Raw genomic sequence first — 72,089 nt, forward strand, 5'->3', positions numbered from 1 at the left:
CAACTGCTTTTGTGATCATATTCTAGATCTTTTTCTCATTCAGGATTAGTTCACCTGTCAGATCTTCTATAGTCTATTTTCCAAGCATACACCTGATCAGGCTGCAAGTATTCCTTGAATCACTCCAAGGTGCCAGGCACCATGTTAGGAGTAAAGATATGGTGACGAATGAGACCAAGTAAATGCCCGCACACTGCCTGCCTTCTAGTGAGTGGGACAAGTGATAAACACAAGGGTATTGAGAGAATAATGCAATGAAGTTACTGTTTGTTTATGTGTGTAGGTGGGGAGAGCAACTGAAGAAATCTCCATGAGCAGGTGACATTTGAGCTGAAGTCTGAATTACAAGAAAGAATCAGCAAGTAAAACTCTTGAGTTAAGACTGTTCCAGGCAGAGGAGATAATTGGAACAAGACCTAGATTGGGAATGTACTTGGTGCTTTCAAGGGACAGAGAGAAATCCAGTGTGACCTGAGCCTAGTGGTGGTGGTAGGGGTGGGTGTTTCTTATTAATTTCTCTCACTTTCAGATTCTTTCCTATTTTTTAAGTTTCATATTCACTTTATTGACTGCTCAGTCTCTGATGCATTTTCCAGCCTTCCCTGATACTGCCTTTCTGAGGCTTTTCTACAGTAGACATCATAGAAGGTCTCCTGGCCCACATGCAGGAGAGAATCCTGGACCCAAAATAGACTGCTTTGCTGCTTTCTCATCTACAACTTCTATGCCTCATTCCTTTACCCTGCAGCTACTCTTTTCCAACCACTTCTTAAGACTGGATTCATCATCTTCTTTGTTTCTGCATCTAATGCCTGGACACTACACAATTTTGCATTTTGGAACCACTAAAATTCATACTCTCAGAACACAATTGGGATTTTAAATATTTAATTATTTTATTTTACTTAGATAAACTCCTTTTTTTATATCCATCTTCCTATCTGCCCTCCATGGTTCTCATTTTAAGCAGAGGAACTAATTTTCCATTTCACTGAGAAAAGCACAAGCCACTAGTCATGAAATCCTTTACCTTCCAAACAGCAGATATATGTATTTACTTACATGTATGTCTATCATCTGGAGAAAAACTTTCCAATTTTCTCCATGAAAGGGGTTGTTATTCACTTAAAACAAATTCTTTCACTTCAGTTCTTGATCACATTCCCTTCCACCTTTGAAGTGATTCAATACAATTAACCATTTTATATATATATATATATATATATATATATATATATATATATATATATAAAATAATTCCTTTCCATTTCTTCTGAGTAATAAGACCTTTATTTTTCTTTCTTTTCTCATTTTCTTTTTCCTTCTTAGATAGAAGATAATAGACCACAATCAGACCTTAAACTTTTTGAATCCCCACTCCCTTCTGAATCTACTATAGCTTGGTTTCCATCATTTTATAAAAACTATGGAAATCAACAGATACTAATAGTCCTTAAGTTACTACAGCTTCTCAGGGGCAAGAAACGCTGCTGCCCACTTTCTCCTTCTTCCATTTCTTTCCTTCTTTGTTATTCTTTCCAACTTTGCTTCCCTCTTCATCAACCAAATTTTTTTATTATCTCTTACTGTGTTTACCTTTGTCTGTCCCTCTATTTCTGATGCTCGCCAGGCCTTATTCCCTTACCTTCTTTTACATTACTCTTTACCAATTCAATATACAATCTTGACCTTTCTTACATTGTTAAATTAACCTGTGATCCTGTGGACAATGTTGTTGACTCTTAAATTCAATATGTCACAGATCTACTGTCATATTTTACACTGTGCCAACTATGCCTCTTCATGGTATTCTCACTGTATCTGCTATTTAGTAGCTATGTGAACTCAAGTAAATTATTTAACCTTTCTGTGCCTTAGTTTATTCATTGACAGATTAGGGGTTATAATAGCATCAGCTTATTTCAAATTTGTTTTAAGGATTGCAAGAAAAGATCAAGTACACATAAATCAACTGAGAATAGTACCTTACATAGAATAGCCAGTCAACAACTATTATTTAATGTTTATTATTATGTCTTTGAAGAGACCATGGATGAGGCACACATTCCCCATCTCCTTTTTCTTGCAACAATCTCTGTATCAGTCACTATTGCCACAATGATGCTGTATAACAAATGGTTCCCCAAACATTGTGCCTTAAAATGACAATCATTTACTATTGCTTTTGAACCTGCAGGTTAGTGATCTGAGCTGGACTTGAATGGGCAGTTTTTACAATTTATTTCATCCTCCAGCAGGTTATCCTGAGCAAGAGAAAAGCTCAAGATTGAAGATTACCAGCAAAAAATTCACCTTTCAAGCTGCTGATTGCATCACATTATTAACATTGCATCAGCTAGAGCATATCACATAACTGAGCCCAAAGTCAGAGTGGTGGGGATCACAGAGTAAAGTTACATGGTAAAGGGCATAGGTGCAGGGAGACAAATAATTAGGGTCATTAATGCAGTCAGTCTGTCATAGTCTTCCCTCTTTGCCTTCTGCATGCAAAATGAGTCTCGTCTGATCATAGCATAGTCCAGGGTCTTTTGCTTTACATCAGGTCAACATGAAGATCCTCAGATTTGGCTCCTTTTGATATAGAGAATTATGAACTAATCCTTTTCCTACTCATCCACAGTTGTGAGACAGAGACAAGATATCCATGACAGTCAGGGCCATTGACAGAAGGAAAGAATAGGAAACATGGAGCAGTCACTTATCCAAGCTAACTGAAGACAATGAAGCACAAGTTGCCAAGTCCTGCAATTCCAAGGATAGAATTGTTCCTTTATTAGCCTAGGTCTGAAGTTTTAGCCTGGATCTCTGGGAGCTACTTTCTTTCCATGGTCTTCTTTAACCACTTCTTAAGAGAGCATTGGAAAATATGTATTTGAGAAATTTTCTCAGCATATTTCCTGCTTATATAAAGTTGGGGTCCCAGAGGCCTTAATACTAATTTACCTGTCCATCCCTTTGAGTTTAGTTTAGGCTCCTTACCCTCAACAGATCCATTACAAATGTTGTGGGCTTTCTATGAATCTGATTTGAGTGACTTCATTGGAATAAAGCCAAACACACAATAGTTTTGGAACTTGCATGCTTTTTATAAACCTCTGCTTCCACCAAATTTGCTAACAGCTCATTGGCCTTAAAAAATTATTTACTGAACCCAGAGCCAGGATCACAAAGAATTACAAATTTAAAGGACAAAGGTATGGAAACAGAGTGGCCTTTTTAATTATGGTCATAAATACAGTAAATATACCACATCTTCCTCCCTTCCTAGCACCATTCATCAATTCTTCCTATTGAATTATCAATACCTCAAGAGCTAATACTTCACCCTCCCAGTCTCCTATTTCTCTTGATATTGTAGTACTCATCACAGTATCGGTTCTGGATTTACCTTTATATCTATAATGTCCCACTAAACTGTAAAGCATCCACATACAAAAATCCTGTTTTATTCTTCTTTGTATTCCCTAAAGCACCTAGCTAAATATATAGGTCATAACTGAGTCTTTAATGTGCATCTTCAATGAATTAAATGTCCACAATGCTTTAGCAAAACTCCTCCCAGTTTCAACTAAGATTTTCTAAAGTATTCCATACTACTCAAATCTCCCTTTTTTCCCAGCTCATTTATTTATATCATGCAATTTAGAGTTTCATTCTATGGAATACTAAGGTGTTTTTAAACTAATTATATGTATGAATACATATAATTAGGTACATATCTCATCAGTTAGACAATCATCTTCTTGATCTTAGGTGCTATGTCTTACATTTCTCACCCATGGTTTCCAGCATAGGGTGGGATAGACTTTAAGGAAATGAAAGTTATATGGGAAATTTAAAATTGTTATTACAAGGAATTGCTTCCTAATATCTGTTTTTTTAGAGCTTCAAGAAATCTGCTTAACAAAAATAGTGTCATGATAATTGGAATCTAAAGACTGAATAGAACAGGAGCTGTTGCTGCTCTTCTCCTAAGTATAGACATTTTAGACCGTCTTTATTTTAAGCTTCCACATTGAACATAAAGTGAGCTGCTTCTATTTCATTACTATGGTAACAGTGAAGTTGCTTATATAATAATTATTTACTTATGGTCTTAAACCATACATTTGATCAAGTTCATTAAAATGCAGGAAATTTGATTGCAAAATATAGATTTTTCAACATAGACTGTCAAACTAATGACTAACCTGATTGAAAGGAATTTAATATTCACTTATATTTATGCTCAGGAAAGTAGAGATTGTTTGGATATTTCTGAACTTTCTGCAAGCATATAGGGCCATTTTTAAACATTTCATCCTCAAATAAACTGGAAGCCCAGTGGATTCAAGGACTGTGTGTCACATTAAGAAAATGCCAAAATGAATTATAACTTAAGCAGACAATCAATAAAACACAGGTCAGGAAAATAATTTTAGGATTAGAGTATATAAAAACTTAAACTATCAACATGTTCTCTCATGATAGTGAGAGAAACAGAAGTACACAAAACAGAACACATAATAGGCATGGGTTTTTAAAATATATTTATTTTAAGTAAAAAACGTATTATCAGCCCAGGGGAAAAACATTAAAGGAAACAAAAGTGTATAAGAGTCCTTCCCCCTCATCACCTCCCACACTCCCATTCTGCTCAAGAAATCACTGTTAAAATTATAGTTTTATCTCTTCAAATATATTCTATTGAAAGATGTTGAGATAAATATATGTATATCAATATATCATCAATGTGTATGTTATGTATGAATAGCTTTTATGTGTGTGTGTTTGTGCATGTGTGCATATATACGTGTGAGAAAGATATATTAAGAAATTTTGAGAGAGCAACAGAACATGGACCCATTTGTTTACAATAGAATACAAAATAATATTTTGAAAGAAAATTTTGTAAATGCATATTTGTAGAATATATTTCTGGGGTAGACTGTCTTCATTCTGAGGAAACACTTAATGAGCCTTGATGAGACTTTTTGATTGAGAAAATTCTGTAGATATAGACTGTAAAGGACAGTGAAAGGAGTGAACTAGATTGTCCTGCATAAGAGTGTCATTGGATCCTCAGGATCTGAGTCTTCTCCCAATTTTGCAGAGACCTGCTGGTTGCAGCAAGCATGGAAACAACCTAAATATCCATCCATGAACGGATAAAGAAAAAAAAAAAAAATATATATATATATATATATATATACACATATGTATATATAATGCAATGGAATATTATTCAGCTTTTATAAAGAAGAAAACTCTGCCAAGGGCAACAACATTGATGAATCTGGGGGTCATTATCTTAAAAAAAATAAGCTAGTCACAGAAGGACAAATACTGCATGTTTCCACTTATATAAGGTCTCTAAAATAGTCAAACTCATAGAAACAGAGAGTAGAATGGCTGTTGCCAAGGGCTAAGATGTGTGGGAAATGAGCAGTTACTATTTAACAGGTACAAAATTTTCAATTATGCAAGATGAATAAGTTCTAGAGATCTGCTAGACAAATTTTTCTTATAATTAACAAAACGGTATTGCACACTTGAAAATCTGTTAAGAGGGTAAATCTCATGTTAAGTGTTTTCTTACCACAATAATAAACAAAAATAGCTCAAATGTCACTGGAAGTTTGGGATTAAAGACTGGGAGGTAGAGATGGGTGGAAAAGAGTGTTGAGGATTAAAGGAAGGGGCCAAAATTGATGATAAACTTCTGCTTATGCCCAAGAAACCTTTCCTGTGTGGGAGGATTTTGGACAATGGTATGGAATACTCAGCCTTAAACAATCACTTCCACCAAGTTTGGTTGTATTCTTTTTCTATAATCCCAAATTTTTAGTAAGGAAAATGAAGAAACAGGGCAGTGCCCACCGTGTGTTCAAAGGGTGCACATATATGAGCCAATGTAGGTGATAAACAGAATTTGGTTTAAGCAGGACATCAGAACAAGAGGCAACTCAATGTAAGAGAGTGAATTACTATTCCCCAAACTTTCATTCAGATTGCTTTCCTCCATTCATTCCTCACTGACTTTGGGTTTAGCCAAAGGGCATGTATTTCTGGAACAGAAAAGAAAACTACAAAGGACCAGACTACCAGAGCAGAAGTTGATAGAGCTCTGGTGCTACTGATCAAGGAATAAGAAAGAAGGTACAAAAGACAAAAATCGGGAATGAAAAAGGGGAAATCACAAGAAATACATTAAGAGGATACAAAGAAAAATGATGCAAAAATAAACTCAACAACTTGGATGAAAAACATTTCTTGCAAAACATAGTTTGCCAAACCTAACACGAGAAGAAAGAACATCTGAATAAATGTATATGTATTAAAAGAAATTGACGTTCACTTATGGCCAGTGAGTATCAGGGACTAAATTACTTTCCCACATAAAACAACTGGAAAATTTGACAAAATCATTTTAAATGACTCATTTTCAAGTCTTAGCAAACAACTAAGATCTTCACTATGTCTTCACTAATTCTGCTGTAGGATTCTGAGAGAAGAAAGCCAAACAAGGTGAACATAGCAAAAAATCCTGGCTTTCTGTATGAAGGTACATTCAGAACCCAGGTACAGATTGAGGAAACACCCCAGAGATTCCAAAAGAAGACTGAGATTTAGTAATAAGTCTTGTAACCCTCTAAGGGGATCTTCAGACTAGTTGCTACAAGAAGTAAATATGCTTCTCTCTTCTATGGGTGCTAATTGTTGAGATTATCAGGGAAAACCTGAAAAAAAAATGTCCTCAATTGCTCTCAGAAACTTGACTCTCAAAACCACCTCAGGTAAAAATCAACTACTCGAATTTGCACTTCATCCACAACATTTTGCCACTCACCTCCAAGCGATCCTAGAGCTTAGAGAAAATACAAGCAAATAATCCTTATGTTTCCCTCCCTGCCATCAGCTCTCCAGTTACTCTAGATAATTATAAAAAACTATTCAGTTTTCTTTTTCATATTAAACATTTCATTTATTTTTATTATTTTAATGAAAGTCATGCACTCACATAACTTGCAGGATGAATGAAGATGAAATAAGTAGCATACGGGGACAAGCAGAAATTAAACAGCACATTGTGAAGTGCTTTGAGCTATTAGTTTTGAGCTATAAGTAAAAATTATTATTATTGCTGGACCATATTCTGCCAAATGTTTTCACTGTAATATGTGTATTAATGGCCAGATATAGTGCATTGCCACTAAATGCACAGCAACTAAATGCTTTGGAATATTCATTATAAATACCAAAGCTCATTATGGCACTATCACTGAACTTTATTTTGAAAATGCACATTCTAAAAATCTTTTCCTTGATTTATAACCTAGAATTACATCTTTAACAAATACACAATTGAGTTTTATTCCAATGATAATGGAAATAAATGTTGTAGACATATTTTTCCCAAGATTCTAAATATTTTCTTTACCAATCACATTAACTTTCTGCCACTCTGTATGTGTGTGGTGTGTGTGTGTGTGTGTGTGTGTGTGTGTGCCTGTGTTTGTGTGTGTGACACAGATAGATGACAAGGGCTACACACCTAGAGAGACTTAATCTGGTTCTAAGGTGACAGGAATTTCTCAAAGAGTGTATTAAGGGCAGAGCATCAGACAGGGAAAAACCAGGCACCACATGAAGTGCAGGCAATCGAAGCAGAAGACAAACTTTTTGACTTCTAGGAGCTTCACAGCACAGTGGGGAAGATGAATCCATAGGCTAATAAGCATAGTCAACTGAAAAGCATTGTATAATACAGGTATGAACTATGGAAGTACAGAAAAACTAGTGACCACTTATGAAAGGCTTGATCCAGTTGATGACATGGAGCTAGATCTTGAAGGAAATACTAAGAGGAGGAAAGCCAGAAAGGGAACAGAATGTACGCACATTGTCTGGTAGGCTCAGGAAATTGCAGGGGTTTTAGATGATGTAAGAAAATGATGTTTTCATGAAACTAGAAATTAGAGAGCCTTGAACGTCTATTTTACGTTTTGTGGGCCTTATGTTGGGGAGCTGCTAAAGAGCTTTTAAAAAAGGATCAAAATAATCCAACTTAAGCTTTTAGAAAGAAAATAGGAAAAGAGAGGTGGAGGGAAAAAATTCCCAGCCTTCCAAAACTTATTTTCTTTTTTTCAGGGTGTGGGGGGGCAGCAATCTATTTTAAAAAAAATTCATTGTAGTTAGTTGATTTACAATGTCATATTAGTTTCAGGTGTACAGCAAAGTGAATTAGGTATACATATACATATATCCATATAGGCCATTACAGAGTATTGAGTAGAGTTCCCTGTGCTATACAGCAGGTTCTTATTAGTTATCAATTTTATATATAGCACATGAAAACATGCTCAACATCACTAATTATCAGAGAAATGCAAATCAAACTACAATAAGGTATCACTTCACACCGGTCAGAATGTCCATCATCAAAAAATCTACAAACAATAAATGCTGGAGAGCGTGTGGAGAAAAGGGAACCCTCCTACACTGTTGGTGGGAATGTAATTGGTACAGACACTATGGAGAACAGTATGGAGGTTCCTTAAAAAACTAAAAGTAGTACTACCATATGACCCAGCAATCCCACTCCTGGACATATCCCCAGAGAAAACCATAATTCAAAAAGATACATGCACCCCAATGTTCATTGCAGCACTATTTACAATAACCAGGAGATGGAAGCAACCTAAATGTCCATCAACAGAGGAACGGATAAAGAAGATGTGGTACATACATACAATGGAATATTACTCAGCCATAAAAAGAATGAAATCATGCCGTTTGCAGCAACATGGATGGATCTAGATATTGTCATACTGAGTGAAGTAAGTCAGACACAGAAAGACAAATATCATATGATATTGCTTATATGTGGAATCTAAAACAAAGTATACAAATGAACTTATTTACAAAACAGAAGTAGAGCCATAGATGTAGAAAACAAACTTATGGTTATCAGGGGATAAGGAGGGGCAGGGATAAATTGGGATATTGGGACTGACATATAACACTACCACAAATAAAATAGAGACATATTTTCTTAATGAACAGAGCAGCATGGAAATAGTGACCACAGAGAATTCACTGACAACAGAGCTTATCAACCAAGCAAAAGGAATCAGTGATTGCAACTGTACAAAGACAAATTTCATCAACTCACCAAGCAATGGATCGGTGACCTGTATGGGCAATTACTCTTCTAGAGCAGAAGGAACCTGCAACGTGGGTGAGTAAGATAATGGCTTTCCTGCCTAGTCAGTGTCACGAACAGGTCATTTAACTTCCTTTAGATTGCCCAGACTTATCATTCCCCTTCTACTTCAACATTTCTGAAATATGTGCTAGCCATGAGCCGTGAATTCAGGGAACACCATTCTTTTGATCTTTATATGTTTTATTCTCCAAGTGTCGAAAAATAAAACACAAATAACTGCACTATTAAACAAATTGCATGTTATAAATCACATGAATTGATCACTGGAAACTGTCACAAAGCCAGTTCTGTGACTTTGTCTTAACTTGGGACACAGATCTTCCAAGGTATTAAAAGTTTAAATATGCTGCAGTGTGAAACTTTCTTCAATACTGGAAAGTGTTAGATCAATACATTATTAGAAAGAAACATAATGTCTGCATTATAGAGAACATGTTACTCATTGGTAAGATTGAAATCAGGGAGGTTAACTACAAGACTATGGAATAAAACTGACACCATGATCACAGTTTTAAATTCTGCTTATATAGTGATTAATATTTACAAAAGGAGAAATATCATAAAATGTATAGAGTTATGCTTAATCTCCTTTTGACATATCTTAGTGGGTGCTAGTTTTAACAAAATATTTTTTAAAAGTTATCAAGTGTTCCTATGTCTGGTTGTGCCATGGATTTATGTCATGTTCTGACACCAGGAACCAGAATTTAGATATTATTCAAGGTGACAGAAATGCATTCATATTAACATATCATGAATATGTGATTTAAAATATAAAATGCCTACCCAGGTAAAGTTTTGTTTTCAAATGATAGTTTTAAAATACAACAGCTGGGTTTGGGAGTTACTGGGGTGGGATTTGAAGCAACAAAAGGCATAAAGGTCTTTCAAGCTACTGTGGGGAAATAGTAATTAGCATTCAACTGGAAACATGAATTTTACTTTGCTTTGTGAATACAAGGATGGGTATGAAGTCTCCTTCCCTCAACATGGCTTCAAAAGATGTTTAAAGAAAATTTTTGTCAGAGAGAAGCAAAAACCTTCCCAGATTTTACCAGAAGGAATTGGGAACATAAAAAGATAGACTAATGGGAGAATAATAATATAATCTATGTTATCTGGCAAACATTTCTTTTATGTTGAAGTCTGAACTTCAAACAAATAGATACCAACATAATTAGCCCTCTAGCTCTGATAATAAGAAATGAGAAATAGGACACAGCATGAAATTGAGGCATGCAAGTGGAGAACAAGCCCAATGAAAGAAAGAAATCTTGGTCAGCAACACACTAGCGTAACTGTAATCCCCAATCCACCCGACTAAGGATTTTCCCACATTTTAATGAAGAGGAACTTTCAATTAATACTATACTTACAGAATAGTTATAGAACAATATACTCATAATTATTTATGTCATGTCCAGACATTGCAAATTTGTTGTGTCTTCTTATCCATGTCATGCTGTTGTTTATTTGTCGGTTATGTTTTCCCCAACTAGTATGTATAATCTCCTTAAGAACTGTGTCAATGTATCATCTCCGAATCCCTAAAACCTGAAAGAGTATTTAGCAATAACAAGCCTCAATGAATATTTATGAGTGATTAAATCAGTATACGCTTTAAACTTGGTATAAAATACAAATTTGGCATTCTATTTTCATCTTGAACATCAAAAACAGGTTCTTTCTATGTGTAAAGCACTGTAATAAGTGCCTGTAAAGTGTTATATAAATCCTCATAACCACTCATTTTAGTAATAAATAGAGACTGAAAGGTTAAGTGGCCTGCCTTAAGAACAAGAAATCCATTTTACGGATTGGTTGAGGGTCAAATCTACGTGTACATTACATGCATTTAATTCTCTTTTAAAAAAAAAAATTAAATGGATTTTTGTGCTAAGCACACCATTTCTTGTTTAGTGAAACAGAGTTTCTTGACCTGGGATTAACAAATCAAATGGATAGTTTTATCTTTGCATCTTGGTTTGATAGACCAAGTAAAGAAGTCTCTTATGAAATGCTGCCTGGTTAGGGACAGTACTCATATGCCCCCAGTCCTATGGACAGTGATCTGTTTAGAATTGTTGCATTACTGCTATATTCATTGGTAACCAGGACTCTAGTTTTCCCTGAGACTCTAAACTGAGGCTTTAGAATCTGTCCATATCGCTAACAAAATTGACAATTCCAGCCTCAGAGTTGGCCACAGTCTGTTCTGTAGCAAATTTCCTCCTGTTTATTATTTTGGGTTATTTGTGTGCATCTCTGTCTCCACCTAATAAGTAGTATATAGTTTATCAGTACTGGGAATAAATCTTCTATCATCCCTCTATCCCTACCTCCCTAACATATGATACCATAGCTTTCATAAAATTGGTGCTTAGTAAAGGACTGTTGTTTTTATTTTTTAACATCTTTATTGGAGTATAATTGTTTTACAATGTTGTGTTAGTTTCTGCTGTATAACAAAATGAGTCAGTTATATGTATACATATATACCCATAGCCCCTCCCTCTTGCGTCTCCCTCCCACCCTTCCTATCCCACCCCTCTAGGTGGACACAAAGCACTGAGCTGTTGTATTTAGAGCTATGCCTTGTGGAACCTCTCCCTCTCCCTTGTCTTGAAGCTGATCTACCATCAGTTTATCAATAACTGTTAGTAGGAACCTTACCAACTCACATGGGAATAAATTGGTGAGTTCTGGGGGGTTGCCAGGGGTTGCAGAGCAAATAATTACAGGGTTTAACTGCAAACATTGCTGCCTAGCATAACTTCTCTGCTTAGCCTTCTCAGCCATTACTTTCCTCTCATGTAGCTATTAGATTTTTTTGTGAGTTGACAGAAATTATCACGTGCCAAGAGAAGATGAAGTCAGAATAATCAGATGGGCTTATTCGACCATAAATACACGCAATGATATCACCATAATCATGGAATTATCTAATATTATTGCCTTATTTTCAACCATTTGTATTTTTATTTTTAATCTGTTCTGAATTACCATGTTTAGTGACATTGCTATTTAATCTTTTCTATTATAAAAGGTCCCAGAAGTTATAGATTAGCAAAGTTGGATATTTCTCTTTGTTAGAATATTTTTCTCCAACTAAACCAAAATTTTCAAAAATAATGACCATTAAAAGATTTTTACATGGGCATCTGCCCAAGATAAAATTATAGACTTTTAAAGACAGGATTTTCTTTTAACAAATACCGATATATTTTATCAGGGCTTCAAAACCACAGTGACTCATCTACTGCTGGAAATTCAGTCCCTGCTAACTTCAAGGGACTGTGACATGAACCTGTGAACGGAGAGAGGACTGTAGCAACCCCTTGCCTTGAAGGGCTCCAGATTCTCTCAGGAAAGACCCTTCCTTTTACAGAACTCTGATCTTTAAGTTAGGATATGACCAAGTATTGTACCACAGTTGTCTGTGATATGCATGCCAAGTTGCTAAGAATAAGAGGTAGAATACTGAAGTCTAAGGAACATTTATTTTTCTTTTATCAATTAATGTATTTAATAGGAAGCCAAAATAGGTTTTTTGTTTCTTTGGCTGAGACCCCAAAGGACAAAAATAAAACGTTTGTGCTAGATACCCCACACCCCTAGGTGAGACACTGGCCTACATGTGGAGGGTTTACCAAGAAGATGCAAAAAATCTGGTTTTTTGACCTTTGGCACAGCACTCTAGAGAATGTCAGAGGACTGAAGGTGAAGAGATTAAGAGAAATATGCTTTGCAGTCAACTGTCGGAGTGCTGGGCCCTGCCCTCATCCTTGGGGAGAAGAGAGGGCTTCCTGCTTGTTTCATGCCTTATGAGTTGGGCTTCAAAGACCGCAATAAGAACTCATTATGTGTCACCCAAAGCTTGTTAGACACAGTGGACTACCCAACTCTAGCCTGAGAATTGTGGGTATCGCCTTGCATTAGCCAAGCACATAGAAGATGCCTGCACTGGGCCAGCTTTAAACAACTACCAAGGTCATGGCAAGGATGAGTGTGTCCTGGGGACCAGAGCCCATGTTAAAGAGAGCAGGCTTGGCACCATCTTCATAGATCTTTTGTTCAAGAGAGGGGAATCCTAAGATAGAGAGTCTGTATGGATGTACTGCCAGATGCTTAGGCACTGAGCAGTGAAGCTTTATGTAGCCAGCTGGTAGTGTCATGGAAATTGCAACTGGAGATTTCCAGCAGGATAATCTACTTACACCAATTGGAGTCTTGTTCAGTCAATAAAAAGGATGTGGTGGATAGAAATCTACCTGTGTAACAATGTCAACTCATGTTTGTTCTTCTTTCTTGCAAGGAGGAAAGAGTGGAGTTGCCTACAACCTGAAACCTTTCTTATCTTCACCACAGCCATTAGCAAGTACACTAACATTTGTGAGTATAATAAATTATTTTGGTCGTCTACATCTAATGGAAACTGCATCCAAGTAGAAACTACTTAAGATGTGTATTTAGAAATAAAGGAGAACCAGTATTTAAAGAGGTGAGAGTTCTCTGCCCTCCCATTCAGAATGAGAGATCTCTGGAGATTCCTAAAGGTTTATTTATGATCATCACCCAACTGTGACACTGTAGCAACAGGGGAAGTCTTATTTACAAATATTGCTCTTTCTTTGATATCCGCTGCATCCTCTGTGTGCTTCCTCTGTGAAATGGTTCTAGGAGGCTCATCATATTTACAAGTCAATTTCCCTAAATTTCTCTTCCTTTTCAAATTCAGGTATATTTTACTTGTTGCTGATAATAAAAAGAATACATGCTCCTCAAAGATCTTTTATCAAATATAGGAGAACGTAAGAATAATTTAAAATATCTTGTAGCTCTAACACCTAGCAACTACTATTAGGTTGATCCATACAAAATTCTCTATATTTGACTGTTTTGATCTATAAAACAGCAATTTCATACAGTTTAATTTAATTTTCATGCATACATGCCCACACATTTTTATGACTGTGTTCCTATGATATATACATTATATACATTGTAACAATGTGTAATAAGCAGCATTATACTTTACATGTTATACATACATATTAACTTACCTGACATTATAAGGCCATTATGTTTGAAGTTTCATAGATGCACATATACATCTCTTTGTAGGATTTATATAGTTAAAATCAAATCAAAGAATTTATAATCAATATTACAGAATTATGAAGTGCTAGAGTTGGAAGGCAGCTTAGATATTTCCTTAAATTTTTCAAATTTTCAAATTACTTGTCATCATTTTATCTTTCTAAAAATATATTTTTAAGTCCACATGCATATTTAAGAGAGATAATCTTTGGCATCCTGTAGTTAATCAAAGTGCCATTTAATCTAAAGTATTAAACTTGGTGCTTTCAGATCCCACCATTGAAACAGCACAAAAAACAATATTCTAGATATTTGTAATTTTCAGCTGACAAAATCAACAAGGAGTTGAGGGATTTTAGTCCAAATGTCTCATTTCCATTTTCAATTTTGTGTGCTTAAGATATTTTTTCTTCAAACTACATATATACAATTGCAGACATAAAAGACTTCAAACAAAATGCCAATCAATAGAGTTTCATTTGCTGCAGTATCAGATGAGAGTTTTGTTGAATTTATTGTACATTCTCAAGGGTACTCAGGTAGGATGCCAAAAAATCTAATATTTTATAGTAGCTCTACTACTAAATTCTGTATATTTGAGCAGGTATCTTAATCTCATTGGCTCCTAGACTCTATTCTTAGGACAACAGCAAATTTGCACTAGAATGATTTCCAAAGATAATTTTGGCTTGAAAAATAATATGGACTTTGACTCAGACATATTTGGATTCAATGCCTTCTATACATTGAGGGTCTTTTGTAAGAATTGAGATGATATGGGTCCAGTGTTTAGAATAATGTCTCTACATAATAATGGCTACAAGGATGGAGGATTTTATTTTAATTCTGCATAACACATTTTCCAGGAAGATCTCTAAATCTAACTTAAAGTAAATATAGCAAATAAAAAGAAAAGTCTGTATGAAAAAAGTTCATTCCATAGCTTAAAGACATTTGGTGGTTTTATTTCACTTCTCTGAACTCCTACTCAGCAAAAACTTTGCTCATCATCATCTAACACTAACTTATATTCCTCTTTGTGCTACTACTGAGCTTTCTCGTGATATGGTTTAGTTTGAGGTAGGAGGTCCCTTCCATGTATACTGCAAAGCTGAGATAAAAACGTGAAAAAAAAAAACCCTAAATTTTCTCCTATATTTTTTAAATAAATAATTTAAAAACTGTCTTTATTATTTTACATTTTGTTTTAGCCAGCCTCCAAGATGCCTCCTCACAATCCCCACTACCTGATACTCACAACCTGTGTAGTCTTCCTGAAATCGTAATTGTACTAGAATTAGTGTGTGAAGCATAACATATAGCTAAGGTGATGATGTGTCACTTACAATATTAGGCTATGAAAGCTGAGCCTTCCACCTTGGGCATCTTTCTCCCTCTCTCTCTCCCTCTGTCATATTATTTGACTGGAAGAAGTCAGTTGCATGTATTTAACTAATGCAGCCTATGGAGAGGCATGCTTGACCAGGAATGGAGGTCCACAACCAACAGCCAGTGAGGAAGTGAGACTTGCCAGGCCAGGTGAGTGAGGTTAGCTGTGGATTCTTTACCTCAAATTGAGCCTTGAGATGATGTTAATCTTAGCTGACAACTTGACTCCAACCTCATGAAAGATCCTGAGTCAGAACTTTTTGCTAAGCTTTCCCAGATTCTTAACCTTCAGAAGTTTGGTGAGATAAATAAGTGTCTGTTGTTTCAAGATGCTATTTTTCTGAAGTAATTTTTTAATGCAATAATAATACCTATACACACTTGAAATGTTTTCCATTGTAATTAGGCTGCCCATGATTATTAGCTTCTGAAAGAAAGTAGGCATTTATAATTTTACTTAGTTCAATATCCTGTATTCAATGCTTATTTACTGCTTTCTAGGGAGAAATGGAAAGACATTTTTTTATTAGAAATTTGGAATGAATCTTTTATGAAGATTTAAGAAATAATGTGTTTAAAGATCTTGGGTTTTTAGATATAATTAAATCTCTGCATTTGAGATATTACAGGAATTATCTCTCTTTTTTTAAAATTTTAGAATGGTTACTATATATCTTATAATATGTTTGGACTTTTATCTTCAAAATTTCATGAAATTAATTTAAATCACTGATGAATGAAATCAAAGGAGAACTAGAGAGATAGTCTATGGTCATGGATAGGAATAGTCAATATTATCAAAATGTCAGTTCTTCTGTCAATGCAATCTCATTCATAGAATCCAGGAATTGTGCTCCATCATAATTACTCAAAGGAGTTGAAAATGATGTCCATACCAAAATCTACACATGCATGTTTATAGCAGCTTTATTCATAATTACCAATTCTTGGAAGTAACCAAGGTGTTCTTCATTGAGTGAATGGATAAATAAGCTGTGGTGCATCCAGACAATGGAATATTATTTAGTGTTACAAAGAAATGATCTATCAAGCCATGAAAGGCATGGAAGAACCTTAAATGCATATTATTCAGTGAAATAATCCAATCTGAAAAGGCTACATACTGTATGATTTCATCTACATGACATTTTGGAAAAGGCAAAACTATGAGATGGTAAAAAGATCTGACCTCCTTGCTACATCTAATTCATGGACTCAAATGCTTTCTGCTAGTCCTTAAACTTTTCAGGTCCTCACTTTCTTATTAGCCCAATTTAGATTCTATCATTCCACATTATAGCCACTCTCTTGCTAATACCTATAACTGCCAGTATCCTCTTCCTATGTTGTACCCTTATGACAAACTTCCACTCCTGGTTAAAACCAACTTTCCCCTTAACTTTTCACCTGCATCCAGGTAGCTGAATATTATTGGAGAAAAATCACATAACAACCGTGCTAATTTCACTTGAAATTTAGAATCATAACTCTCAACTAGATCATTCTAGTGCCAGACAATCTTACTACCTCCCTTGTGAATTCTTTTTTACTCCCGGAAACAACTATTTCATCCTTTCTAGTCTTTCCTCTAATTTCTAAAACCTCTTCTTTCCCTCACTCTCTGCAGATTACTTGGCCACGGCTAAAAGATAAACTGAGACATAAAAAAAAAAAAAAAGGGCTTCCCTGGTGGCGCAGTGGTTGTCTGCCTGCCGATGCAGGGGACACGGGTTCGTGTCCCGGTCCGGGAAGATCGCACATGCCGCGGAGCGGCTGGGCCCGTGAGCCATGGCCGCTGAGCCTGTGCGTCCGGAGCCTGTGCTCCGCAACGGGAGAGGCCACAACAGTGAGAGGCCAGCGTACCGCAAAAAAAAAAAAAAAAAAAAAAAAAAAAATTAAGAGTTTATTTGAGCAAAAATCCATTCCAATCTAACAGCACCAAATTGGAAGTGGTTAGGAGTGTTTTGTTAAAAGAAACTAGGAGAAAGACTTACATAAAGAAGTTGTGGAAGAAGAGAAAGGAGATTATTTAATAATCATAGTTTAAAGTCTAGAATTGGTTTTCCTTAGCATTTTGATTTCATGACCTTGAGGCATTTATATGTTTGGGTTTGGATTTTGGTTTGCTTACATAGGTTGCCACCTCAATCTAATGGTCACTTTGTTTAGTTACTTTAACATTACAAACTTAATGAAAAAATTAAATTCAATCAGAAAGCATAATTTTACATTGAATCAAAAGGAAGAAAGACAGTTATTTTTGTTTCCTTGTTACAATCAAACATGTAACCCGGGACCTCCTTTTGTGCTTTGGACTCTATTCTCACTCTGAAGAACTTAATTCCTGAATTTCTCTCTCTCTCTTCTGAATTATCAGTTTCTTCTTGTCTACCAGATAATTACCATTGACATACAAACATAAGCCTTAATACCAGCCACAGGACACCAAAGTATGACACCAACCTCCTGTTTCTCTGGCCCAGCCCCGCCACTCCGATGGTACTTTTCTGCCTTTATATTTGTCATTTTTTATACTTTGTCATTTTTTTATACTACTTTACAGGGTTTTAAGTGCTCCAGGGCTCTTCTCCTCCAGCTCTTCTTTTCTCCATCTACACTCCTCTCAGATGATCTCAGTCTGCCTCAAATCTCTAAATATCAACTATGTGTTAATGACCCTCAAATTTCCAACTCTAGCCTAGATATCTTACTCTGGGTGCTAGACTCATATTTAACTATATATTCACTTCTCCTATTTGGATTTCTACTAGCATCTAATTGTTAATATGACTAAAACACTTGTTCCCATCTTCACTCCCACCCTAAACCTTTTAATCCCAGCAAATTGACCCACTGCAGTGATTTGCTGTCATACTTGATTGCTAACTCTTTTCTTTAAATCCCAACTTGCAACCTCTTATTAAGCCCAGTTGTCCCTTAAAAAATGTAACCCGAGTTCAAACACTTCTCACCATCTCCATTGCTACAATCTTAGTCCAAGTCATCTTCCAGAAGATCCTAACTGCCCCACGGTCTGTACTTTATACTCCAGTTTGAAAAGCAATAGTTCTAAAATACATAATGAATCTTCTTTTTAAGTCTTTCATTGGTTTTTGACTATAACCAAAATAGAATACAATTCATTGTTGTCTCCAAACTGTACTTGTTACCTGTGAAGGATTCTTCTGAGTGCATCCATGAATTATTCTTCACCCAGTTCTTCTGTTTTCCTCCCCAAATAACTGAAGAAATACTAATAATTAAATTAAATGCCCATCTAAAGCTAGACTGATCAGACAGACCATTTGTAGAAGATTCTACATTACAACTCAAATTTCCTAATTCCTACCGCAACTATTTCCATTTTAAACCACCCACCTTTCAGTTCACAGTTGAAAATTCCAGAATCCTAGGAAGGAAAACACTACCTCCTCAGTTTGTGTTTTCTTTAGAATTCATTTGCAAATCATACATCTGTTTGTTTTGAATGGTATTTTGCTGAATATTTTATGTTTGACTGATATCTCTGACTCTGATTGGAAAATTAAGCAATAGGAAGAAAAACAAAGCCATTCTCATCCAAACCATATATTTTTGTTTTAATTAAGTGCTCTTACAAAGTTGCTGTATTCCAAATAAAATAGCAGCTCTTACTATTTTTTTTTCTTTAAAATGGTTTAGCAATTCCTGTAGTTTGTGGAATTTAAAAGTTCTTGTTCAAAGTGCAGCATCTTTATTACATACTTAACTGCTTTTAGCAGTTCAGCTGCAGAAAGGACCTCACCCCTAATGACTGTAACATGAAAACAGCTTGCCTTCTCCAATACAAGACACAGGCATTAATTGTGATGACTAGGTACACCTTACTGTATTGACACTCTTCTTAGTGTGATTTATTGGATACTAATTGCACATTTGTGGTATGTTAATTTCTATTTGGAAGGATGTTCTATTACAGTTCAATTGTATGATTACAATCTCATTTATTCTGTGGTAGTGATTGTATTCCCCCTTCAAAACTCTTCAGTTGGTCCAATATTTTCCCTTACTGCGCCCTGGATCTTTTAAAAAGGCAACAGAAGAGAACCTTGGAAAAACTGAACGAAGCTGGATTTTAGATTGAGTCTGTTCAGATGGCTGAGTTTTAAAATTCTTTAAATAAAATTAAAAAGTTATCAGTTTGCAAGGTTTTCTCAAGGAATTTTCAGTCAAACTTTATTGACTATGTCAGTTTACAGTAGACAAATGATAAGTGACATTTGATTGTTTCACTTCCTTCTTGGATGCTTTTATAGAGAAAACATAGTGATGGGAAAATATTTATAAAGCATTAAATGGAGTCCGTTCTGTAAAACTGCTAGGGCTTCACTATGAATGATTGAAAGTCAAAAGACAGGAAAAGAGGAAGAGAAATAGAATAGAGGAGATTAGGTAGAAGGAAACCTGTGCTACGAGGCAGAAGATGATATGACAAGCTTAGGAAGAGAACCAAGCCCATGGTCTTAATATAATTCTTCTTAAAGTTTGTATGTGTTGCTATTAAGTCAGATTAATCTCTCCCAAAGAATGAGTAAAAATCAGAACAGATTTAGGAACTAGACAGAAATATGTCATTGAGTTGTGCCAAATCACTTTAACAGTTCTCTGAAAGCATTCTTAACCTCACCTTACAGTAAAAGAATAGAGTTTAAACTTAATAGTTTAGAATACAGTGAGAGGATTCATTGAGCAGGGAAAAATATATGCAGGATATTTGATTTTATAATGTAGGAGAGATCAGTGACAAGAGAAAGATCTAAAACAATACATGTGATGAGTGGCCTTTGGAGGAAAGGAAAGAAACAGGAAAGAAACCAAAATACAGGAGCATGTTGCTATGAACAGATTCTTTATTCATTCTGATTCTCTAAAACCTTCTTTCTTTAGCTCGAATTTTGTGTGACCAGCACACTATCATTGCTTATGCCCTGGAGTAAAAAGGATTAGGATGGTGAATTCTTTCACTGATCAAGATTCCTGAGAGACAACCACTTAAAATCCAATGAAATTTCCTATTACTAAGGTTTTCCCCCTGTGGATTATCTCCACTCTTCAAGTCATTTGTTCACATGCAAGAACATTTTATCTATATTCAGTTACACTGGTTTGCTGCTTTCATTTCTGCTTCACTCTCTAAAATGTCAGAAGTTAAGGATCCTGTATAGTTTCCCTCAATGGTACTTAGCACAATGCCAAATACAATGGCCCTTTTCTAGCATCAATCCAAGGCAGTAACAGTTTCTTTAGAAAGCTAACAGAATCTTCACATGAGGCAAGATGTATATCCTTAAGCGAGAGTGAGTTTTTCTCTTTTACAACGTGTTAGAGCTGGTATGGTCAAGCATAAGCCCTCATATAAATTGAAAATGTGTCTTGTTTACTGGCTGCCAAGAGGGTGCCAGATGTGGAGACTGAGTGTTTTGGGTCTTTCAATTTGGCATGGGCAAATTGTAACAATTGTGAGCATTAATGCTTTGCCTTTACGTAACATATCTACTTCTAAGATGTTTTCATAATTATCACTGTCCCATCATTCATTAGACCTGAGAAAGACACACAGAATAGAGGAGTTCTTAGAAATGTCCCCTATTTTACATTGCTAGGTCAGCTACTACTAATAGCTAATATTTACTAAGAGCATACTAGATTCCAGGTACTGTGCTAAGACATCCCAAGAATTTTCTCATTAATTTATACATTAATCCCAGGAGACCAAGTAGTAACCCTTCCTCTAATTGGAGACTGTTTACAACACACAATAAGAACTCAATCAATATTTCAATGCATGAATAAACACTTTTCACTATTATTGTTGCTTTAATTCAGTTTATAAATAAAATCTAAAGCTAAATTATTTACCCAAATTTACTCAGCTATTAAGTAGGTTATCCTGAAATTGTAATGAATGAACATGAGTCCATTGGACTCCAGGAATACTTTTCTTAACCATAAAGATTTTACTTAAAGATTATGAAATTTGGTGACCAAGTTTAGACTAGCACCTCTGCAAATTAGCCCTCATCTTCATGCTTTTCTATCTTGTCTCACATGAGCAAGTCACTTACCAAAACAAGACCAGAAACCTTGTCTTGTGGCTCTCAGAACAAAGGTTTTTTCCTTTTTCTTTCCTTTTCATGCCATACAAATTTACAAAATCTCACTGATACCCTGGAGAGTAGGAGGAGATTGGTATAGAAGTGGACATTTTGAATTAAATTCAAACAATTTTGAACGATTAAAAATAAAGTAGTTTTATTTCTTCAGTATATGAAGTAACACTAAGTGTTTCTTGATGAACCCTTTCTTTTGCTGTCTCAGATGTGAGAATTAGATTTTTTTTTTTTTTAGCAGCATTTGGGAGTCAGAGACAGATTAAGGGCAACTAGCTGGATATTCCACTGAACTATTCTGTAAGGAGCACCAAAATATCATTGATGTAAATCAGAGACATGAATCCAGTTAGCATAGATTTCCAACTGCAGTCCCTTCTAATTGATGAAACATTGGTTCTGCTTCAACTAATTCAATATAATCCTTTAATAAAAACTATGTTTAAATTTCAGATCCAACTTATTTGTATTGAGAAGATATTTTTTGCTGGTTCTACACAAGTTGTATGGTACAGATCTATAACCTCAACTCTGAGATAGTCAGCTAACTGCTTCCTGAACTTGAAAGTTAGTAGTTGAAATTCTAAAACAAAATAAGACATGCACAGTACTGACTATTGGGAAAGAGTGGCATATTTCATTATTTATATTTCAGAGTCTTAAATGTAAATAACATCTTTATTTCAAAATATCACATAAAATCATTCAACAAATCAATATTGCTGATGTGTTACATGTATGGTATTGCATGCTAGACATTTGGGAGTCTTTGATGAAAAAAAATTATATATTGTATCCGAAGATCAGTTTCACCTCACTAAATGTGTGTTGAAACAACATGAGAGTCATTTATGTGAAAGATGGTTAAGTTATTTATCTTTTCAAGCCATCTGCATTTTTAAAGTTAGTCCTGTTTCACATATAAACAATATTTTCAAGCATTCAGAACATGTCAAATTCTTAAGTAAATCCCCTCTGAGACTGACTTACTGGAAGATATTTCAGAATGGAGGAGAAGTGTATTATTTTCCTATTACTGCTGTACAAAGTTATCACAAACTTAGTGGTTTAAAACAACACAGATTTATTATATTGTAGTTCTGGAGGTCAGAAGTCCAAATTCAGTCTCACTGGACTAAAGTCAAGGTATCAGCAGGGCTGGTTCCTTTTGGAGACTCGAAGGGGAGAATGCATTTCTTTGTGTTTCCAGGAGCTAGAAGCTGCATGAATATCTTGGCTTGTGGCTCCTTCCTCTCATCCTGCAGCCTCTTACTTCTGTCATCATATAACCTACTTCTGACTCTGATGCTCCTGCCTCCTCCCTTACCAGGACCCTTGCGATTATATTACTCCCTGCTGGAGAATCCAGATTAATATCCCCTTCTCAAGATAATTAATCATATCTGGAAAGTCCCTTTTGCCAGAGAAGGTTGCATGTTCACTGTTTCCAAGCATCAGGATGCGGGCATCTTTGATGCCTATTATTCAGTCTGCCACCAGTGTATTTATGATAGGGCTGCCAGTAATAGGAGGTGAGGCAGAAGGAAGAAATTATGAAAATGTGTATACACTCTGTAAGAATACCAGAAAAGAGAAGAAGGAATAGAGTTATTAAAGTAGTAGCCTTAGTGATGGAAAGAAGGGTGTGCTAAAGTGACATATTTCAAAGCCTGTAACACAATTGGGCAAGGTTGGGGACAACCAGGGACTAGAGTATTCACTCATCCAAGAAGCGTTGTACAGGGAGGACTGAGGCACCGGCCAACTGCAAATGAGCAAATGTGATTGAAATTGTACTCACGGAGGAGAGAAGGGTAACGTATTTCTGATGTGAGCTATAGTATTGGGTTGGCGAAAAAGTTCATTCGGGTTTTTCTGTAATAGGTTATGGAAAAATCCGAACAAACTTTTTCACCAACCCAATACATCAAAAGGCTCCAGGGCATCAATTGAGTAATAAAAGTCATTCCTACTAGCAGCTTAACCATAAGAGAAAATGTTATTGCCTTTGCTGTTGTTCTGTTTGGGTCCCAGGAGAATTGGATCATACTGCTGGATATGTCTATATATTTAACCTCAGTGGCTGGCTTGTGAATATTAAATGAGATAATATATGTGACATTTATAGCCACATACCTGACTGACCTATGGTGAGTGTCTGTTATTAAATAAATGTTTGTGCTACCCCCCAGATTCATATATTGAAGTCCTAACCCCAATGTGATGGTATCTTGAGATGGGGCCTTTGATAGGTAATTAGGTTTAGATGAGGTCATGAAGGTGGGGCTTTCATAATGGCATTAGTGTTTATATAAGAAGTGAAAGAGAGACCAGAGCTATCTCTTCATTGTGTGAGGAAACAGTCAGAAGGTGGCTGTCTGCAAGCCAGGAAAGGTGTTTTCACCAGGAGCCAAATTGGCAAGCACCTTGATCTTGAACTTCTCAGTCTACAGAACTTTGAGAAATAAATGGCTGTTGTTTAAGTAACCCGTTCTATGACAGCCCAGGCTGACTAAGACAGAGTCCAATAAACAGAAGATATTAGTAGAAAGAAACCCCAAGGTCACCATGGGCACTTCTCCATAAACCAACCAGAGGCCACTGGCTGTGCCAGGCCTTGTCTACTCTCCTGGGGTCCAGGGTATCTCCAAAAGTCATCAGTTTCCAAAACTCCACTCTCCATGCAAAACATGGCCCAATATCTCCCCATAGAGAGAAGCTTTCTGTTTATGCTTTATAGTACTGTCTTTTCTAGAAAAGATTTTAACTCCAATCCTAGGGACACTTCCTTACTGAGGAAAGAAGAAGAGAATAATTCAGGAGTTCATTCTTTTTGTCTCTAAGATGGGATAATCATATAATCTATCTTATTAGCTTTACAGTCCATTTTCCTCCCTGGAAATAGAAAGAAGTGGAGGAAGGACCCTGAAAAAACAGGGTAGAAGTCCTAGCTGCAAAGCATAGGAAATGTATGCAGACTTGCTATGACCCACTTCCACTGTGGTCTGGAATAGTGAAGAAAACATGAGAACCAGATGATGACAGACCTGGATTTAAATCCTGGTCCAGGCAATAATGAGCTATGGGTGATTTTAGATCATTTTTCTCCTAGACTTTTACTTTCCTCAAGTATGAAAGAGGAATAATAATCACCTTTGCTGAACATTTGTGAAACTAAAGGAGATAATATGGTGAAAACACTCAGCATAATACCTAGAAATAACAAGCTTATAATAGAAAACGTAAGCTCCCTTTCTCTTTTCTGGCCTCCCTTCCCCTCACCATGCTCTTTGTGCCAGACCCGTAAATCCTTGGATGTTTGTGCTAGAATCTGCCCAAGAATGGGATGGGTGGTCACAGGCTTCTATTAGACACTAAGAAGAAATAATAGTGAGATATGAAACCCTTACAAACTACATTAAGTGTTTGGACTTATCAAGAAATCAACAGCAAGCAATAAGTAGGTTTTAAGCAGGGAATTGATGTGATCACATGAGCACTTAAAAATCTGATCTGGTGGAAACTAGATAGGAAGGGCATAGGATGGCAGACGGGGAGACCAGGTAGGGCACTGTTTTAATAACAGTGACTGGGATGATGGTGGCCTGAACAAGGATATTGGCAGTGGGAATCAAGAGAGAATAACCATTCAGAGATATGTAGGGGGTAAAATATATAATTAGATACCTGAGTGGTTTTAGAGAGATTAATGAGTGGTTCTGTCCAGTTTCATGGTTTGGGTAATTCTGTAGACTATTGGTCATGTTGACTGATATAGGAAGTACAGGGAGAGTAGGAAGAAGAGAAAAAGGATGGCTAAAATTTTGAACATGTTGATTTTGAGATGTCTGCATGGTATCCATGCAGGCAGGTTTCTACCTAAAAGTAGAAGGACACACTGGATCTGCTAGTTTCAGAGGAAGTCAATTTCTATAGGAACAAGATGACTTGGCTTTCAAGATGCACTGGAAACAGACACCTAGCTCACAACAGACTTTCCAACCAAACCCTCATGTCTGGAGAAATAGAAAGAAAAACACATAAGGTAAAACAATTTCTTAGATTTATCCTTTAAGGAAAAGATAATGGGTATGTTGACCTAAGCTAATACTATTATTCCTCTAGTATAGGTTATGATGACATGGAACTTGTATTTTTTTTAAGCTATGTGGGTTCTGCCACTGTCAAATAGAATGAGACAGTGAATGATGGTGACATCTCAGAGCACAGCTACCTACTACTATACCTCATCATTTTTAATGGGCAGCATTGCACAGCTTACAATGGCCCTCTCAAAAATTAAGACTTGCCTCACATAACTAAAGGTTTTTGATTTCTTTACAAAGCTCAGCAACCTTGAATGCATGTAAATTTTCCTCTTTACGTTCTGTAACTGTTCTCATCCGAGGCTATCAATCCCCGTTGCTGTCCACTATTGCCCTCTTTTTAAGACATCACAGACCCTACTCGTTCTCTGGAGTTTTCAGGACCCTCTACTAGCAAGTTAAAAAGTTTCCACCAACTGATTCTTCTCCAGCTGCATTCTAAAAATATAAAGTTCAATAATGTGGTTTTCCTTAGCCATTGGGAGAAAAATGCATTTTTCTTTTCAAACGGGGATTTCTTTGTTACCATTTTCTGCTCTGAAATGTTAAAACAAATCTATAGTTGTTTTCTTTTTTCCTTCTCTTACTCATATTCCCTTTTCATAGAGCGAGGCATATAGAAAAATGAATAATATTGTAATCCCTTCTGGAACCAGAAGAGAAACATGGTTTCTATTAGAGTTTATTGCATTTTTATTCCTTTCTTCAAAAAATAAAAGTTAAACAAAGTAACCCCTGGAGGCTCAAATCTCTCTGTTTATAAATGTAGGCAACCTGAGTTGGAGGACCAGCTTTCCCTGACATCATGCTTCTTTTTGATTTGGGCTCTGTTTTGCTTCTCTGAGAATATGTGCATAATGGTTGCTTTAGTGTTGGAAGATATTCACTTTGTGTGTGAGAGTGTGGGTGTGTGTTTGAGTTTCTATAGATATCTCTAAAAAGTCATAGTGTCTGTTTTAAAATCTGAATACATTCACTTTATGTGTTGGTGTGCAGTGGAATAGCAGTTGTAAAGGACTTCTTACTGATGAGCCTTTGTTTTAAGGTCTTATAATTTTACATAGTATTAACCAGTTATTAAGCCTTTCTCTAGTAAATACACACCAGCTTATTAATGTATTCATTCATTTATTATCTTTTTATTTATTTGTTTCTTTGTTCACACATTTATTCTAAACTGTGTGTGCTTTCCCTCTTTTCTATCTATAATTAATGCTACTAATAATCAGGGGACCAGGTTTGTAGGCTGCATTTTGTCACCTATTTGTAATAGGACATCAGCAAAAAAAGAGGGGAAAAAAAGCATTTTCTATTTCTTTTATTCAACAATACAGAGGGATTAGTAAGTAGTCCAAGCACATGTAATTCTTAGAGTTCCCCTGATAGTGGAATGCAACCTTAAAGCAATCTGAAAAGTGTAAGGGATCAGACAGTAGGGAGCTTTTTATATTTGTATCTACAATAGCCCAGGCGGGGCATTAGGGGCTGTAAAGTATTCATTTAGTCCCAAAATAACCACACAAAGTGGGTGCTGTATTTCTCATGTTTCTGGTCACAAAGTGAGGCTTAAACAATTTAAATGACTTCTTTGTAGTATATCAGCTATTAAATGAGAGATTCATAATTCTGACCCCAGTCTAAATCCAGAGCCCAGGCTCCTCCACTCTACCATACATTAGCAGTAAAATTGCTGTGGTTTTAAAAGTACTGTGCTATTTAATCTGCCTGTGCAGCAGTTCCCTGATTTCCTTGCCAGGTCTGGAGGCGGTGACATCACTGATGGATCAGTTGTATCACAGAATATTATTCTTGGGAGTGATCATTTTTCTCTCTATTGGGAATATGCAGAGCCCTTGAGTCGTTATGCTATGTCTGAGGTTAGGTCAAAAGCATGGATGGTGTCTGTGGATGCCCACTCCTTCACCTGGGGCAAAAAGGCACTGAAGATTACCTGCTCAGTTACACTGACCTGTTAAACCCATCCTGCGACAGATGAGGCTAAGTTCTTCCCTACTGTCTCTTGCCTCCACTCGTCTGTAAGCACAGGGAAGGCAGAGAATATGTTCATTGAGGTCCTCATTGTACTCCCAAAGCATAGAGCAGTAGCTGGAATGATGTTTATTGTTGACCAAATGGAATAAATATCCATCTTTTCAGTAACTGGGTCCTTTTCTCCCTCCATCCCAATATCTTGGTCCCCATGGTACAAATACCACACTGACTGCCTACAATTGCTTTTGTTAACAATCTATTTTCCTCTTTAGGCTGTAAATTATCTAAGAGGAGAGATGGTGTCTAATTCATGTTTATATCTGAAGTATTCAGCAGTGCCTGTAATAAATATTTGTTTTCAATAAAGATTTCTAGAGTTAATTTAAATGTGAATACATTATTTCAATTCAGCAAAGAGTTTCAAGCACCTTTAGTTTTCTATTCATTTTGTTAGGCACTGGAGAAGGCCTTAGCTTTCAAGGAGTTTGTAATTGAGTTTGTTATCTAATATAGCACCACGTATTAGCTCTGAACTCTACTCTTCTATTTGCTACTTTGTCATGTTGGGAATAGGACTTTACAAAATAAATTTCTCTTTGTCAACTGGCTTCCTGGTTTGTTCTGCCCCAAGAAGTTATTAGAGGGAGTGGAAGCCCGGAAGAAGAGGAAAAAAAAAATAATTTACTTTTCTAACTTACTTGCCATTCCTGACAGTACTGTTCCAGCAGGGCACACAACAGTAGCCCCAGTGGTTGGCTCCAGCCTCCAATTTGTTTCAGCACATAAGGAAGGTAGCAGCTCATCTTGTCCCATCCGAGATGAGAGCTGCAAAATCAGTTCCTGTTCATCAGAAGCCTGTTCTGTGTTTGCAGGGCTCCTCCTCTGGGCTCCTAGATTCTGATCATCCCAATTCCAATTCAATCAGTAATATCGTAGATGCTTATTGAAAGTAGATTGAGCCATAATTGATTTTAGGAAAGGAGAGAGAAACAGAGTAGGTTTTCATTTAAGAAGGCTTTGATCTTCATTCCACATGCCAAGAACCAGGAATATAAAAAAGAACTGGATTTAGTAAGAGACTTCAAGAAACTCTGGTAGAAGATTCAGACAGGAAGGAGATAAATTAGAAGATATTATGTGTTATACTGGCGACAATCACAACATAACAAGACAGCTTATTTTATTAAGGAAACCCATACTATCCCCCAATTTCTCCAAATTTATTCTGTAGTGTTTCTAATGCAATGTGAGAATGACAAAGCTACAATTGTTCCTGTTTTTAATGTCTCCTCAATTAAATATTAAAAATCCCTTTCTGAATATTTTGTCCCCATCTAAAACTTAGTCATTCAACATGTAATATTTCTGGAGCCAGTTTTATGGACAAGATAAACATTCATAATTAGACATTAGAAATAATTTTGTTACTGCATTTCTTTTACCCTGCCCCACATTTTTCCCACCAAGTTCAATACCAACTAGAAATATATCTAACTCTGTTGATTTCTGACACTAGGGAGATTATTTCCCACTATTTTGCTAAAGAATTGTTTTCTCTTCTGTGACCTTAATGTCAAGAGGCATAATTTCTCATTTTGTAGCACATCCTGGGGACTTGACCAAACCCAGAGTCCTTCGGAGGTCAATGAGATCTCCATGCTTAACTGAGCAATGCCCACCTGAGCCAGATAAGAATAAAGAGTGGGTATAAAATATGCGACCATTTTTAATGTTCTAATGTATTAGGTTATTAGTAAAGAAAATAATCTAGCAGGAACTGATATTACAAATACCAGATTCTGACAATTCTATACATTTGATTACATTTTGATAATTTGCATGGGGCAGATAAGTTATTTTCAGTGAAACCTAGCAAAAATTTCCTCTAATGAACTTTTCAAATTTTATTTTGAGCAGAAACTTCCATATATAAATTTAACTTCTGAGATTTTATAATTTTGTCATTATTAAGACTAATTTCCAAAAGTTCCTTTCCGGAGTTCTTTGAGTGCATTTAATATTATTTTGTAAATGCATTTAATTTGAATTAATGTGGTATAGATAGAAAACTGTGACAGTCATTTATTTGAAGAAACATTTAATAAATTTAAAATATCACTCTTAAATGCTTTGTGGCTATTTTATTGCAAATTCCTCATTAAAATTTGGTATTCATATACAAAACAATATACGGACAATATAAGGAAACATATGTTAAAATATACGTAGAACTTCAAATACAAAAATAAGCATCTCCACTGAGGAATAGATTATCTAACTATTGTTCTCCTTCAGGTCATTACATTTAATCAACAAACAAGCTGTTTTTTTCTTTTTTTAAAGAACAAAAAAGAGAGTTTCTTGAATGCCACTAAACACATTTTTTCATGAATTTCCTTATATACATTATTGATAGCATGGTGACAGTCAATGAATATATTCCCCAAATATATTCCCGGCCATGAAATTCTTGTGTTCCTGTTTTTAAAAGGTAGACCTCACAGTGAGGTTGAATACAAAGGAAAAAAGTACCCTCCAAATAAACTAATTAAGCATTGTTTATACAGTTTCCCATATAAATGTCATATGGTATATATACCATAATATACAAGCTGTTTTTGAGTGCCTTGTATGTGTCAGGTGCTATTTAAATGCCTAACATACAAAGATAAATATTTAGTTATGGCTCATGGCTTTGAGAAGCCCAGAACCAGCTGGGGAAACAGACCTGAGTATATGAAAAATGATGACACTAACAGACGTGCTGAAAGTGCTAAGGTTCCCTGACATTGTCTGATAGACTTCAGTATGTTTACATGTTTATTATTCATTCATATAAAAATGTATAAAATGCTTACTCTATGCAAGGGATGTGTAGACACTGGAGAACTAAACATGGGATGCTTTATGTATGGAATGCACAAACTGAAGGAATGACGAACTATACAACTATCCATTTATTATTATTTATTTTACATCTTTATTGGAGTATAATTGGAGTACAATTATTATAATAATATTTGTTATTATTAATTTATTTATTTATTTTACATCTTTATTGGAGTATAACTAACACAATGTTGTGTTAGTTTCTGCTGTATAACAAAGTGAATCAGTTATATGTATACATATATCCCCATATCCCCTCCCCCTTGTGTCTCCCTCCCACCCTTGCTATTTCACCCCTCCAGGTGGTCAAAAAGCATGGAGCTGATCTCGCGGTGCTATGCGGCTGCTTCCCACTAGCTACCTATTTTGTATTTGGTAGTGTATATATGTCAATGCTACTCTCTCACTTATTCCCAGCTTACCCTTCCCCCTCCCTATGTCAAGTCCATTCTCTACGTCTGCATCTTTATTCCTGTCCTGCCACTAGGCTCATAAGAACATTTTTTTTTTTTTGGATTCCATATATATTCTATATATAACATATGGTATTTTTTTTCTCTTTCTGACTTACTTCACTCTGTATGACAGACTCTAGGTCCATCTATCTTATTAAAAATAACTCAATTTCATTTATTTTTATGGCTGAGTAATATTCCATTGTATATATGTGCCACATCTTCTTTACCCATCATCTGTCGATGGACACTTAGGTTGCTTCCATGTCCTGGCTATTGTAAATAGAGTTTCAATGAACATTGCGGTACATGCCTATTTCTGAATTATAGTTTTCTCAGGGTACATGCCCAGTAGTGGGATTGCTGTCTCATATGGTAGTTCTGTTTTTAGTTTTTTAAGGAACCTCCATAGTGTTCTCTATAGTGGCTGTATCAATTAACATTAACAGTGTAAGAAGGTTCTCTTTTCTCCACACCCTTTCCAGCATTAATTGTTTGTAGATTTTTTTTAACACCTGTACTGCAATATAATTGCTTTACAATGTTGTGTTAGTTGATGATGGCCATTCTGATTGTTGTGAGGTGATACCTAATTGTAGTTTTGCTTTGCATTTCTCTAATGATTAGTGATGTTGACCATCCTTTCATGTGTTTGTCAGCTATCTGTATATTTTCTTTGGAGAAATGTCTATTTAGGTCTTTGGCCAAATTTTGGATTGGGTTGTTTGTTTATTTGATATTAAGCTGCATGAGCAGCTTCTATATTTTGGAGATTAATTGTTTGTCAATTGCTTGTTTGCAAATATTTTCTCCCATTCTGAGGGTCGTCTTTTCATCTTTCTTATGGTTTCCTTAGCTGTGCAAAAGCTTTTAAGTTTCATTAGGTCCCATTTGTTTATTTTTGTTTTTATTTCCATTTCTCTAAGAGGTGACTCAAAAAGGATCTTGCTGTGATTTATATCAGGTTCTTCCTAGTTTTCCTCTAAGAGTTTTATAGTGTCTGACCTTACATTTAGGTCTTTAATCCATTTTGAGCTTATTTTTGTATATGGTGTTAGAAAGTGTTCTAATTTCATTCTTTTATATGTAGCTGTCCAGTTTTCCCAGGACTACTTATTGAAGAGACTGTCTCTTTTCCATTGTATATTCACACCTCCTTTATCAAAGATAAGGTGACCATATGTGTGTAGGTTTATCTCTGGGCTTTCTATCCGGTTCCATTGATCTATATTTCTGCTTTTGTGCCAGTACCATATTGCCTTGATTACTGTAGCATTGTAGTACAGTGTGAAGTCTGGGAACCTCGTTCCTCCAGATCCGTTTTTCTCTCTCAAAATGCTTTGGCTATACGGGGTCTTTTGTGTTTCCATACAAATTGTGAATTTTTTTGTTCTACTTCTGTGAAAAATGCCATTGGTAGTTTGATATGGTTTGCACTGAATCTGCAGATTGCTCTGGGTAGTACAGTTATTTTTACAGTGTTGATTCTTGCAATCCAAGGAAATGGTATATCTCTCCATCTGTTTGTATCATCTTTAATTTCTTTCATCAGTGTCTTATAGTTTTCTGCATACAGTTCTTTTGTCTACTTAGGAAGGTTTATTCCTAGGTATTTTATTCTTTTTGTTGCAATGGTAAATGGGAGTGTTTCCTTATTTCTCTTTCAGAGTTTTCATCCTTAGTTCATAGGAATGCAAGAGATTGCTGTGCATTAATTTTGTATCCTGCTACTTTACCAAATTCATTGCTTAGCTCTAGTAGTATTCTGGTAGCATCTTTAGGATTCTCTATGTATACTATCATGTCATCTGGAAACAGTGACAGTTTTACTTCTTCTTTTCTGATTTCAGTTCATTTCATTCCTTTTTCTTCTTTGATTGCTGTGGCTAAAACTTCCAAAACTATGTTGAATAATGGTGGTGAGAATGGACAACTTTGCCTTGTTCCTGATCTTAGAGGAAACGGTTTCAGTTTTTCACCCTTGAGAACGATGTTGGCTGTCGATTTGTCATATATGGCCTTTATTATGTTGAGGTAGGTTCCCTCTATGTCTCCTTCTGGAGAGTTTTTATCTTAAATGGATGTTGAATTTTGTTGAAAGTTTTTCTGAATCTATTGAGATGATCGTATGGTTTTTATCCTTCAATTTGTTAATATGTTGTATAACATTGATTGATTTGCATTTATTGAACAATCCTTGCATTCCTGGGATAAACTTCACCTGATCATGGTGTATGATCATTTGAATGTGCTGTTCGACTCTGTGTGCTAGTATTTTGTTGAGGATTTTTGCGCCTATGTTCATCAATGATATTGGCCTGGTAGTATTCTTTTTTTGTGACATCTTTGTCTGAGTTTGGTATCCAGGTGATGTTGGCCTCATAGAATGAGTTTGGTAGTGTTCCTCCCTCCGCTATATTTTGGAAGAGTTTGAGAAGGATAGGTGTTAGCTCTTCTCTAAATGTTTGATAGAATTCGCCTGAATTCTGAAGCCATCTGGTCCTGGGCTTTTGTTTGTTGGAAGATTTTTAATCACAATTTCAATTTCATTGCTTGTGATTGATCTGTTTATATTTTCTATTTCTTCACTGTTCAGTCTCAGAAAGTTGTGCTTTTCTAAGAATTTGTCCATTTCTTCCAGGTTGTCCATTTTTTGCCATAGAGTGGCTTGTAGTAATCTCTGATAATCCTTTGTATTTCTGCAGTGTCAGTTGTTACTTCTCCTTTTTCAATTCTAATAGTGTTGATTTGAGTGTTCTCCCTTTTTTCTTAATGAGTCTGTCTAATGGTTTATCAATTTTGTTTATCTTCTCAAAGAACCTGCAATTTGTTGTATTGATCTTGGCTCTTGTTTCCTTCATTTCTTTTTCATTTATTTCTGATCTGATCTTTATGACTTTTTTCCATCGGCTAACTTTGTTTTTTTTCTTTCTCTAATTGTTTTAGGTATAAAGTTATGTTATTTATTTGAGATGTTTCTTGTTTCTTGAGGTAGGATTGTATTGCTATAATCGTCCCTGTTAGAACTGCTTTTGCTGCATCCCATAGGTTTTGGGTCATTGTGTTTTCATTGTCACTTGTTTCTAGGTATTTTTTGATTTCCTCTTTGATTTCTTCAGTGACCTCTTGGTTATTTAGTAGTGCATTGTTTAGCCTCCATGTGTTTGTATTTTTTGACAGTTGTTTTTCCTGTAATTGATATCTAGTCTCATAGCATTGTGGTTGGAAGAGCTACTTGATACGATTTTAATTTTCTTAAATTTACAAATGCTTGATTTGTGACTCAAGATATTATCTATCCTGGAGAATGTTCCATTAGCACTTGAGAAGAAAGTGTATTCTGTTGTTTTTGGATGGAATGTCCTATAAATATCAATTAAGTCTATCTTGTTTAATGTGTCATTTAAAGCTTGTGTTTCCTTATTTATTTTCATTTTGGCTGATCTGTCCATTGGTGAAAGTGGGGTGTTAAAGTCCCCTACTATTATTGTTTTACTGTTGATTTCCCCTTTTATGGCTGTTAGCATTTGCCTTAGGTATTGACGTGCTCCTATGTTAGGTGCATAAATATTTACAATTGTTATATCTTCTTCTTGGATTGATCCCTTGATCATTATGTAGTGTCCTTCTTTGTCTCTTGTGATAGTCTTCATTTTAAAGTATATTTTGTCTGATATGAGAATTACTAATCCAGCTTACTTTTGATTTCCGTTTGCATGGAATATCATTTTCCATCCTCTCACTTTCAGTCTGTATGTGTCCCTAGGTGAAGTGGGTATCTTGTAGACAGCATATATACGGGTCTCATATTTTTATCCATTCAGCCAGTCTGTGTCTTTTGCTTGGAGCATTTGATTCATTTACATTTAAGGTAATTATTGATATGTATGTTCCTATTACCATTTTCTTAATTGTTTGTTATTGTAGGTCTTTTCCTTTTCTTGTGTTTCTTGCCTAGAAAAATTCTTTTAGCATTTGTTGTAAAGCTGGTTTGGTGGTGCTGATTTCTCTTAGCTTTTGCTTGTCTGTAAAGGTTTTAATTTCTCCAACGTATCTGAATGAGATCCTTGATGGGTAGAATAATCTTGGTTGTAGGTTTTCCCCTTTCATCACTTAAATATGTCCTCCAATCCCTCTGACTTGTAGAGTTTCTGCTGAAAGATCAACTGTTAACTTTATGGGGAGTCCCTTGTATGTTATTTGTTGCTTTTCCCTTGCTGCTTTTAATATTTTTTCTTTGTATTTAATTTTTTGTAGTTTGATTAATATGTGTCTTGGCATGTTTCTCCTTTGGATTTATCCTGTACTGTATTCTCTGTTCTTCTTGCCCTTGATTAACTCTTTCCATTCTCGTGTTAGGGAAGTTTCCAACCATCATCTCTTCAAATATTTTCTCAGTCCCTTTCTTTTTCTCTTCTTCTGAAACACATATAATTTGAATGTTGGTGCATTTAATGTTGTGTCTGAGCTCTCTGAGACTGCCCTCAATTCTTTTCATTCTTTTCTCTTTATTCTGCTCTGCAGTAGTTATTTCCATTATTTTATCTTCCAGGTCACTTATCCATTCTTCTGTATCATTTAGTCTGCTATTGATTCCTTCTAGAGAATTTTTAGTTTCATTTATTGTGTTGCTCATCGTTGTTTACTTCCTCTTTAGATTTTCTTGGTCCTTGTTAAACGTTTCTTATATTTTCTCCATTCTATTTCCAAGATTTTACATCATCTTTACTATCATTACTCTGAATTCTTTTTCATGTAGGCTGCCTATTTCCTCTTCATTTTTTTGATCTGGTGTGTTTTTAGCTTGCTCCTGCACTGGATGCATATTTGTCTGTCTTCTCATTTTGCTTAACCATGTTTGGGGTCTCCTTTTCGCAGGCTATAGGTTCATAGTTCCTGTTGTTTTTGGTGTCTTCCCCCAGTGGCTAAGGTTGGTTCTGTGAGTTGTGTAGGTTTCCTGGTGGAGGGGACTGGTGCCTGTGTTCTGGTAGGTGGGACTGGATCTTGTATTTCTGGTGAGCAAGGCCACGTCCAGTGGTGTGTTTTCTTGTGTCTGTGAACTTAGTGTGATTTTAGGCAGCCTCTTTGCTAATGAGTGGGGCTGTGTTCCTGCCTTGGTAGTTGTTTGGCCTGTGGTTTCCAGCACTGGAGCTTGCTGGTCATTGAGTGGAGCTGGTCTTTGCGTTGAGACAGAGAACTCTGGGAGAGTTCTCGCTGATTGATATTATATGGGGCCAGGAGGTCTCTGGTGGTCCAATGATTTGAACTCGGCTCTCACTCCTCAGAGCTTCAGGCCTGACACCAGGCCAGAGCACCAAGACCCTGTCAGCCACATGGCTCATAAAAAGAGGGAGAAAAAAGAAACAAAATAAATACAATACAATAATTAAAATAGAAAAAATAATTATTAAAATAAAAAATTTAAAAAATAATAAGAGAAAAAGAAGAGAGCAACCAAACCAATAAACAAATCCAGCAATGATTTCAAGTGCTAAAATCTATACTAAGATAAACATAAAAATCAGAAACAAGTCAGTTGCAGACAGCAAACTCCAAGTCTACATTTGCTTCCAAAGTCCACTGCCTCAATTTTGGGATGATTTGTTATCTCTTCAGTTATTCCACAGATGCAGGGTACATCAAGTTGATTCTGGAGACTTAATCCACTGCTTCTGATGCTGCATGGAGAAATTTGCCTTTCTCTTCTTTGTTCACACAGCTCCTGGGGTTCAGCTTTGGTTTTAACCCCACCTCTGCATGTATGTCGCCCTCTTGCATCTGTTCTTTGTCCAGAAAGGAGGGTGTTAAATTGTTCAAGTAGCAGCTGATTAGGGGGCTCTGGCTCACTCAGACTGTGGGGTGTGGGGAGGGGTATAGAATGCAGGGCGAGCCTGCAGGGCAGAGGCTGACGTGATGTTGCAACAGCCTGGGACGTGCTGTGTGTTCTCCCAGGAAGTTGTACCTGGATCATGGGACCCTGGAAGTAGCGGGCTGCACAGGCTCCCGGGGGAGGGTGGGCAGGGGGGTAGATGTGGATAGTGACCTGTTCTTGCACACAGGCTTCTTGGTGGCTGCAGTGGCCTTAGCATTTCATGCTGGTCTTTGATGTCTGTGCTGATAGCTGCAGCTCGTGCCCGTCTCTGGAGCTCATTTAGGCATGGTCTGAATCCTCTCTCCTGTGCACCCTGAAACAATGGTCTCCTGCCTCTTAGGCAGGTCCATATGTTTTCTTGGACTCCCTCCTGGCTAGCTGTAGTGCACTCAACCCCTTCAGGCTGTGTTTGTGCAGCCAACCCCAGTCCTCTCCCTGTGATATGATCTCCGGAAGACTGAGCCTCAGCCCCCACCTGGCCCGGCAGGTGAGCAGACAAGCCTGTCAGGCTAGTGAGTGCCGGTTGGCACCGATTCTCTGTGCGGGAATCTCTCCGCTTTGCCCTCTGCACCCCTTTTGCTGTGCTCTCCTCCGTTGCTCCGAAGCTTCCCCCCGGCCCACCCCCCATCTCCACCAGTGAAAGGGCTTCCTAGTGTGTGGAAACTTTTCCTCCTTCACAGCTCCTTCCCAGAGGTACATGTCCCGTCCCTATTCTTTTGTCTCTGTCTTTTCTTTTGCCCTACCCAGGTATGTGGGGAGTTTCTTGCATTTTGGGAAGTCTGAGGTCTTCTGCCAGCGTTCAGTAGGTGTTCTGTAGGAGTTGTTCCACATGTAGATGTATTTCTGATGTGTTTGTGGGGAGGAAGGTGATTTCCACGTCCACCATCTTGAAGCACCACCCCCATCCACTTATTTTTAAATGAACTTTATTTTTAGAACAATTTTAGATTTACAGAAAAATGGCAAAGGTAGTATAGAATGGTCCTGTACACCCAGGCAGTTTCCCTTTTTATTAGTCTCTTACATTAGTGTGGTACAGTTGTTACAATAAATTAACCAATACTGATACATTCTTATTAGATAAAGTCCATTAATTTATTCCAATTATTTATTTTTTAGACAATTATAATTAAAAATAATATAGTGCAGTGTGATTTGAGAAATCTGAGTACACCCTGACTTCATATTAGAAAATCAAGGAGTGAGTCATCTTCGATCTGAAATGTATGCTAAGCTCTGACAGGTGAGTAAGAATTAGCTGGAAAAAGGTGTGGGAGATAAGATCATTCCAGGTACAAGGAACAGCATGTGTAAAACTCCTGAGATGAGAAACAGAATGTATCTTTTGTGAAATAGAAAGAAAGCTAATGTGATTTGAAGAAAGATAGTGAGGGGGAAAATAGCACTCCATGATGACATGGAAGCCAGGACCAGATAATACATGGTCTAAAACGTCATGTTAAAGATTTTAGCCTTCATTCTACAAATGCTGGAAAATTGTTGAAGGGTTTAAATTATCAGGCTGGTGTAACTGTATTGTCATTTTTAAAAGAACACTATAAAAGTGCAGCAGTTAAGAAGTGGCTGGGTTTATATGAACTCTGGTGCCCACTTAATGTACCTTAGGTTGGTTCCTATAAAGTCTTGGGATTGCTATTCATGGTTCAACCACTCCCAAAGGTGATGGATTTCTAAGGTAGGTGGAGGTCAGCAGAGGGTTCTATCTAGGGTGTCCACGCTAGTGTCAAACAGTCTGTTATTGAACAACAGAGACTGCAAAAACACTTAGGGGTGGTCAAAGTTACAAAGCCACATGAAAAGTGAGACTCCAAGACTCCATCCAACTATATCAAAACAGGATTTGTGGCCATTAAACACTAATTTCCCTGAGCTATTCTTTTTTTTTTTTCTTTTTCTTTTTTGTGGTACGCAGGCCTCTCACTGTTGTGGCCTCTGCAGTTGCAGAGCACAGGCTCCCGACACACAGGCTCAGTGGCCATGGCTCACGGGCCCAGCTGCTCCATGGCATGTGGGATCTTCCCAGACTGGGGCACGAACCCACGTCCCCTGCATCGGCAGGCGGACTGTCAACCACTGCGCCATCAGGGAAGCCCTCCCTGAGCTATTGAAAGATTGCTGTTGTAGATCACTTGAGGGTGCTACAAGGCAAATGTCACATGGGTGCCTGCTGGAGAATCTGTTTTTAGCTCAGATCCCAAGTAAGGCAGTGATTCTTCCTGATTTGAAAAGATTAAAAAGTTTCTCAGTATACCACTGTATGGATACTGATTAGGATATGGGGAAGCCACTGAGAGAACACACAAGTACCCAGGAATTCTGTGAAGGTAAAAGTGAAGTCATATGCTTATAAAGGCGAGTTTTGCAGAGTTATTGAGAGAAGCCTACGATTTCTTAGAAAGCAGTTAACAAGAAGTTTGTGATACTAAAGACAGTGAGAAAAGCAAGTGTCATCAAAATTAAGAGACTTCAGTACTTCCCTGGTGGTGCAGTGGATAAGAATCTGCCTGCCAATTCAGGGGACACGGGTTTGATCCCTGGTCTGGGATTATCCCACATGCCGCGGGGCAACTAAGCCCACATGCCACAACTATGGAGCCCGTGGCCAGGCTCCACAACAAGGGAAGCCACTGCAAGGAGAAGCCCGCGCACCAAAATGAAGAGTAGTCCCCGCGCGCCACAACTAGAGAAAGCCTGTGTGCAGCAACCAAGACCCAATGCAGCCAAAAATAAAAATTAAAACAAAAATTTAAATCTTAAAAAAAAAAGAGACTTCAAATATCAGTATGAGCACTGAAGCAAGAATGAGACTGTATGTACAAGATGCTATAGGAATTACATAAGATGAAGTGAAGGGCCTGGAAAAAGAAGAGTCCAGTCTGAGAAGAGGTGAAAATATTTGCATAAGTTGTTAGGAGCCAGCAGAAGTTAATATCTGAATCCCCCTGCATAGAACACAGCTGTGCTTGATGTTAAAGAATAGAACACAGATAATGTCATTTTGAAATGGAAGTTCATTCATTCTCAGTCTGTACTCACTTGTCTTATTGAAACTCCACCCAGGAAGCATCTGGGTGTGGATATATGTATGTTTATATCCCTCCCTTCCCTCCCTGCCCCCAGCTTTCTGGACCCCAAATTAGGCAGCTGAGCATACTTAATCCAAGACAAAGTTATTCATAATGAATTTTTCTTTTTAATGTTAATACATATGAAAGTCAGAAAAATATAAATATATATACAACAAATTTAATATTACTTATAATCTCCCTATGTAGAGAGAAACGTTGTTAACATTTTGTAGATAGATGAATAGATAGCTAGGCATTGAAGCAGCATAATTATCCTATAGTCGGTCTTTCTGTCAGTAGTGTCTCTCTCTGTCTCCTTCTCTCATACAAACACACATACACCACACAGAATATATACAGAAAAAATAAAATGTAAGACAAAATTAAACTCAGACTATGTTTGTCATTTGCAACCTTCTTCATTCCAGTGCCTCTCATTATTTTTAAATAGAAACATGTTTAGATGGAAGTCAATTTAACCCATGGCTTGTCTACATCACCAGTTTCCAATGAAGTGGCTCTGAAGTAGCACATTTTAGGAGTTACTGGTGATTTCATGTTTAATCCACATCTATATAAACACATTAATATATAGTTTTTGGGAAAGCACCAACTACAGGTACTAGTTAGAGAAAAATACAGCAGTACTCACTGTAGACTCCATAGCAAACTAAAGTACATACTTGCAGTAAGTAATTACTGCAAGCAAAGAAGAGCAGCAATTAAAAATGTGCAACTCAAGACAGCAGTGATATTTCTGGAAAACCCTCTGTGCCCAAGCCCAGAGGGAGAATTCACAGCATTTTCCATCTTTACATGGCAATCAGACTTTTTAGCAAAATGTTTACTGTCCTCAGTGAACTTTTTAAACTTGTGAATTCCAAATCTTAAGAGTGTGTAATAATTCAGTTAATCGATTATCAGGAAGTAGTTCTTATTTACTTATTAAAAAAAAAGTCCATGGAATTAAGTGTCATGGACCAGTAAGAACAGTGTAAAGGACTGACATTTTTCAATTAGTTTCACAGTCCATTGGAAGGATTTTCCTGACCTAACAATAGACCAAAGATTTTACATTGAAAATCATTGCTCTATCTTAATTCATGATTGGCAAAAAAATCTCCCCATTTTCCAACCTATTAATCTCTTCAGGGGAAAATATATTGCATACTCATTATTTGCCCCATATGTATACAACCATATTCTCAGATGAACATGATGATGTAAAGAACATGTAGAGCAGAACAGAAAAAGAAAATTGCTTTTCTGTAGGTTCAACATGACTTTTTGGGTAACACAATACAAATACGTGATTTATTAATTCTCCAAAATTAGTACAAGACCCAGATTATATGCTCAACTCTTTTGGTGTCTTTAACAACAAAGTTTCAAACTATCTGTATTGGAAATAAAATAATTGCTATGTCTCATTTCCTTGTGGTGCATTTCCATGTTTACATGAATACTTTTCTATTGAAATGCCAAATCGAATTTAACTACTTGTATATCAGCCTACTAGTAAGACTGAGACATTTTCATCAGAATTGATTAGTTCGGTCAGGTCTTAACAATGTGAAGCATTTCAGGTTAAGATGGATTGGTCAGGTTTGTTGTAGGAAACTACATTTGCATTGCTATTCAATTAGTTGAACTTTTCTTTGTAGAGAATGGCAATAATGGGCTCCTAGCCTGAGTCCCACAGGTGAGAATCTTACTCCATTTTAAATTAATATCTGATGTTGCTTTGGGTTTTGTATGCATTTGTAGACATGTGGGTATACACATGCATATATACACTTTTATAACTGAAGATGGTACAATGATTGAAGCCTGTGCAAGTGAAGAGCAATGGGTAAGCACAGCAGTGGAATTTATTTTTTTTTCTTTTTCAAGCAAACCTTGAATTAGTTTAAGAAAGATCCTTTGTCTTTATTGTAATTGTACTTATAAGGCTCTTGACTGAATGTGAAACTCCTTTTAGTGAAGAGGGGTTAATAATTATTGTGTTCTGAAGCATTTCTATTTAATCATGTGCATTAATGAAGGCAGAATGTCTTACATAAACAAATAATTAATTTTAACAATTGGAGTGTAAACATATTCTTCCCTGATGCAGACAGCTGGAGTTTGGTATTTAACTATGGAACATGCACATTCTTTCCCAGATATATATTTTGTATTGGTTGACAAAAATAGGTGTTATTATGAGTATATTACATAACATGTGTTTATTATATTGTTATAGGAAGGCTAGATAAAATGCATATAGAGGGCTTCCCTGGTGGCGCAGTCGTTGGGAGTCCGCCTGCCGATGCAGGGGACACGGGTTCGTGCCCTGGTCCGGGAAGATCCCCCATGCTGCGGAGCGGCTGGACCCGTGAGCCATGGCCGCTGGGCCTGCACGTCCGGAGCCTGTGCTCCGCAACGGGAGAGGCCATAACAGTGAGAGACCGTGTACCACAAAAAAAAAAAAAAAATGCATATAGAATCATGGCACCAGAGAGCTTACCTTGAAAGTTTCTGAGCTCTATCATTTATTTCAGAGTTATGAGCACAAGAATATGATATTTACAATACCTAACATATATAATAAATATATATAACAATGTAATATAATATATATCATGTAAGTCAAGAAAACAGGAACTCTGGAGTCACCAAAACTTGGGGTTGAATTGCAAGTCAACATCTCACTGAAAATGTGACATTGAGAAACTTTTCTCTATGCCTCAGTTTTATCAATTATAAAATGAGAAAATCTTTTATACCTTAAAGAATTTTGTAAGGATGAAACCAAATAACATGTCTGAAGAGCTCAACATTGCTGGCTGATAATAGTTGCTCTATAAATATTATTTTCACTACACGACAACAACATCCCTGCCTCTAAACACCTAATATGAGGAATAAATGATGTATAAATCATATGTTACCAGTAGCTAATATGTTATGTGATGAATGAAAATTATAATATGTGGTTATTTAGCATATATATATATACAAAGAGAGAAATTATATATTATATAGCTATATATTATATATATAATATATCTTTTATATTTACATCTTGTTACTTTACACATGTTGTAGTTGAAAGCACTAAACTAGGGATTTTATGTTTTTTTTTTTTTTTTTTTTTTTTTTTTTTAAACTAGGGATTTTAAAAAAAACTATTAATTTTAGGACTTATTGACTTAAAAAATAAATACTTTTATTGAGTTATAATTAATATAACTATATATATTTAAAGTTTATAATTTAATAACTTTTGACAGAGGTATATGCTGCTCACACCATCACCTTAATCAAGATAATGAACTTATCCATCACCCCAAAGTCTCCTGCCACCATTTTAATCTTTCCTACCCATCCTTTCCCTTTCCCTACCCTTCATTCCAGTTCTCAGGTAACCATTGATCGTCTCTCTGTCACTGGTGATTACTTTGTGTTTTATATAAATAGGACCACATAGTTTGCACTCTTTTTAAATCTGGCTTATTTTCACTCTGCTTATTACTTCGAGTTTCATTAATGCCGTACTGTGTATCAATAGTTTATTCCTTTTTATTACTGATTGATATCCTGTTTGGGGATATTCCACAGTTTATTTATTCATCTGTTGATGGACTTTTAGATTATTTCCATTTGGGGGCTAATACAAAGAAAACTTCCATTCATATACAAGTCCTTGTATGGACATATGTTTTCTTTGCATTTGGAAAAATATCTAAGAGTAGAATGCCAGGATCATATGGTGGGTGTATGTTTAACTTTTAAAAATGCCAAACTACTTTCCCAACTTCTACTATTTTACATTCCCACTACCAGTGCCTGAGAATTCCAGTTCCTCCATATTCTTCTAATTTTAGCCATCCTAACAGGTATGCTTTAATATCGTATTGTGGTTCTATTTCCTTTTCCCTAATAACTAATGATGTTGATCATCTTTACATATGCTAATTTGCTATCCATATATCTTTTTTGTTAATATATCTGTTCAGATAATTTACTCATTTTAATTTCTTTTTGTATATTGTTGAGGTTTGAGTTTCTTAATTTTCAGTAAACTAGACACAATCATTTATCAGACACAGTCAGTTATCATTATTCTTGGTAGTTGTGTTCTATAAAGTCACCACAAATCCTGAATTAGTGAATGCTGCACCATTGCTCTAGGGGTAATGCAGGGTTAGATTACTACAATACTACAAACCTGTAGTCACAACATTTTTATCAACAAGTCAGTACATAACTTTCTTTTGTGTATTTCTGAATAAAGGCACCTTATTGGAAATATATTGGTGATTCATTAACACTGGACTCATCATGGTCAATAGCACTATAGCTCATATCATAGTGAAGCTTCTCAGACATGTACTTTCTCCCTGGGGCGTATCACAGCTTTCTTGTGCTTAGCGACACTAGACAGAACTTCATCACTGCTACTGAGGGCCATTTTAAACAGCAAAGTCTCCACCAAAAGACACAAAATTGTGAAAAATGTGGCCCTAAATATACGACAAACAGGATACTGGTTTATAATATTAGAGCTGAAAAAAAAGACAAAGGATCATCTTGTTCCAGCTTAGCTGAAAATGTGCACTTGGAGAAATTGAAAAGTGAAATATGAAATCAGACATTTACTTTGCTTGTGACTTACTGGGCACAACAAAAGTAAGGGAAGCTAAAACTCTAACTTTCTATCCCAGCAGAAATTTACAACTTGGCCAAGTATTCTTCTGGAGTAAATTTATTGTACCCAACTCTATTTCTCCACATCATGCCACCTTTTTAAACTCAATTATTAGTTCTAGTAGCTTTTTTTGTGGATTCCATCAGATTATCATAAATAATAATAAATCATAAATAATCATGCTATCTGAGATAAATACATTTAACCTCTTCCTTTCAAATCTGGAGATTTTTATTTCTGTATCTTGACTGATTTCACTGTCAAGAACTTAGAGCATAATGTTGAATAGAAGTAGTGAAAGTGGACATACTACTTTTGTTCCTGATAATAGGGGAAAAGTATTTGGTTTTTCACCAAGTATAATACTTGCTGTACATTTTGGTAGATGCTTTCTAACAGATTGAAGAAATTTTCTTCTATTTCTAGTTCGCTGAGAGATTTTTTTGATGAATGGATTTTAGCTTTTATTGTGTCTATTGAATATATTTTTTTTTCTGTTTTAGTTATTCCAATGTGGTGAATTACATTGATTGATTCTAAAATAGTAAATCAAACCTTGCATTTCTTGGATTAACTCCACTTGGTCATATTTAAATTTTTATATCTACCATATATCTAATTTTTTTGCATCTATGTTCATGTTATTGGTAATAATAGTTGCATATTATTGCTTGAATTCAGAAGTATTCCTTCCTCTTAAAGTTTTTGGAAGAGTTTACATAGAATTTGTATTATTTATCCGTTACATGTCTGATAGAATTCACAGTGAAACTATCTGCACCTGAAATTTTCCTAGCCAGAAGGTTTTTAGCTACAAATGTCATTCTTTTCATATATAGTGGATTTTAGGTTATCTAGTTTTCTTGAGTAAGCTTTAGTATTTAAATAAATTTTCCCATTTAATCTAACTTGTCAAATGTATTCATGTAACATTGTTCGTTAGAGTCACATATTATCCTTTTATTATCTGTAGAGTCTATAGTGATGTCACCTCTTTAATTCCTGATTTCAGTAATTTGTGTCTTCTCTCTTTTTCTCCTGAGGGTTTTGACTAAAGGCTCATCGATTTTAATGATCTTCTCAAAGAGTCAGTTTTTGTTCCATTGATTTTCTTATTTTTTGTATCCCATTTCATTGATTTCTGCTTTGATCTTTATGATTTCTTTCCTTATGCTTACTGTGTATTTCATTTGCTTTTCTTTTTCTAATATGTTTTTGGTTAAGTTGACATCACTGAGTTGAAACTTTTTCTCTTACCTAATATAGTGAGAAAACATTACTTTTTTGTCTTACTTCTAAAATTTTAGCTCTGCAACTTCTTTTAAATCATTTAACTTCTATGAGTCTCATTTCCCTTATTTGTCAAATGGGAAAAACAGTTCTTGTCCAATCATACTCACCAAATATGCCTGGCAAAGCTCTCAAGAATGAAATAATGCTAATATGTGGCAACATGTTCAATACTGTAAAGGGTTAAACAGCCATATGGTATTATTGTATCTGGTCCTTTTTCACAGCTTTAAACTGCCTAAATAACATTTTTAAGTTTTATAAATTAAATTAAGAAAAATATTTTCTATTTTGTTTTTTATGTATGTAACTTGCTAGAAAACCTCTAGATAAAATGCAGCGAGTTTTATCAGCCAGGATGCCTAGGGGGAAATATTGGCATGTCTTTTTTATCAGTTTATACATATTTACTTTCTCAGAAATCAGCTTTATGTTGTGTGAAAAAAACTTCCCTCCTCCTTTCCTTTTGAAGTGGTTTTAGGAGCAGGTGACATAGCTTTAGTGGAATCTCTCTCCCCTGAGGCAGGTCTGGTAGTAATCAGCACTGAAATGAATGTCCTGCTCTCAACAATACCCCATATCGATTATCTGCCCACTTCGCCAATTAAAGCAGGCAGAGAGTTATATGCTTTACTTTATTCAGTATGGAACCAGGCATCTTTGCTTTCTTTTAAATTTGCCTTTGATCCAGAATCCAGGTTCCCTAAGGGCTTTGCCTTCATTGCTTCTGAATGCGTGGGACTTTCATTACAGAAGATTTTCAGATAACTTTGTTGATTGGCAAATAAGGAGAATGAGTTTAAAAGCAACAACAACAACAAGAACAACAAAACAGAATTAACTCCATGGGCAGGTCTAACTAAATAAATCATGAAAGAAAAAAACTTGAAACAACTTATTTGAGAAAAGTTAAAAATAAATAAAAAATATCTCACATTTAGCAGCCATAGGTTAAAGGAAAAATTCACTTTAATTCATTTAACAAATATTTATGAAGTGACAGCTGTATACCAGCCAGGCACTGATCACACCACATGGGATAGAGTGATGACCAAGACAAGCATGGTCTTTTATGAAACTTACATCCTTATTCTTCCAAATGTCCAAATGTTAGTTACTCCTTTAGCTTGAGTTTTGTGCTTTTGTCTACAACTTAACTGAAGGTGACTGATATACTTGAATAATTTCTTCTTTTGCCTCCAGAAAGATTTAGTTGTTCATTTACTCAGGTAAGTATGGGGTACACAAAAATAAAAGAATTCCTTCTTTCCTCTGGAGGCCGTAATTTTTGAGAAGAGAAACTCTGCTCACCCCACACTAAGTAATTTATGAATCTGCACCAACATCACACAAATATATATAGACTTACAGTGGTCTCCTGACCTCATGACCATTCTGGAGCATCTTCTGTGGTGATAAGACAAGTGAGACTGCAAGGTCTTGAATCCTAGGCAGTGATACCTCCCCACTAAATTGTTAGATCAGTAGAACTGTTCTCAAGTTGCTGTGCTAAGGTTGGACCTTTTGTCCAGCTTTACTTCTGGACCTTTATGTAGGGTTGCCTAGGGTGATTCTTCCCCATACATCTTGCCCTCAGTCATGGGGTCAAACAGTAGAGCTTCAAGATGAATTCCATACTTTTTCTTGACATTCTTTCCAGCAAAACCTCTCTCTTAAGCTCTTTCTATACAGAAAATCAATTGCCCCCACTTCCTCATATAGATTTCCTTTCATTTTCTCTCTTTTATGACACAATAAGATATGCTGATCCTTGAAAAAGGTAATCTATTCTGAGTCTGTGAAGTACACAGGTATACCTTTCATTCCTTCTCAGTGAAGGTCTCCTCCTCTCTTTACTACTCTTTACTCTTTACTACCGAAGATTTCTTTCTGCAGCCAAATGAGAGAAAAAAAAAATTGAGTTTCCTGGAGAAAACCCTAGAACAAAGTATTTGAGGATATCTGGACTCTGCTGTGTTGGTTTAATTTTTTGTCTGATAATGTACATTGGGAGCTTATGGACTCAATTATTGATCAGAGAGTCAGAACAGGTTAGAACTGAAGCTTGAGGAGTGTACAAGGGGGTAATGCGTTGAAACAAATCTATTCAAGCAGGGAAATTAAAAATTGTTTCTACTCTTCAATCATCATTAGTGGGTTAGTTATGCCCCTCAAGGTGGCATAAGGAGGTAGATCAATGAATCAACTCCACAATTGGCCATATTAAAAGGTAGAAATAGGGAACAGACCACTTTGTTTGTGGTCCTTTGTAAGAGTAGGAAAAAAACATTCTCAGAAGGTGACTGAATTGTGTTCCCCTCAAATTCATATGTTGTAATCATAATCCCCAATGTGACTCTCTCTGAGGATAGAATCTTTAGAAAGAAATTATGGTTAAATAAGTTTGGAGCCCTAATCTGATTAGACTGTGGCATTATAAAATGAGGAGGAAAAAGAAAGAATCTCTCTCTCTGTCTTAATCTCTCTCTCTCTCCCCCCACCTCGTCATTCAGTCTCCACCATGTGAAGACAATGAAAATGCAATCACATGAAAGTCAGGAACAGAGTTTTCACCAGGAACCAAATAGAAGTAAATTTCTATTGTTTAAGCCAACCAGTCTATGGCATTCTTTTAGGGCAGCCTGAGCAAACTAAGATGGAAGGAAGTCTCCCCAGAAGACTCTCCCTTGTTCTTATTGGCCAGAATAATATCACATGACCACTTCTATGCCAGTTACTTTCAAGGGTGATCCATAGCTGAAACCAGTGGCTCTCACCCAATTGAGAGTGATTTTGTTTCCAGGGGACAACTTGCAATGGCTGGAGAAGTTATTTTGATTGTCATAACTTACAATTCAGGAGAAGGGGATAAGTATTACTGTCATCTATAAGTAGAGTTCAAAGATGTGTGGAAACATCCTACAATGAACAAGTCAACCCTTCATTCCATCAAAACGAAGAATTATCCCGCTCAAAATGTCAATAATTCTGAAGTCAAGAAGCCATGATACGTGAATCATGAACTTTATCACAGATCTTTTGAGTTTTGTATTCAAATATATACTGAACATTAATGCTATACCGACATATAAAGTTGAATATCATTCCTATGTTCCTTAAGATGCGAGAGAAAGAGCCCAGAGGAATCTAGTAACCCTAAAGAGCCCTCTCAGCTGCAACAAGAAAGATGCTAGTGTTTGCTAGGAAATTGCATGCCTTTCTGAATCTCTTTGGAAGTGTGATGAGGCTGCTGAGGTTGTGTCTGGTCTTTCCAGTCGATACACTGTGCTGCTTGTCCATTCCACTGATGCTGAGCCCTACAGAGAGTGGAGATTGGTAAGTGAGGAGGCAGAGGAGGAGTGGAGGGTCAAGTGTGGATTTGAGACCTGTTGCATTCCCAGACTACACTCAGCAATGATACACATCTCTCCTACTCGCAGATCCTTACACTCATCTTTGTCCCATCCTTCCCAGATTTTCAAATTTGGACTCTAACCTAACGGTACCTTAGGTTGGGTGTGAGATCAAAGGAAGAGGTGCCTTCACAAAGTCCACACTGGCATTTAACTCTTTTGCTCACCTCTCTGACTCTACCTCTTAATCCCAGCCCATGGGATATTTTTCTCACCAGACAATAATGTTGAACTTTGTGCTGCTGGGAAATAATTAAGCTTAAAAAATCCCTCCATCTTTTTCTTTCTCAGAAAAGGTTAATAGCAAAGGACCACCATATTCTCCCATATTCCCAGATAAAAGTCACTTTCACCTTTTCCCATGACTCACTTATTTACCTGCCTCTATAAAACCCAAGCCTCCTTTTTTTTATTAAAAGATGTTTCTCATTAATGAAGTTCCTTATTGCAATGGCCTGAATAAAATCATCTCCTTAATTGTGTGGTGCATTTCATATTTCTCTCTGAGTATGCAGGAAGATTGGCTATTACTGATTAGGAATTCTTTGATGCCTACTCTTTATGGCATAAATTTTATGCCTTCAGTCATTTCAGGCTCTGGATTTTGATTCTAAGGAGAAAAAAATTACTCTAAAACCCTTTCTTTGATATAAAATCTGTGCCAAGAATTTAAGTGTCTACTTGAAACTCAACAATAAAGCATTGTTGATGCTTCCAATCCAAGAACATGGTATATCTCTCCATCTGTTTGTATCATCTTTAATTTCTTTCATCAGTGTCTTATAGTTTTCTGCATACAGGTCTTTTGTCTCCTTAGGTGGGTTTATTCCTAGGTATTTTATTCTTTTTGTTGCAGTGGTAAATGGGAGTGTTTCCTAAATTTCTGTTTCAGATTTTTCTAGGAGTATTGATCATAAACTAGTATAATCACCTAAAAGGATTTGGCACCTCCTGAAATAAAGGAGTGACATTTTTAAAAGTCTAAATGTAATCTTCCCAGTGCTTTTAGTTTATCCTCAAGATGAAAAGCATAATGTAGAAAGGTAAAAGGAGGATTACTGTGCAGGGAGATATAATACCAACCTTGGGAAGGGATTTTTAAAGCTGGAATTTGTAAGTACTGGAAGCTTTGAAAAAAAATCTGAAGTAAAGTTTTTGTGTGGTCCCTGTTTTAGAACACAAAATCTGCAGGAAATTACCACTGGGGCAAGCAGTAGTATCTGAGAATTGTCTGACACAGTCTGAGAAATTAGAAATTAATGTAGGCAATAGATGAAACTGTCAAGTCAAAAAATAATTGGGAACATTTAGAAGGGAAATATGATGGAACCTAATGTAGAACTTAAGAATCTTTTAAGAAACTGACTAAAATAAACTTTTCATTGTAAATAGTTTTGAAGTTTAGTCCACTATTTTTTTTTTACTTATTTCAAAACTATTATTTATATAATGGGAAGTATAGGTATGCACTGGCAGTGGTACTAGTACAAACATATATATATATATATATATATATATATATATATATATATATAAACATTATAATATTTTTTTCATATCAATACAACATTTTTTTCTGAGAAAATCATTTTCTGAAGAAATGAGTAGCAACCTACTTTTCATGTACCATAACATAATTTGTCAAACAAAGAGAAATTACAGCTTTGATACTGATATTTTTTACATACCACAAGATTGCATAATCTATTACATAAAATTTAAAACTTGAAGTGGCATTTTATGGGTTTTAAAGTAGTTCTACTGGACAAAATTGCATTGGAATTAAAAGGGAAAGTTAGATGAAAACACACGATAGATTAGAATAGACCTAATTGCTATTCTCTCTGAAAACTTTTGTTTTTGATCTAGGAGGTTTAGATCTTTATGGGGGTGAATTATTATAACTGCAAGGGAAAATGTATTTCAAGCGAAAGCAATGTATTGTCTAGAGCAAACCCTTCAGGGTTACCTGACTAGATTCTCTGGGAGCTATTTTACAAGTCTGAAAGTTGTGGATAACAGAGAGTGATGCAAAATAATTCTTGTCTCTAGACATGCAAATGTTTTCTGGCCAGTGGAGATTTCAGTTGACTTTCCTTCCTCTTCCCCTTGGAAAAGCCAGTGTTCATCAATTTGTACATTCATTTCAATAGTTTTCTCCATATAAACTTATACATTTTTGACTTCTTCTTTGAACCAGTTATAACATCTACTCAGTTCTCTAATTAATTAGTTAAATAAAATATTGGTTCATATTCTCTTTATATCTGTGGGAAAGTCATGATTTGACTTGTTTTTTAAAAAAATCAACATTAACAGAACTTATGTAGACATGCAATGAATAATGCAACTTTACTCAGTTATCAGTCTGAGGAAGAGATGTTCAATCCCACATTCATTTGTTGCACATCTACTCTGTGTGCAGAAGTAAACTACCTGTAAGAAAGTGAAGGGACAAAGAATTAAGTTATAAGTGTGTCTCACATAAGAAATTGAAAACATTACAGACTAGCGAGATTGGAGTGCTGATGGTTACATTTTGAAAGAGGGTTTGAACTAGAAGCTTAAATAAAGCACTATGAGAACTACTACTTCACATCTGGACAGAGCTGAGGTATGTGAACAGGCTCTTGAATCACATGGCTTTGTATATGCCTCTTGCAAGGTGGGCTGGATTTCAGCCTGTATTATTCAGAGAAAGAGGTCAAGCAAGTAACAGAAGCGCTGAGGGCAAAGGCAAGAGTGACAGTGAGAAGACTAGGCTCAGATAGAACAAACGATCTGTTCTTTCCTCCTGAAAAATTATTCTTGTCTTTGACACCACTTTTCTATTGGTTATAATAAATTGCCTTGGACATACCTTTAGGTATGGAAGTAATTAATTCAACAAGTGTTTTAACAAATCATTTTTGTTATCTATTTGTGCCTGTAGACCAAGTTTTCTCAATTGTGGCACTATTGACATTTTAAACAGGATAATTTTTGTTATGTGGGGACAGTCATGTACATTGCAGCCTGTTGAGTAGCATTCCTGTTTTTTGACACACAAGATACCACTACATCCTGAGTTGTAACAACCAAAAATGTCTCCAGATATTTCCAAATGTCCCTTTTTTAGGATTGAAGGTATGGGTAAGTGCTCTCAGTTGAAATCCACTGCTATACATTTTTTTCAAATTCGTCAATTAAACATCAATCCCATTACCCACTCCACCCCACCCAATGAATCTTACATCTTTATTCTCTATTATAATTAGTGAGTTCACTGATTCACTAAGTCTCAAAGATGCAAAACCTTGGAGTCTTGTGATAGTAATTATTCCTTACTTTTAACCCTTATCTCTTGCAAAGCCCTCCATCAGACATATCACTCTAGTCACTTCTTTGCAGTTGCATTATCATTACTTCAGTTCAGTTTATTGGCTTTTACCCAGATGCTTTTGATAGGCTTTGTCCTTATTTTTCCACCTCTCTTCTCTGTTTTGGTTTATTATTCTACTGCTCTCACTTTTATGCTCTTAATGATTCATGTTTCAAATATAAAACAAAACAACTTTAAAAGTAATTAAAGTCTTTTGACTGCCAATTCCTAGAAAAAACAAAACAAAACACTAAATTAATTTATTGATAAGGTAAGCCAAGTTTCTTGCTTGCTGCAGTGAGGGAGGTCACTATTTTAACAGTTTTAGTAGCATCTCCAAAGTGGGAGGTCAAAGACAGAATATTTATAAACTTGGAGGAGGGTTAAGGTGAATTATACAATACAGGGATCTGATTGGCATCAACCAAAGTTCATGATATTATACTTTAGGACTGGAAGATACAGGAGACAAATATTTTGAAGTGAGCTTTAGAAATGTAAACAGTTGTATGAGTCAAGTGCTTTGAGAAGGTGCTCTTTACACTGACAGATGAAAGTTGTTCAAATAAATGGATTTTTAGGAGTTTCCTGAAGCAAACAATAAAGTTATTGAAGCTCCTTCTCCCTGGACAAGAATTTCCTGAAATAGTAAAAACTTGCTTGAGTGGTTATTGGTGGTTTCAATTCTCAAGTCCAAAATTTCTTATATGACCAGTGAGACTTAGATAATCTAGCCCTGTCCAAATTTTCATCATTGCATTCAGGTACCACTGGAATTGCTCCCTCCTGTTCGAGCCATGAGTAAAATATTATGCCATAACCATGTGCTTCTCCACCTGCTAATCATTTTACAGGAAACAGAGAAAAGAGAGAGAGAGAGAAATGGAGAGAAGACATAAAGGGAGAAAGAAAATAGAAAGAGATAAAAAGATACCATGCTCCAAAACTTTCTTAGACATTTTCTCTATATCATATCACTTAAACTTCAAAGAAACTCCTTGGAGGTAGTTATTGTTGTATTTTTTCAGAGGAGAAAATTAGAGAATGAGATATTTTGTTCAAGGTGATGCAAATGTTATATTGAAAATATTGTACAAAAATCCAGGCCAATTTGATTCTATGTCCAAGTTCTTTACAAAATTGCACATCTTTGTTTATTCTTTACCTGAATTCTACCATAGAGAATATGCCATTCTCTACTCTCTGCTCCCTGGACACTTGACCATTTCTAATACTCTGTCATTTAGACACACAAGAAGATAAGGTACCAGGATGCCTCCCAAATTGGACTAAAATTTCATTATTGGCAAAAACTAGTCTTTATTATTTGGGATATCACCAACATATACCATAGGATCTGATACTAAGCTCCAAATGTATGTTGGATCGTTTTTGTAGTGAGGCTAACTGAGTGAATACTATACATTGGAACTTTGACTTTGCTTATAACTGAGTAGCTATTTTGCCTCTCTGTCTATGTGTGTGTGAGAGAAAGACAGACAGACAGACAGAGACTATGCATTTTTTTCTAATCTGAATTGCATTTAAATCTATTATTGCTATATGTGTTCCAAAATGGAACAAATCAAATAATTTACAATTAAAGTTTATGGTATATATAAGAACAAAGACATTTCCTAAATACATGTGATATAAAATTAAGATATTAGAGTGTTTTAAAAGTATATAAAAATAGATTGTGTTCTTAAAGCTGTAGGTGAGGAGAATTAGTGATGCAGCTGAAAGTGGAATACAATAAATAATTCTGATTTGATCCTTTTCTGTTCATATGTTGACAGTTTCCATGCTAAAACTTGTACACAATAAGAGATACATAAGTAAAATCATTATCATCCGCAGCAGCTAAAGAATGCTATTATTCATATTAATTATATTCAAGCAAACAATATCACTATTCCATTTTATATATAACTTAAGCTGACTTATATTTGACTCCAGAATGAATAATGATACTATTTCTTTAATCTTCTCTGGGTCAAAGATACCCCGGACCAGGATTTTGAAAGACAGAGTCCAAAAATTATTAAAGAGAGATCAAGCTGCTCCTGGTCTCTATGTTCTCCCTATTCCCTGATTTTCCTTCTTTATTCTATTTTGTGAGCATCCTGAGACTGCTGTCCATGTAAGGAAGATTACCCTTTAGTATGACAGAATGTAAGAGTGCTCATTGCTGGAGAGTGACTCTAACTTAAGTTGACCAAAGTCTTCCTTCCCAGTCCAAACCTACATTACAAGGACTATGAATTTTTACAAGGAGTTACTGTAATGTGAAAACCTGAAAGCCTGCTTCAAACTGGCTAGTTCAAAAAGAGCCAGCTGATGCTTATGGGGCATTGAAAATATTTTGTAGGGCTAAAAAAAAAAAAAAGAAATATTACGATGAAACCCAGATGAGGATAAAAAGAACAGGGAGGAATCAGATCAAATATTTTGATAGAAAAACAAAGTTACAAACCAAAGGGTGTGGGAATGACAGGGGTAGAAGTCCAGACACAGAAATAGGAGACTTAAAATAAATTAATACAATCAGGGAAAAATAAACTAAATTGTTGGACCAACTAGAAATAAAGTACTAAAATTGGAGCCATGTGTGTGACAAAGGAGCAGATGACATATGAAGCATTACAGAAATTCGGCATACTCCTGAGGATGCTAAACTATTCAAAAGATACACTTAGAGGGCTCCCACATCAGCACAATGACGATAAAAAATGGGGCAAGAGTCTTCCATTTAAATGGAGAATTTAGTGGCTCCAGAAATGCAGGGACCAGCTCACTAAAATATAATCAGTCATTTGGTCCTGGGTCACTGCAGAGGATGATGAAAGGGAGAATGTGCAATGGTCCCTGGACAGAAAGAAAGGAAAGACTGATGGACAATGAAACCGCAATTATGTGAAATTTCAACATCTCTTCAAAATTAATTGTTAGACCTCTGAGGCATAGAATAGTAGAGACAGGAATGACGAACAGGGCAATTGACTATTTCCTGAACCAAAAATGTCACATGTGTGGATTCTCTTCTGTCTGGATCCAGCCTTATCCAATAGCCAGGATAACTTTATCTTTTATTATATTTAAGATTTAAAATAAGCTCATCCTCAAAAGTGAAAGTTAAACAAATTAGGATGATCTACAAAGGAATAAAATTTGCATCGAACCATTTTCTTCTGACGAATCAATAGGAAAAACAGAGAAGAGTAAATAATTTTAGTAATTATGGGGAAATTTTGTCTTTTGTGATGACAGGAACAACTTTTAAAGAATATTTCAAAGGCAATTGTCACAGCTGGAAGAGCTTCATTAATGCTAAACCTCCATGATATTTCAGCAACCCAACAGTGATGTCGTAAGAACCCAACATATGTTATTTGATAAGGAATAGGAAAATACAAAGATAAGTAGTAAAACATGAAGTTCAACAGGGAGAGAACATTCAAAATGTGGAGAAACTGGTCAGATCAAGAAAAAGTAATTTTCAGATTTGAGTTTTGTTTATTTCTGAGTCATTTTAATGGTAATCATTTAGAAATTCACACTCCTTAAAAACTGAGAAGTGAAAAATTGTACTTCTGAGAAAAAATACCATTGAAATGAAATGTCCTTTTGTACTTGTAAGATGTATCATCATGCTTATGAGCTTTTCAAAATTCTGTTATTAAGAATCATTACACATTCTCTTTAGCCAATGATCACGATGGTTTAGCCTTCCTTTCTTCAGAGGAAACTTGGGGAGCCTGCCTGTGACAGACCACAGAGAAATGAGGTAGATATTGAACATCAGGCTTCTTTTTAATGTGAGAATTTTTCTCCAACTTTAAAATGTAAACATATTTGAGAAATCACACTTAAACATACAAACTTTCATTGCATAGCTATAAATTCCAAACACATCCTTCCCACTGACTGTATTATAGAATATTTGTCCCTGCGATTATGCCGACCACTTAGAAAATTGGGAAAATTTACCTCAGACAAATATAATGGCCTCTATCAAATCAATTGTTCATTGCAGGATATTTTGGAACAGATTAAAAGTCATCCCATAGGTGCACGAAGAGTGGAGATTCAGAGCACTGCCTAAATGACCTCCAGAGACGGACGCAAGCCGCAGCTATCAGAGCAGACACCAGAGACGGGCATGAGACGCTAAGGCTGCTGCTACAGCCACCAAAAAGCCTGTGTGCAAACACAGGTCACTATACACACCTCCTCTCTTGGGAGACTGTGCAGTACGCCACTGCCAGGGTCCCGTGATCCAGGGACAACTTCCCCGGGAGAACACATGGCATGTTTCAGGCTGGTGCAACGTCATGCTGGCCTCTGCCGCCGAAGGCTTGCCCCGCATTCCGTACCCCTCCCTCCCCCTGGCCTGAGTGACCCAGAGCCACATAATCAACTGTTCCTTTAACCCCCTCATGTCTGGGCAGGAACAGATGCCCTCAGGCGATCTACAAACAGAGGTGGGGCCAAATCCAAAGCTGAACCCCAGGAGATGTGCGAACAAAGAAGAGGAAGGGGAATCTCTCCCAGCAGCCTCAGGAGAAGCGGAATAAATCTCCACAATCAACTTGATGTACCTTCATCTGTAGAATACCTGAATAGGCAATGAATCATCCCAAAATGGAGGCGGTGGACTTTGGGAGCAACTGTAGACTTGGGGTTTGCTTTCTGCATCTAATTTGTTTCTGGTTTTATGTTTATCTTAGTTTAGTATTTAGAGGTTATCATTGGTGGATTTTTTTATTGATTTGGTTGCTCTCTTCTCCCTTTTTGCTTTTTTATATATATATATATATATTTTTTTTTTTTCCTTTTTCTCTCTTTGTGAGTGTGTATGTGTATGCTTCTTTGTGTGATTTTGTCTGTATAGATTTGCTTTTACCATTTGTCCTAGGGTCTGTCTGTCAGTTTTTTCCTTTTATTTTTTAAGTATAGTTTTTAGCACTGTTTATCATTGGTGGATTTGTTTTCTTGGTTTGGTTGCTCTCTTCTTCCTATCTTTTTTTTATTACTTATTAATTTTTTTATTTTAATAACTTTATTTTATTTTATTTTTTTCTTTCTGTCTTTTTTTCTCCTTTTTCTTCTGAGCTGTGTGGCTGAGAGGGTCATGGTGCTACGGCTGGATGTCAAGCCTGTGACTCTGAGGTGGGAGAGCCGAGTTCAGGATATTTGTCCACCAGAGACCTCCTGGCTCCATGTTATCAAAAGGAAAATGCACTTCCAGAGATCTTCATCCCAACGCTAAGACCCAGCTCCACTCAACAACCAGCAAGCTACAGTGCTGGACACCCTATGCCAAACAACTGGCAAGACAGGAACACAACCTCACCCATTAGCAGAGAGGCTACCTAAAATCATAATAAGGTCACCGACACCCAAAAACACACCACTGGACATGGTCCTGCCCACCAGAAAGACAATATCCAGCTTCATCCACCAGAACACAGGCACCAGTCCCCTCCACCAGGAAGCCTACAAAACCCACTGAACAAACGTAGCCACTAGGGGCAGACACCAGAAACAATGGGAACTACGAACCTGCAGCCTGCGAAAAGGAGACCCCAAACACAGTAAGTTAAGCAAAATGAGAAGACAGAGAAACACACAGCAGAGTAAGTAGCAAGGTAAAAACCCACCAGAGAAAACAAATGGAGAGGAAATAAGCAGTCTACCTGAAAAAGAATTCTGAGTAATGATAGTAAAGATGATACAAAATCTTGGAAACAGAATGGAGAAAGTATAAAAAAAAAAAAAAAATTTAACAAGGACCTAGAAGAACTAAAGATAAACAAACAATGATGAACAACACAATAAATGAATTAAAAATTCTCCAGAAGGAATCAACAGCAGAATAACTGAGGCAGAAGAACGGATAAGTAACTTGGAAGATAAAATAGTGGAAATAATTATTGCAGAGCAAAATAAAGAAGAAAATGAAAAGAATTGAGGACAATCTCAGAGACCTCTGGGACAACATTAAATACAACAACATTCAAATTATAGGGGTCCCAGAAGAAGAAGAGAAAAAGAAAGGAACTGATAAAATATTTGAAGAGATTACAGTTGAAAACTTCCCTAATATGGGAGAGGAAAGAGTCAAACAAGTACAGGAAGATCAGAGAGTACAGTACAGGATAAATACAAGGAGAAACACACCAAGACACATATTAATCAAACTATCAAAAATTAAATACAAAGAAAAAATATTAAAATCAGCAAGGGAAAACCAAGAAATAACATGCAAGGGAATCCCCATACGGTTAACAGCTGAGGTTTCAGCAGAAACTCTGCAAGCCAGATGGGAGTGGCAGGACATATTTAAAGTGATGAAGGGGAAAAATATACAACCAAGATTACTCTACCCAGGAAGGATCTCATTGAGATTCGCTGAAAAAATTAAAACCTTTACAGAAAAGCAAAAGCTAAAGCACCACCAAACCAGCTTTACAACAAATGCTAAAGGAATTTCTCTAGGCAGAAAAAACAAGAGAAGGAAAAGACCAACGATAACAAACCCAAAACAATTAAGAAAATGGTAATAGAAACATACATATCGATAATTACCTTAAATGTAAATGGATTAAATACTCCAACCAAAAGATATAGACAGGCTGAATGGATACAAAAACAAGAGCTATATATATGCTGTCTATAAGAGACCCACTTCAGACCTAGGGACACATACAAACTGAAAGTAAGGGGATGGAAAACAATATTCCATGCAAATGAAAATCAAAGGAAAGCTGGAGTAGAAATTCTCATATCAGACAAAATAGACTTTAAAATAAAGACTATTACAAGAGACAAACAAGGACACTACAAAATGATCAAGGGATCGGTCCAAGAAGATACAACAATTGTAACTATTTTTGCGTCCAACATAAGAGCACCTCAATACATAAGGCAAAAGCTAACAGCCATAAGAGGGGAAATTGACAGTAACACAATCATACTAGGGAACTTTAAAACCCCACTTTCACCAATGGACAGATCATCCAAAATGAAAATAAATAAAGAAACACAAGCTTTAAATGATACATTAAGCAAGATGGGCTTAATTGATATTTATAGGATATTCCACCCCAAAACAACAGAATACACTTTATTCTCAAGTGCACATGGAACATTCTCTAGGATAGATCATACCTTGGGCCACAAATAAAGCCTTGGTAAATTTGAGAAAATTGAAATTGTATCAAGTATCTTTTCCAACCACAACATTATGAGACTAGATATCAAATATAGGAAAAAATCTGTAAAAAATACAAACACATGGAGGCTAAACCATACACTACTTAACAACCAGGAGATCACTGAAGAAATCAAAGAGGAAATAAAAAAATACTTAGAAAAAATGACAACGAAAACCCGACAAACCAAAACGTATGGGTTGCCGGAAAGCAGTTCTAAGAGGAACGATTATAGCAATACAATTCTACCTCAAGGAACAAGAAACATCTCAAATAAACAACCTAACCTTACACCTAAAACAATTAGAGAAAGAAGAATAAAGACACCCCAAAGTTAACAGAAGGAAAGAAATCATAAAGATCGATCAGAAATAATTGAAAAAGAAATGAAGGAAACAATAACAAATTTCAATAAAACTAAAAGCTGGTTCTTTGAGAAGATAAACAAAATTGATAAATGATTAGCCAGCCTCATCAAGAAAAAAAGGGAGAAGACTCAATCAATAGAATTAGAAATGAAAAAAGAGAAGTAACAACTAACATGGCAGAAATACAAAGGATCATGAGAGATTACCACAAGCAACTATATGCCAATAAAATGGACACCCTGGAAGAAAAGGACAAATTCTTAGAAAAGCACAACCTTCCAAGACTGAACCAGGAAGAAATAGAAAATATATACAAACCAATCATAAAAATTCAAGCTGTGATTAAAAATCTTCCAACAAATAAAAGCCCAGGCCCAGATGGCTTCACAGGTGAATTCTATCAAACATTTAGAGAAGAGCTAACACCTATCCTTCTCAAACTCTTCCAAAATATAGCAGAGGGAGGAACACTCCCAAACTCATTCTACGAGGCCACCATCACCCAGATACCAAAACTTGACAAAGATGTTACAAAAAAAGGAAAAGTACAGGCCAATATCACTGATGAAAATAGATGCAAAAATTCTCAACAAAATACTAGAAAACAGAATCCAACAATACATTAAAAGGATCATGCACCGTGATCAGGTGAGGTTTATCCCAGGAATGAAAGGATTCTTCAATATACGCAAGTCAATGTGTTAAACCATATTAACAAACTGAAGGAGAAAAACCATATGATCATCTCAATAGACTCAGAAAAAGCTTGCAACAAAATTCAACATCCATTTATGATAAAAACCCTCCAAAAAGTAGGCATAGAGGGAACTTAACTCAACATAATAAAGGCCATATATGACAAACCCACAGCCAACATTGTTCTCAAGGGTGAAAAACTGAAACCATTTCCTCTAATATCAGGAACAAGACAAGGTTTTCTACTCTCACTGCTATTATTTAACACAGTTTTGGAAGTTTTGGCCACAGCAATCAGAGAAGAAAAAGAAATAAAAGGAATCCCAATCAGAAAAGATGAAGTAAAGCTGTCACTGTTTGCAGATGACATGATACTATACATAGAGAATCCTAAAGATGCTACCAGAAAGCTACTAGAGCTAATCAATGAATTTGGTAAAGTAGCAGGATACAAAATTAATGCACAGAAATCTCTTGCATTCCTATACACTCATGATGAAAACTCTGAAAGAGAAATTAAGGAAACACTCCGATTTACCATTGCAACAAAAAGAATAAAATACCTAGGAATAAACTTACCTAGGGAGACAAAAGACCTGTATGCAGAAAACTATAAGGCACTGATGAAAGAAAGTAAAGATGATACAAACAGATGGAGAGATATACCATGTTCTTGGATTGCAAGAACCAACATTGTGAAAATGACTACTACTCAAAGCAATCTACAGATTCAATGCAATCCCGATCAAACTACGAATGGCATTTTTCACAGAACTAGAATAAAAAATTTCGCAATTTGTATGTAAACACAAAAGACCCCAAATAGCCAAAGCAATCTTGAGAAAGAAAAATGGAGCTGGAGGAATCAGGCTCCCAGACTTCACACTATCCTGTAAAGCTACAGTAATCAAGACAGTATGGTACTGGCACAAAAACAGAAATATAGGTGAATAGACCAGGATAGAAAGCCCAGAGATAAACCCACACACATATGGTCACCTTAGTTTTGATAAAGGAAGAAAGAATATACAATGGAGGAAAGACAGCCTCTTCAATAAGTAGTGCTTGGAAAACTGGAGAGCTACGTGTAAAACAACAAAATTAGAATACTCCTAACACCATACCCAAAAATAAACTCAAAATAGATTAAAGACATAAATGTAAGGCCAGACACTATAAAACTTAGAGGAAAACATAGGCAGAACACTCTATGCCATAAATCACAGCAAGATCCTTTTTGATCCACCTGTTAGGGAAATGGAAAAAAAAAATAAACAAATGAGACCTAGTGAAACTTAAAAGCTTTTGCATAGTAAAAGAAATCATAAATTAGACTAAAGGACAACCCTCAGACTGGGAGAAAATATTTGACAATGAAGCAACTGACAAAGGATTAATCTCCAAAATTTATAAGCAGCTCAATAACAAGAAAACAAACAACCCAATCCAAAAATGGGCAGAAGACCTAAACAGACATATCTCCAAAAAGATATATAGATTACAAATAAACACATGAAAGGATGGTCAACATAACTAATCATTAGAGAAATGCAAATCAAAACTACAATGAGGTGTCACCTCACACCAATCAGATTGGCCATCATCAAAAAATCTACAAACAATAAATGCTGGAGAGGGTGTGGAGAAAAGGGAACCCTCTTGCACTGTTACTGGGCATGTAATTTGATACAGCCACTTTGAGAACAGTATGGAGGTTCCTTAAAAAACTAAAAATAGTACTACCATACGACCCAGCAATCTCACTACTGGGCATATACCCTGAGAAAACCATAATTCAAAAAGAGTCATGTACCACAGTGTTCATTGTAGCTCTATTTACAATAGCCAGGACATGGAAGTAACCTAAGTTTCCATCAACAGATGAATGAATAACAAATATGTGGCACACATATATAATGGAATATTACTCGGCCATAAAAAGAAACAAAATTGAGTTATTTGTAGTGAGGTGGATAAACCTAGAGTCTGTCATACAGAGTGAAGTAAGTCGGAAAGAGAAAATCAAACACCATATGATAATACATGTGTATGGAATCTAAAAATTAAAAAAATGCTTCTGAAGAACCTAGGGGCAGGACAGGAATAAAGACGCAGACATACTAGAGAATAGACTTGAAGTCACAGGGAGGGGGCAGGGTAAGCTGTGACGAAGTGAGAGAGTGGCATGGACTTGTACATACTACCAAATGTAAAACAGATAGCTAGTGGGAAGCAGCCACATGGCACAGGGAGATCAGCTTGGTGCTTTGTGACCACCCAGAGGTGTGAGATAGGGAGGGTGGAAGGGAGCCGCAAGAGGGGGCAGAAACGGGGCTATATGTATATGTGTAGCTGATTCACTTTGTTATAAAGCAGAAACTAACACACCATTGTAAAGCAATTATACTCCAATTAAGATGTTAAAAATAAGTCATCCTATAAATTAACCATCATGTCTTGGATGAAAGTAAACAGAGAAATGGAGATGTGGATAAATCCTGATGAGAATATCTCGTTTCGTGGAGAGACCATGGATGGATGTTAAATTGCACTTCCTGCCTTGAAAGTATGATTTTAATTCCTACAGCAACTTTACACAGAGCTTTTCCTTTTTCTTTACTTTAAAAATGAGAAAAGTGAGGTTCAAGGACATTAAAAAACTTCCTCAGAGACAAAATGTAAATCTACTTCTCATTGTAAAAGAACAGAATTTTGCTCGCCAGTTTTGAGGCAAGCAATAGCGTTTACTTACAGATCACAAATTAATGTTTTTCTTTTTTAAAATAGAATTAATAATAATAATAAACTCTTCTATACCCCTGCAAAAGCATTACATTTTTTTGAAAGTGCACACTTAATATCAACTAGTTTAAGAGCTAAGGCGATTCACTTATAAACGAGGTGGAAAATAGCTCCAGAGCAGAGTTATTTGCGATTAGAAAAGTATAGTTCTTTTGTTTCCTAAGTGAACTGGTTTTCAACTTTGGGATGGGTTATCTGGGTAGTTCTTACCTTTGTCTCCCTGTGGTGCCAGGAAAATTTTATTACACTGCGTGAGGGAGGTAATCAACAAGTGTTTTTGAATAAACAAATGTATGAGATAAAATTCCAGGCCTCCTTCTTCCCTCTCTCATTCTCTCTTTACTCTCTGAATCCATTCTTATGTGAAAGTTTGAATGCTTTCCTCATTCTTAAATTCATTAGACATTAGTTTTTTTTAAAGAATCATTCCTTTTAAGATCTAGAAAACAACACCATATATATATAACTATTTCTCCCAGAATCTATCAATTTCTTTTTACTAAATTTATTCTAAACTTGAGTTAATTTCCTGCACTCTCAAACTGAAAACCATACCTATTCCATATTCTTGCTGTTCTCCATTAAAAGTACAGGTGTCTGTGTCTCATCAGGGAGGTGGCTGCCCTTCAGTGGCAGATGATGTAATCCTTGGTGTAAGTTGCATACATCTGTGGAAGGCTTTGGCAGTCCCAGCCATGAAGGTCTCTAAGATATCAGATCAGTATGTTAACCAGTAGTAGGCAATTGCTGGAAAAATCTCTACAGTTGGCATATATTTTAATGATGCAGGCGGTAAAATTGGAGCCAGTTGGCCTTTCATCTACTCTCAGTAACCCAAAGTTCTAATGATAGCTAAGCCCTTTATTTTTCTTGAGCTAAAACACAGAATACAAGAAGATATCTGCTAAATAAGGGGCTCATTTTACATAGATGCTGAAAGGAAAAAGACATAAAGCCAATTTGGGCCATAACCACACTTTCAAGATTGCTTAAAATGGACCAGAGCACAAGGATGTTACAGCAAAGAACAGAACTGTGTATATACCATGCTGACTGTAAGATCTTGAACTTTTACCAAAAGCTCCAAAGATTGATTTACTTACTTCACAGTTTGCACAGATGTTATCCAAGAATAATCGTGCTCCTTAAAAAAAAAAGAAGAAGAATCAAGTGCTGGCCATTTAGAATATTTATATAAAGCCAAAATGAAAGTTTTCCGGCTGTGAAAGATTTCGGAAAGTTTTGCCGGAGTTTTCCGGCAGTCAGTATGGGACGTTTTGTAAAGAATCACATAATTGGGGGCTTCCCTGGTGGCGCAGTGGTTGAGAGTCTGCCTGCCGATGCAGGGGACACGGGTTCGTGCCCCGGTCCGGGAAGATCCCACATGCGGCGGAGCGGCTGGGCCCGTGAGCCATGGCTGCTGAGCCTGCGCGTCCGAAGCCTTGTGCTCCGCAACAGGAGAGGCCACAACAGTGAGAGGCCCGCGTATGGAAAAAAAAAAGAATCACATAATCTATTCTGTGTATCCTTCTGTCTACTGCAGATAAGCGCTTACCCTTATAGGCAACCACTTGTTTCTGGGAGTATATTTAATCAACGGAGAAACAAAGAAGAGTTCCAGTTTTATGTAAAAAAAACGTTTATTTTGTTGTTTAGAAATTATTTTGTGTATTTTTAAGCATGAAAGTACTGTTAAAATAGTCATATTTCTGTGATGAAAAGAGAGTAAATTCACTGCATTTTTGGTGAAACTAGTGACAATTTGGGGCATATGTGTGTGATCATTTCACACTTCTATTTATAGTACCCAAGAAAGAAAAGTCCTTTTCATCTAGTATACTCACAAGGAAAAGCTCAAAAATTCTATCTATGTAATTTCTTTCCACAAGTTGAAAAACATATGCGTTAAATAGCTTAACACAAGAAAAATGTTAGGAGAGGTTTCTGATTGCTGTATCAGACTTGAAAGATTTTACTGTCTTTTTACATATATATGTAATATATATGTGTATATATATATATATATATATATATATATATATATATATATACTTCCCTCTATTAGTAACCATCTCTGATGGAAACCATATAAAGATAATCTGCTGGATAATCTAGCATAACTTTCTTTCTGTTTTCTCATTATCTGCATAATAAAGCTGCATTCATTGACATTGTTATCATCACTTTCAAGGACAGCAACAGCAAAAAGCACAGAGTCAATATCAACCCGAACAGAAAAATATGATCCTCATAAGTCCCCAGCTAATGTTATTTCCCTGGAGCTAGATTTAATACATAACATTTCATAGTTAAGAATGTGAGTCCTGGAGTTCAACTTTCTGGGTTCAAATCCCAGCACAGCCTCTTACTAGTGTTAATTAAATAAGAAGGCCATCAGACTGAAATGGTTCTAATGCCTTAGTACCTATGTAAGCAAATCAAAACCTCAGTCTGTATATGCCTCAAGGTTAAGAAATTGAAACTTAAGAAATTGAAACAACAAATCACAAACAGCCAACTAGCCTTTCACAAATGAGGCAACTGCTTAAGTGATAGCCAATCAAAAAAAAAAAAAAAACACCTGCATGGTAGAAACACTATGGAACATAATGAAGAATTAAAAACTATATGATAAAATTGACATTACACATCAGGAGGGAAATGATGGAGTAGTCAACAAAGGGACAGCAATTATGCAGCCATTTCTGGTAGAAAACGAACCCCTACCCCATTCCTTACTCCAAAATAAATTCTGGTCTGATCAAAGTTTTAACTATAAAAAGTAATTCATAAAAGTCTAAGAGAAAACATTCAAAGATTATTCAAAGTGTACTGCAAAACACAGATAATAGTTTAAAATTATTTTAAGAACTCAAATACAAAGAAAAATCTGCATAACCTTTTAAAACAGACCTTAAAAAGTAAGACATTGACACATTGGGGAATGTTTGCAGATTATGTTACAATGTGCTGATTTTCTATATTCATTAATGAGAAAATTATCAACAATTCAACTGAAAAATGGGCAAAAGACCAGAACATTTCTTAGTAGAGGAAATGCAGATGTCTTTCAAACGCATGAAAAGATACTTGCCTTTACTAGTAAGAAGAACAAATTTAAACTATGATTAAATATATTTTTACTTATCGATTGGAAAATATAAAAAGATTTGATAGTATACTGTGTGTGCAAATGTATGAAAAAACAGACACAGTGAATATAAATTGTTACAACCTTTAAAGAGTTCAATTTTGCCATACCTGTCAATCAAAAAATACACACATTTGTTGTAGGATTCCATTTCCCAGAATTTACCTTATGGATTTTCTCCACCATGAGCTCAATACAAAGATATTCAATGTAGCACTGTTTGTAAGAGTTAAAAAATGAAAACAAGGTAAATATCTTTCAATAGAGGAAAGTTAAAAAAATTAGTCCATCTATATAATGGAATATTATACATCTTTTGAGAATGGCAATTTCCTTCTCTGTATATGGTTCCATAGCATGGTCTCCATTATAAAGTAAAATAATATACAAATATAAACCTGTATATACACACAATGCATTTGTATGTATATATTTTAAAACACACATATGTATACATAGACATTTATATTTATAGAGTAGCTCTCCAAGGACATTAAAAAAAATCAAAAGCAATTATGTATTACTTCAGTCAGGTAACACATAATATCAACAGTGATAAGTCACGTGATAAATATGTATCCTTGATATAATATTATGAGAATGACACTTTATTGCTGTGGTTTTCTTCCCCTAAACTAATACCTAACCAGTTCTTCTCAAACTGTCAATATTATCAAAAACAAGGGAAGTCTGAGAAACTGTAACAACCAAGAGGAGCTGAAGGAGACGTGATGATTAAATGCAATGTGGCATCTTGGATGGAATCTTGGAACAGAAAAGGGACATAGATAAAACTAAAGAAATCTGAATAAAGTATGGGCTTTATTGAACAATAATGTGTCAATATTGGTTTGTTAATTGTGACAAATGTATCATACAAATTCAAGATGTCAGTAATAGGGAAATCTGAATATAAAATATATAGGAACTCTCTATACTCTCTTTATAATATTTTATAAATCTAAAACTATTCTAAAATTTAAAGTTTGTTTAAAAAATTGTTCTATGGTGTGACAATTTTATGCTAACTTGACTAATCTATGATACTCAGTTTTTTGGTCAAACACTAGTTTAGATGTTGCTATGAAGATACTTTTTTATACATGATTAATATTTAATTCAGTAACCTGAGTGAAGCAGATTACTCTTCATAATGTGGATGGGCATCATTCAATCAGTTGAAATAATTAAGAGGAAAACATTGAGGTTCTCCAAAAAGGGAGAAACCCTGCCTCTTGATCACGTCCAGCTTGAGACTATAACACTAGCTCTTGCAGGAATCTCCAGTGCTTTGGTCTGCCTGGCAGTTTTCAGACTTGCCAGTCCCTATAACCATGTGATACAATTCTTTTAAATAAATATCTTTTTCATTATCTTTCTGTATCTCTGTATCTGTCTATCTATCTATTATCTACTTACCCACACGTCCTACTGATTCTGTTTTTTGGAGAACCCCAACCAATACATATAGGATAGGAGAATAATGTGGCTGGAGAACATGGAACAGATAGGATGAGATACTTACTTTTTAAAATATATCCTTTTTTTCCCCAATTTTTAATAATCTCTGGCATTGACTATTTAAAAATAATAAGAATAAAATAAAAAAAAAACTCCATGCCAGATTAGATCACTGATATTTAAAATTGCCTTTATAAATTATCTAACTTGATTCCCATAGTAATTAGTTTAGGTTTATAGAGTTAATATTATTTACATTTGACCTAATTAAAAAATGGAGGCACCAGCCTAAATTCTCCTAGGAGAAAGTAGTAGAATCAAGAGGTGTCTGATTCCCAGTGCAGTGTTAATTACATTACAGTAGGCCCCCTAATGCGCCCCAGGGCAGGTAATAAAAGGAAGGAATATCTGTTTTGCTTTTAGAGGTCTAGGTAGACCAGGAGGTTGGCAGAGTAATGGTGAATGTGAAATCAGAGGCATTTAATCTGGAGCTGAATGATTGACTCTTAATTCTTCTCTAAAAGGATAAGCTCACTGAAATATCTCAGCTACATTTTTAAGACAATTCATCAACAGATCATGGACAGCCGTGCCATCCATGTCCATCAGAAGACTTTATTTTATCCCCAAACTTTGGAGCTCATAGGAAAGTAGCTTGAAATTGCAAGAGCAAGGTCAGGTCTGCTGAAATGTCAAGATCAGATTCTCAAATGTTTCTGCTCCTACAAGAAAACATTTGCAAAATTCTTATAGTGAGCACCAGTTTATAGGCTGTGTCATTTCAAATATGTACTTTGATTTAGAGTTCAAAGGGTACTTCGGGGAATTTCCAAGGAGCTGGCCCAAGACATAGGACAAATTTTGAATCGTTTTATCATAATTGAGGATGCTGAAGTCATTGAATGAAGGTCTAAGGAAATATTCAACAAGATAATAATAATTTAGAAACAATATTGACCATAGTTGTTTTTTTTTTCAAATTTGTTTAACAATTAAAATCCAAAGCGAAATAAATACACTACTAACCTCTCCTTATTCCCAAAGACTATTGGAAGAAGAATAAGATGAGTTGGAAATTTCAGATCCTTTACCAGTTATTCTATTCACCTAAAAAGTGGGTGGATCTTGGACAAAGATGGCTTATCATGAAATTAAAAAAAAATTTAAGCTTTAGAGATTCTCACTTACATGGCCCTTGGAAGAGAGATATAACAGGGTGTGCATATGTTCCTGTGTTTTAAAAATTTTGCAAAGGTAATATTTATTAAATTCTTTTTCTTAAAAAGGACCTGTAACATCATATAAGCTTTAATCCATAAAAACCTTCATTTACTTCTCAAGTTGGAGAAAGTGATCCATGGTTTTTTAGAACTCCTTAATGAACCTTACATGTGTAAATGGCACCCCAGGCCATGGATAGTGCAAAGCTAAGCTTATCTGCATAAGAAGATCTGAGAATTGTGTTTCCTGAGAAGCAGAAATGTGGATAGCTTGGCCAGTTAAGAAATGTAAAGTATTTAAGGGGAGAGAGGAGCAAGTCAGGTGGAAATGTGTAATCCCTCAAATATGCCAAATCTTAAGTAAAGTCTGTGAGACCCAAAGGCAACTGAGTAGGGAGTTATTGCAGTGAGAATTCACAGAAAGAGGGTAGACTTCTGAGTTTACACTGACACAAAGAGAGAAGAGACAGCTAATTCGGTATAAGATAAAAGAGAGGTCAAGGGTTTATTGACAGTCAGAAATCCTTGTCCTATGGGACTTCCCTGGTGGTGCAGTGGTTAAGAACCGCCTGCCAGCCCAGGGGAAACGAGTTCGAGCCCTGGTCTGGGAAGATCCCACGTGCCGTGGAGAAACTAAGCCCATGTGCCACAACCACAGAACCTGCACTCTAGAGCCTGCACGCCTCAACTACTGAGCCCACATGCTGCAGGTACTGAAGTCCACGGGCCTAGAGCCCATGCTCCGCAGCAAGAGAAGCCACCGCAGTGAAAAGCCCACACACTGCAGTGAAGAGTAGCCCCCACTCACTGCAACTAGAGAAAGCCCGCGCGCAGCAGTGAAGACCCAAGGCAGCCAAAAATAAATGAATAAATTTTAAAAAAAAGAAAAAGAAAGAAATCTTTGCCATAAATGTCCAGAAGAACATTTTTCTATAGAATGTATGATATGGAACTGGGTATTTAAAAACAAAACAAAGCATGGCCTTAGCTGAACTATGAGTCACATAGGTACACAGAGTCAACGAAACCAAAAGGGAGTTTTGCTAGCAGCTGCCAACGCTCTCTATCCAGCTAAATAAACCTGGGACTCAAAAATACAATGATTCAAGTTGAGTTCACTTCCAAGCAATGAGTGGATTCATGATGCCTTCCCCAAGAGAACAGTGAAGGTGAAAGAATGAAGCCTCCTCTGGCAGGCTCCTGTGAGGTCAGACAGGCAGCAACTTCTAAGGCATTTTCTGAAAAAGCTGAGGTGAGATATAGGTGGATGAGTCATGGTCTTAAAGGACCACTATTGGAGGATTTGAGGTGAAACTGCAGGAGTAAGCAAATAAGAATATGATTTAGGACAGATGCAAGGTTATTTGGAAATACACTGTCACAACCTCACGAAGTGAAGAGAAGGGAAATGTTGATGTGTATCAGTTTATCTCTTATGTACCAGACACAATTCTGATGCTTTGTGAATGTTCATGCATTTTCCCACTTTTCCTCAGAGCAACACCTTGAGATGGTTATTAATGTGCCTTTTACAGATAAGAAGGTGACACTTATGGATCAGGAAACTGACAGTCATGAAACCATTAAATAGTGAAGACCATGTCAAAGACAGAACCAAATGCCACAAAGCACGTGTCCTTCTTCCTGCCCCACAGACCCTAATGGGATACAACTTGAGCCAATCCCAGACCAGAGGCAAAAGTGCAGATTTCTCTGGTTGGATTGGCTCAGTTACGTGCCCAGATGAGAGGATGATTCAGAAATTTCTTTTCAAATTGTACATTACTATCTTGTTCCCCTAGAAGCCCTTCTTTTATTCTGTCAGGAACAGAAGGAGGTTTTGTGAAGAAATAAGAAGCTCAGTTAGATACATATATTTCAAAAGCAAAGGTATTTAGGTATTTGGGGAAAAAAAAAAAAGTAGTTGGCACTTTGCTGAAGTCAATCACAGAGTAATAAGACTGGAAAGAGGGCTTCCCTGGTGGCGCAGTGGTTGAGAGTCCGCCTTCCGATGCAGGGGACACGGGTTCGTGCCCCGGTCCGTGAAGATCCCACATGCCGCGGAGCAGCTGGGCCCGTGAGCCATGGCCCCTGAGCCTGCGCGTCCGGAGCCTGTGCTCCACAACGGGAGAGGCCCCAACAGTAAG

This window comes from Tursiops truncatus, chromosome 2 (genome assembly GCF_011762595.2).
Source record: "Tursiops truncatus isolate mTurTru1 chromosome 2, mTurTru1.mat.Y, whole genome shotgun sequence".
Taxonomy (NCBI): Eukaryota; Metazoa; Chordata; class Mammalia; order Artiodactyla; family Delphinidae; genus Tursiops; species Tursiops truncatus.